The 72089-nt window shown below is 41.7% G+C and overlaps 1 protein-coding gene across 1 annotated transcript; it reads right to left on the bottom strand.

Moving 5' to 3' along the window:
• Nucleotides 1-44053: 44053 nt before the first annotated feature.
• On the bottom strand, nucleotides 44054-68588 carry LOC142160347 (pulmonary surfactant-associated protein A-like). The gene is made up of 5 exons (XM_075215266.1): nucleotides 68533-68588; nucleotides 47218-47398; nucleotides 46892-47011; nucleotides 46627-46704; nucleotides 44054-44430 (listed from the first exon to the last, which is right to left on the bottom strand). The coding sequence occupies exons 1-5, from the start codon at nucleotides 68584-68586 to the stop codon at nucleotides 44054-44056; spliced, it is 810 nt and encodes a 269-aa protein (XP_075071367.1). The 5' UTR covers nucleotides 68587-68588.
• Between the last annotated feature and the right edge of the window lie 3501 nt (nucleotides 68589-72089).

Here is a 72089-nt window from a genome sequence, read left to right as displayed (position 1 = left end):
GCAGGAGAAGTTTGATTAGTTTACAAAAGCAATGCCTAACAGTGGGATGGTTAACTTGAATAGTCAGTGAAACAGGAGAGTGGTCTGACCAGGTATTGCTATTGTGCTATCTAAAGCCATATGGAGGGATTGATGGGAGATAAAGAAATAGTCTATCCTCGAGTATATTCTATGTGGATGTAAAAAAAATGTATAGTGCTGATTTACTGATTGGAGACGTTATGGGGTGACCAGCTGGTGCTCATGAAGGGTGCACCTTACCTTGCAATAGAGATTCTGTGGATGTCTGGGTGCTTGACCAGAACTGAGTTAAGAGTCTAGTTCAGGTCACCTCCCACCACCTCTGACTGGCACTTGTTAAGGACTTTCTGGTGGTGGGAGTAGGATAAGGGATACTGATGGTTACGATAAAGAGGGACTTTTCCTAAATTAAAATGCATATCCTGGACTAATACAACATCTGCTTTGTCCTTTGCAAACCCACAAAAATCCCTAGACAGTAGTCAAGGATGGTAAGTCCCTTGGCGTTAAAAAAACACAATTCACCTTCTATAATGGTGCTCTAACACTAGCAATATGAAATAAAGGGGCGTATTCAATTGTTGGTGGAAACGCCAAAAATCACACGGTCCGCGCACGATTACCGTAATAACGGTAATTTACTCGCTGGATTTCAGCTCGCAGCTCCCTGAGCCGCGAGCTGAAGTCCAGCTACAACTTTTCCGTATTAACTGTAGTTTTTTTCGCGGCGTGGAAAAACAACAATTGAATATGCCCCAAAGAGTCTAATTTAGCAGCTGTCAAGGAAGTTGCCACCCACCTCAACAAAATATACACATGGGAAAAATCAAGCTCTTGCAGAGCTACACAATATTGTATCGAAAAAACACACAACAAATCAAGTTCCTGGTCACCAAATAAATCAAATAATTGGTTTTGCATGTAAAACCACAATATTATATCATCAATTGTAAAATATGAACTCAATCAAGTTAAATCACACATTAAAAATATTTTGCCTAAATATAAATATATAAAAACAATTCTAGCACATAGAATTAAAAAAATATACCAAGCAATGAGATGTAAAAGGTGCTCACCCAGATGACTCTGGGTGAGTAACAGTTCCAATATATATGATGATCAATCAGCATGTATTTTTATCCAATGATGATGTTTTGGTATTTATATGTGGGCCCACAATATATATTTTGTTAAACAAATCTAATCATCTTGAATAGAAAAAAAAGGTTCAGTGTACACTGCTGGTATAGGTTGTTAATAGAATTGGTTCTGTTGTAATAATCCTCCAATCTTATGTGTGTTTCAATTAGGAATCTACTCTGTAGTTTAGTAGATAATTTAATGGTTTTCTGTGTTACATATTACACATCACCTTCATTTTATAAGATGGAAGTGGTTGTATCTGTTTACAATCAGAGTGTCCGTTTATTAAGTACATTCTATATCATCTGTAATAACAATAATGAATTTTGAGTAAACTACGGTTTTGGGCCAATTACAGGGCGGCTTGGTTGTAGCCCAACCTAGTTATAGGTGGAGACCTATCACGATACCCAACTTTCCCTGATGAAGTCTTGTTTTGGCGAAATGCATTGGGAGGATACTACCAACCTACAATTCAATTGTTTACCTACTGAGACTTACTATACTACCAAACGATCCACTTATTCCATACCCGGTGAATATGGAGCTCGCAAGCGTCTCACCAGCACATGCGCAGAAGGAAGAGACCAAGACTGGCAAACTTAGAGGCAGCCCAACAGCACAGCAAGACTTGGAAGGACGCAGACTTTGGACCCGGTGTTCTGGGGAACACTCCAGTGAGAGGGTGAGGGTCTATCTTTACCCATGTCTGAAATCCATCGGCCGACTCTGCCCGTTATTTGCAAGAATTGACTTTAGACTTTAGATTTGCATTTAGGACCTTATTATCATTTTACTGGAGCAAGAAGGCATTATTGTTGTCTGCAGTATCTGAATGATATATACAGTGTATCCCTATCCTTGGACTGTGATAACATTTTCTGTTTAGGACTTACTTTGCCCGCTCTGATCAACCTGGTGTGTGGTGGATTAGGGATACCCATCCACTTATTGCACACTATTTTGGGACTTTTGCCTTTAGAAATCCACAGCCAGCTACATACAGCTACATACAGTTTCAGCCGCGTTTTTATCGATTTGATTAATCCCTCTGTTATTTTACAACAGCTCACTGAGGTCTGTATCCATTTTAATACAAGTAAAATTCTACATTACACATTGTCTTTGGTGCATCAATTAGGAGAACATTATCAGGCGTCTAAGGATAATTATTGACTATTCTGTATTCTCTTTTTCCATTTCCCTTATTTTGGCAGCATTCCTACACATATCCCAAATTAAGCGCAGACTTACAACCCATTTTTTGTATATATATCTTGTCTGTTCACGCCCTGTGAAGCGTAATTCTATTTTTGTTTTCCTGTCTGCGTTGCCGGCTTCATCAGGAACTACACTTCTGAACCTCTTCTTCTCAGCACCACTCCGATACTTTTTTGTTTTACAACAAGGAGTTGCAAGAAAAAAATCTATGTAGCTTGAGAGATTATTAGTACGTGAGCTGATGCCAGACACAATAAACAAAAAGGACACCAGCCACCTTCGGAGCATACTTAAAGATGTTGTATGTTCTAATCATTTCTCCCTTATGACATGTGACGTGTCATCCCTTTACTGCATTATTGATCACCAAGCGTGGTGTTACAATATTACAAAGTGAGTCTGACCTCCTCCATGATCAAATTAAATTTTTTCTTGAAAGCATCAGGTTTGTTTTACACCATAATTATTTTTGGTCCAGTGGGTCCTTCTATAAGCAGGTTCACGGAACTGCTATGGAAGCAAAGTTTCCACCCAGTTAGCGAACCTGTTTGGCCCACTGGAAAGAGCAGCACATCTGGAATAACAATCCTTTTCGCTGGCAAGATCCATCTATGGCGACGTTATATAGATGATGTGATTTGCATCTGGACTGGTGACTCTGGTGAACGCAACTCTTTCATTCATTATATCAGCAACAACAACCTGAACATTTGTTTTACCTCTAGTGTTAATATGAAAAAAGTAGAGTTTCTAGACTTAGAAATTTATGTTCCAGACAACAGACTGAACGCTAGGACTTTCTTCAAAGCAGTGGACTGCAATTATTTCATACCTACGTCTAGCAGCCACCACAGCAAATGGTTGAGTAATATCCCAAAAGAACAGTTTACCTGGCTGAGGCGCAACTGCTTAGACAGGAGCGTGTACAATATGGTGGTAATCGCTTCAACAATTACGATAACACCGACACAAAGGACACTTACAATAAAAGAACGATTTAAGGAAAAAACGACAGGTAGAATGACAGACTTAAAAACGACTCCGCAGATCTCCGATGCCAGCAGAAGGATGACAGGACCTCCTTCCGACTGTCCAGGTCTCCGTCAGCATTGTGTGACATCGGTGCGCCCTTCATGCCTTTAAATTTAAAGCGGCAATGTCAAGACTCCGCAAGGACACTGTTTAAACAGTTACATCATTTTTTTTATTGTAGGTGTCCTCTGTGTCGGTGTCACCATTATCGGCGGGCCGTACCCCCCCCATACAATAAACAGGCAACTTTACTTAAACAAAGATTTCTTGAAAGAGATTACAGTGCTGAGGTAATAGAAATAGCTTATGCGAAAATGAAATATACTGAAAGAGAGCACCTCTTAGACAAGACAGAATATGAAATATGATACTAAGAAGAATAATGATGACCCCCAGCAAGATACAGTAAAGACCCGTGGAAAGTAGAGGGGATCCTGAAAAAATATTGGAGTATTTTATTAGGTGATGAAACATCTTGCACCCCTAAACCTAAATTTATATATAAAAGAGCTGACAATTTGAGAAATAAGCTGATTAAGAGTACCATACTGTCACGGGCACTAGGAGTCTTTACCCAGGGATCACCAGGTGATAAGCTTACCAGAGCAGTATAGGTGGTAATATGGTACTCTGGTAGCGGGGTGATCACGGAACAGGAGACAGCAGATGATAGAGATGCTCGGGAAAGTCTATGACTAGCAGCACTGGTAATATATATGTAGAAATACACGAGGAACTGAATGGACAAAGGACACGTGAGGGTAGTCAGTGGTCTGCGGTAGCAAGTTGTACCACTGCTATAGTGAGGAATGTCCAACAGAAACAAGGAGGTGATGAGAGTCAGCGGTCTGCGTTTAGCAAGTTGTACCACTGTCTGGGTGAAGGAATAGAATCCAGGTGAAGGTATCCGGGGAGTCAGTGGTCTGCGTTAGCAAGTTGTACCACTGCTATGTGAGAGGACACTGGCACAGGTGACACAGGAAACAGGAATCAGTGGTCTGCCTCTAGCAAGTTGTACCACTAAATATATATGAGTGAGGAGGAGCACGGGGAGAGACTGCAATACAGAGGATACACGGGCACCTTGAACTTGATCCACAATGACATGCACAATATAGTAATGACTGAACAGCACTGCAATAATACAAAGTCATAGAAACTATCCGGGCAAAAGATAACACAGTCAATGATGGCAAAAGTCTCAGCGGATAGTAAGCTCCAGAGGAGAACAACTCAGTCCAGCAAGATATGCAATACACCAGCACAGTCAATGAGAAGTATGCATACCGTGGTTCAGGAGCAGGCTGTCAGACAGGAGTGCAGAGATGCCTGAACGGCTGGAGGCCGGCAGGATGCGAAGTCCCTGGAGGGTGAAGCGGTAATCAAGTAGGTGCAGCGCACAGGTAGGTAGACCAGCAGGGGAACAAATACTCAGGAAGCAGTAGTATGTAGAACTGGACTCCTGGAGGACCCTGAAGAGTAGCGATGGTCTAGATGGGATGAAAGCAGTGAGGCGCAGATCCGATGCAGACTGGCGAGTAGACACCAGCAGGAACACAGAGAAGCACGGAGAGCGGATCAGCTGCTGCAGACATGAGTAGAACTGAGGAGTAGCAGCCAGCAGGACTCTGCAGGTACACGGAGGTAGCGGATAGCAACCAGCAGGTGCAGCCACGATGAAACACGGGAGAGTAGAGCTGAGCTGGAACTGTTGAGCACGGAGAGCAGCGGATAGGAATCAGTTGTAGCAGTCTCGAGGAAACACAGGAGAGTTGAGATGAGCTGAAGACTGTAGCGCACGGAGGCAGCGGATAGGAATCAGCCAAACAGTGACGATGAAACACAGGAGAGTTGAAGTGGTCTGAGGACTGTAGTGCACGGAGGCAGCGGATAGGAATCAGCTAACAGTCACGATGAAACACAGGAGAGTTGAAGTGGTCTGAGGACTGTAGTGCACGGAGGCAGCGGATAGGAATCAGCTAACAGTCACGATGAAACACAGGAGAGTTGAAGTGGTCTGAGGACCGTAGTGCACGGAGGCAGCGGATAGGAATCAGCTAACAGTCACGATGAAACACAGGAGAGTTGGAGTGGTCTGGAAACCACAGGAGTAGAAGTGGTCTGGAAACCACAGGAATCAGCAGCGCTGAATACACGAGGAAACACAGGAACACCTTCAGAGGCTCATGGGCAATGAGACTCCAAGATCAGGCAACGAGGTATGGACAGCAGGTGCTTTAAATAGGGAGTGTTGCCTGATCAGCCAATTAAGTAAAGGGACGGGTACTGAAGGTTTTGAAAGGGCTGCGCATGCGCAGACCCTCAGGATGGTGGACGGCCACGGTTCCTAAACACACGGGAAGAAGCACTCACAGTCTGGTGAGTGACAGTACCCCCCCTTTTAAAGGTGGGCACAGAACACCTGGAACCGGGCTTGTCCGGATTTTTGGAATAAAACTTCTTAAGAAGAGCTGGGGCGTTGAGATCTTCAGCTTTGATCCATGTACGCTCCTCAGGACCAAAGCCCTTCCAATGAACGAGGAAACGGAGAACTCCTCGCGAAATTTTTGCGTCCAATACATGAGTAATCTCGAAATCTTCCTCCTGATGAACTTGAACTGGCTGAGGTGCTGAAGGAGGAGCCGAGAAACGGTTGATGATGAGAGGTTTGAGCAAGGACACATGAAAGGCATTGGAAATACGAAGGTTCTTAGGAAGTAGAAGTTTGAAACAAACTGGATTTATCACTTGAATGATCCTATATGGACCAATAAAACGGGGAGCGAATTTCATAGATGGGACCTTCAAACGAATATTTTTGGTAGATAACCAGACACGATCTCCAATTTTCAGTGGTGGAATAGCCCGCCTCTTCTTATCTGCGAAAGACTTATATTTGGCAGATGTCTTCTTTAAACAGGTTTTGACCTGAGACCAAATATTTTTGAAGGTCTGACAAACAGTCTCTACAGCAGGAACTTGGGTGGGAGGGAGGGCAGGAAATTCCGGAAAAGACGGATGGTGACCGTAAACCACAAAGAATGGAGTTTTGGACGATGACTCATGGTACATGTTGTTATGAGCGAATTCAGCCCAAGGAAGCAATTCTACCCAGTTGTCTTGATTGGCTGATGAGAACATCCTTATAAAGGTCTCGAGATCTTGATTGACCCGTTCAGTTTGTCCGTTTGATTGCGGATGGTAAGAAGATGAGAGTGCTAATCGTATGCCCAAGGTTTTACAAAGGGCCCGCCAGAATCTGGAAACGAATTGTACTCCTCTATCTGACACAATCTCAGACGGACATCCATGAATACGAAAGATTTCCTTAACGAAATGTTCAGCCAGAGTAGACGAGGAAGGCAAACCAGACAAAGGGACAAAATGAGCCATCTTCGAAAATCTGTCTATCACTACCCAAATAGTATTACAATTTTTACTAGATGGCAGATCAGTAACAAAGTCCATACAAATATGGGTCCAGGGCTTGGACGGAATGGGTAGTGGTTGCAGCAACCCCGCTGGAGTTCTGCGGGAGGATTTAAACTGAGAACACAATTCACAAGAAGCAACAAACTCTTTGACGTCTCTCCTCATCGAGGGCCACCAGTAACTTCGAGAGAGAATCTCAAAGGTCTTGCATTCACCAGCATGTCCAGAAAAACGAGAAGAATGGAACCACGAAAGGATTTTCCTCCTAAGAGTAGGAGGCACGAGGGTCTTCCCAAATGGTAGCACTTTAGTGGAAGAAGCAGCCAGCGAGATACATTTGGGGTCTAGTATAGAATGGTTGGGAACCTCTTCAACGTCAGAGGACGTCACAAAAGCTCGAGATAGAGCGTCAGCTTTCTTGTTCTTGGCAGCTGGTTTGAAGGTTATGATTAATTCAAAACGGGAAAAGAAAAGAGACCATCTTGCTTGACGAGGATTCAAGCATTGGGCAGACTGTAGGTATGACAAGTTCTTATGATCCGTGAAAATCGTCACAGGGTGACGAGCTCCTTCCAATAAGTATTTCCACTCCTCTAATGCAACTTTGATAGCCAGCAACTCCTTGTCCCCGATAGTGTAATTTTTCTCCGCAGGCAGGAGACCCCGAGAGTAAAAGGCACAAGGATGGAATTTTTGTTGCTCCGATCATTGGGAGAGAATGGCTCTTAAGCCCACATTAGAGGCATCTACTTCTAGGAAGAAGGGAAGTGTCACATCAGGCTGTCGAAGAATGGGAGCAGAGGAGAAGGACTCTTTAAGAAATTGAAAGGCTTGGAGGGCCTCGGATGACCATTGCTTAGTATTGGCCCCTTTACGAGTCAGGGCCACAATAGGAGATGCAATGGACGAGAAGTCTTGAATGAAGCGTCTATAGTAATTGGCAAAACCTAAAAAACGCTGGATAGCACGAAGAGTAGTTGGCTGGGGCCAATGTAATACAGCATTCACCTTTTCTGAATCCATTTTTAGGCCAACTCCGGAAACAATATACCCCAAAAATGGAATCTGGGGCAACTCGAATGAATATTTTTCTAGTTTGCAGAATAATGAATTTTTCCGGAGTCTGGAAAGGACCTCTGCCACATGTTGGTGATGAGAAGGCAGGTCCTGTGAAAAGATCAATATGTCGTCCAGGTAAACAACGACACATACATATAACAAGTCCCGAAAGATCTCATTAACGAAGCCCTGGAAAACAGCGCGGGCATTACACAACCCGAAAGGCATTACTAGATATTCATAATGCCCATCTCTGGTGTTGAACGCTGTCTTCCATTCGTCACCGGGCCGGATTCTAATTAAATTATAGGCACCACGAAGATCCAACTTGGTAAAGATCTGAGCTCCCTTGATGCGATCAAATAACTCAGTGATCAACGGAATGGGATACCGATTTTTAATAGTAATGGCATTGAGTCCACGAAAATCTATGCAGGGGCGTAGTGATCCATCCTTCTTTTTTACGAAGAAGAACCCGGCTCCAGCAGGAGAGGTGGAAGGTCGAATAAACCCTCGCTGGAGATTCTCCTGGATGTAATCAGATGTAGCTTGAGTTTCAGGTAACGAAAGTGGATAGACCCGACCCCTAGGAGGAGTCTTGCCAGGTAGAAGATTGATCGGACAATCCCATGAACGATGAGGAGGAAGACGTTCAGACTGAGCTTTATCAAAAACATCGGCAAATGAAGCATACTGAGGAGGGAGTCCCGGTGAGGAAGATGAGATGGAAGATTGCTGTATTTTAAGAGGAATGACTTGAGAAAGACAACGATGATGACATTCAGCTCCCCAAGACGTAACTTGAGGAGTGCGCCAGTCAATCTGGGGAGAATGACATTGAAGCCATGGAAGGCCTAAGACAATCGGACTTGTCATAACAGGAAAAATTAAAAACGAAATCTCTTCATGGTGTAGCACACCAATCTGAAGCGTTACTGGAGACGTACTCTGGGTGATGAGACCATTGATGAGACGTGATCCATCAATAGCAGTCACAGTAATCAGTGTTTTCAAAGTAATCACTGGTAGGGACCAATGATTCACTAGGGATTTAGAAATGAAATTTCCTGCTGCTACAGAATCAATCAGTACTTGAGACTCAAAAGATTTGGTAGCAAAGGAAATCGTAACATCAAAAGCGCAGACTTTTAATTTCGTAGAAGATGGAGAGGACTCCAAGGACCCTAACTTCACCTCTCCAGAACTAGTTAGGGCCTGGCATTTCCCGATTTCTTAGGGCAAGAACTGAGCATAGGTGTGGAATCAGCACAATAGATACAAAGTCTATTCTTTACTCTTCGGTTCCTCTCCTCTGAAGTTAATTTGGAACGTCCTATCTCCATGGGGATCACAGAAGGTGAAGCTGGACGAAATTGAGGGGTTGAGCGAAGAGGTGCTTTAACTGAAGTTGTTTTCTCAGATTCTCTTTCACGAAACCTCATGTCTACACGATGGCAAAGAGAGATCAAATCTTCTAATGACGTAGGAAGCTCTTGGGTAGTCAGTGCATCTTTAATTTTATCGGAGAGCCCCTGCCAGAAGGCGGCAATTAATGCTTCAGTGTTCCACTGAAGTTCAGAGGCTAATATCCTAAATTAAATGACGTACTGGCCTACTGTATGAGAACCCTGACGTAAACGAAGAATGCTGGAAGCAGCGGAGGTCACACGACCTGGTTCATCGAACACACTTCGGAACATAGAAATGAATTTGGCACTATCTTGTAATACAGGATCGTTTCTCTCCCACAGAGGGGAGGCCCAAGCCAGAGCTTGTCCAGAAAACAATTAGATAAGATAGGCCACTCTGGAACGATGGGTAGAAAAATTTTGAGGTTGGAGCTCAAAATGAACTGAGCATTGGTTGAGAAAACCCCTACAAGTTTTGGGGTCTCCATCGTACTTTGACGGAGTAGGCAGGTGAAGCGTGGAAGCCGTAGACACCTGGGATGGCACTGGGGAAACGGAGGAAAGCACAGGAACTTCAACATTAGCTGTAACGGTCTGTCCAGATGTTCCTTGGGAGGCTAACGACTGGTAGCATTGAAGTAACAGCTGTTGGCGAGCATCCTGTTGCTCCACACGGGTGACCAGATGCTGCAGCATCTCTTTGGCTGTAGGTTCCGTATCTGGGTCTGTCATGGCCTGATCTTACTGTCACGGGCACTAGGAGTCTTTACCCAGGGATCACCAGGTGATAAGCTTACCAGAGTAGTATAGGTGGTAATATGGTACTCTGGTAGCGGGGTGATCACGGAACAGGAGACAGCAGATGATAGAGATGCTCGGGAAAGTCTATGACTAGCAGCACTGGTAATATATATGTAGAAATACACGAGGAACTGAATGGACAAAGGACACGTGAGGGTAGTCAGTGGTCTGCGGTAGCAAGTTGTACCACTGCTATAGTGAGGAATGTCCAACAGAAACGAGGAGGTGATGAGAGTCAGCGGTCTGCGTTTAGCAAGTTGTACCACTGTCTGGGTGAAGGAATAGAATCCAGGTGAAGGTATCCGGGGAGTCAGTGGTCTGCGTTAGCAAGTTGTACCACTGCTATGTGAGAGGACACTGGCACAGGTGACACAGGAAACAGGAATCAGTGGTCTGCCTCTAGCAAGTTGTACCACTGAATATATGAGTGAGGAGGAGCACGGGGAGAGACTGCAATACAGAGGATACACGGGCACCTTGAACTTGATCCACAATGACATGCACAATATAGTAATGACTGAACAGCACTGCAATAATACAAAGTCATAGAAACTATCTGGGCAAAAGATAACACAGTCAATGATGGCAAAAGTCTCAGCGGATAGTAAGCTCCAGAGGAGAACAACTCAGTCCAGCAAGATATGCAATACACCAGCACAGTCAATGAGAAGTATGCATACCGTGGTTCAGGAGCAGGCTGTCAGACAGGAGTGCAGAGATACCTGAACGGCTGGAGGCCGGCAGGATGCGAAGTCCCTGGAGGGTGAAGCGGTAATCAAGTAGGTGCAGCGCACAGGTAGGTAGACCAGCAGGGGAACAAATACTCAGGAAGCAGTAGTATGTAGAACTGGACTCCTGGAGGACCCTGAAGAGTAGCGATGGTCTAGATGGGATGAAAGCAGTGAGGCGCAGATCCGATGCAGACTGGCGAGTAGACACCAGCAGGAACACAGAGAAGCACGGAGAGCGGATCAGCTGCTGCAGACACGAGTAGAACTGAGGAGTAGCAGCCAGCAGGACTCTGCAGGTACACGGAGGTAGCGGATAGCAACCAGCAGGTGCAGCCACGATGAAACACGGGAGAGTAGAGCTGAGCTGGAACTGTTGAGCACGGAGAGCAGCGGAAAGGAATCAGTTGTAGCAGTCTCGAGGAAACACAGGAGAGTTGAGATGAGCTGAAGACTGTAGCGCACGGAGGCAGCGGATAGGAATCAGCCAAACAGTGACGATGAAACACAGGAGAGTTGAAGTGGTCTGAGGACTGTTGAGCACGGAGGCAGCGGATAGGAATCAGCTAACAGTCACGATGAAACACAGGAGAGTTGAAGTGGTCTGAGGACTGTAGTGCACGGAGGCAGCGGATAGGAATCAGCTAACAGTCACGATGAAACACAGGAGAGTTGAAGTGGTCTGAGGACTGTAGTGCACGGAGGCAGCGGATAGGAATCAGCTAACAGTCACGATGAAACACAGGAGAGTTGGAGTGGTCTGGAAACCACAGGAGTAGAAGTGGTCTGGAAACCACAGGAATCAGCAGCGCTGAATACACGAGGAAACACAGGAACACCTTCAGAGGCTCATGGGGAATGAGACTCCAAGATCAGGCAATGAGGTTTGGACAGCAGGTGCTTTAAATAGGGAGTGTTGCCTGATCAGCCAATTAAGTAAAGGGACGGGTACTGAAGGTTTTGAAAGGGCTGCGCATGCGCAGACCCTCAGGATGGTGGACTGCCACGGTTCCTAAACACACGGGAAGAAGCACTCACAGTCTGGTGAGTGACACATACCAACACCAAAATTTGAGAGGAGAGCCACATGGCTGAATGAAGACACTAGTGGCTTTTATTATTGCGGGAGATGTAATCCCTGCAAAACGTACAGACATAGGGACACTAAACCCACTGCTGACTTTAAGTCTAATGTTGCTAGGAATGTGTATACAATAAAGGACAAACTTTTTTGTGACTCAACATGGGTTATCTACATGCTTGAGTGTCCCTGTGGAAAGCAGTACGTAGGGAGAACGATTAGAAAACTTAGTACGAGAATTATTGAGCATCAAAGAAATATAAGAATTATGTTTGAAAAACACAGTGTTTTCTGCACTCACACAATCACTATCCATCTGGACTAAAATTCATTGGCATATGCAAGATCTACAAATCCTGGCGAGGTGAAGATTTTATAAAAAAATAATCCCAATAGGAAAGCGAAATGGATTTTTATTTAAAACCTCTGTCACCCTTTGACCTCAATTTTGACGCTGACCTCAACATGTTTCTCTGATTATAAGTTTTTTCTGATTTCATAACATCTTGCTATTTATTTACAATTCCATTTCTCTATATTCCATTTCTCTTAAACAATGTCATACTGTACTTTACTATCTTGAATTTTGAACGTTAGCTCTCACCTTTTTATTATCTAATATATACAAGAGAAAATTTGTCCTTCTGTCCTTCTGTCTGTCTTTCTATACAAATCTACATTTTTCAAGCGAAGATCATGAAATTTTGCATACGAGTGTATTAAAACATGAAGGAGGCAACTAAAAACATTTAAAATTGAAATTCATTACGGGGTGGGGGTGGCGAGGGGGGTAACACCTAAAAATCATCGAAAACGACCATAACTCTGGAATGTCTGGAACAATTTACACCAAACCTGGTACACATATGACTTACAGTCTGACAACAAATATTGTGGGGGCAAGACACCCCTAGCACTCCTAAGGGTGGGGGTGGCGAGGGGGATAACACCTAAAAATCATCGAAAACGACCATAACTCTGGAATGTCTGGAACAATTTACACCAAACCTGGTACACATATGACTTACAGTCTGTCAACAAATATTGTGGGGGCAAGACACCCCTAGCACTCCTAAGGGTGGGGGTGGCGAGGGGGGTAACACCTAAAAATCATCGAAAACGACCATAACTCTGGAATGTCTGGAACAATTTACACCAAACCTGGTACACATATGACTTACAGCCTGACAACAAATATTGTGGGGGCAAGACACCCCTAGCACTCCTAAGGGTCGGGGTGGCGAGGGGGGTAACACCCAAAAATCATCAAAAACGACCATAACTCTGGAATGTCTGGAACAATTTACACCAAACCTGGTACACATATGACTTACAGTCTGACAACAAATATTGTGGGGGCAAGACACCCCTAGCACTCCTAAGGGTGGGCGTGGTGAGGGGGGTAACACCTAAAATTCATCGAAAATGACCATAACTCTGGAATGTCTGGAACAATGTCTTGGAAGAAGTTCCAAAAAAAAGGGGAAATATATTTTTGCTGGATTCACCCGGAAGAACAGGTAAGACGTTTCTCATCAAGTTGTTACTTGCTAAAATTCGAGTACATTCCAAGATAGCTATTGCTGTGGCCTCTTCTGGAATTGCTGCAACTTTGCTCCCTGGTGGAAGAATAGCACATTCAGCTTTCAAGTTACCGCTTAATCTGGCCCGAAGTGAAACTCCCGTCTGCAATATCACTAAACGAACAGATAAAGCTCAGATTCTGCAGGAATGTCAGGTCATTGTATGGGATGAATGCACCATGTCACACAAAAATGCTTTACAGGCCCTCAATCAAACACTTCAATTTTTAAGAGGCAATGATTTACTAATGGGTGGAGTCACTGTTGTATTGGCTAGAGATTTTCGACAAACATTGCCGGTCATTCCAAAGGGAACAATGGCGGATGAAATTAATGCATGCCTTAAATCATCACATCTTTGGAGGCATGTTCGCACTTTGCGACTAACCACAAATATGAGAGTTTCTCTGCATGGCAACACAATGGACGGTTAGTTTGCTGATCATTTGTTAAATATTGGGAATGGTTTAATGCCGCTTCATCCAGTAACTGGTCTCTTCAAACTCAGAGAAACACTTTGTAACACAGTTGTGTCTGTTGAAGAACTCAAGGCAAAAGTATTTCCAAATATTCAACAACATTTTACAGAGCATAAGTGGCTTTGCGAACGTGCGATTCTTGCACCAAAAAATAATTGTGTAAACAACATCAACTTAAAGATTCAAGAAGAGTTGCCTGGAGAAGCCATATTATACAGATCAATAGATACCGTTGTTGAAGAAAATTAGGCTGTGCACTATCCTACTGAATTTTTAAACTCTTTAGAACCTCCCGGAATGCCACCGCATAACCTGGTACTGAAGATTGGATCACCCATTATGCTTCTCAGAAATTTAAATCCTCCAAGACTTTGTAACGATACAAGATTAGTAGTCCAAAAGCTCCATTCTCATGTCATTGAAGCAACTATTTTGACAGGCTGTGCAAAAGGTGACAATGCTTTCATTCTACGCATACCTCTCATTCCATCTGATATGCCATTTCAATTTAAGCGTCTACAATTTCCAGTTCGTTTAGCTTTTGCCATGTCTATCAATAAGGCCCAAAGACAATCTTTACATGTACCTGGAGTCAACTTGGAATCACCTTGCTTTTCTCATGGACAGTTTTACGTTGTGTGCCCAAGAGTTGGATCACCAAGAATTTTGTATGTATTTGCCCCAAATGAAGAAACGAGAAATATAGTTTATCAAGCTGTTTTGAAGTAATTGTTTATCGGTTCGTTCCATCATATACAGTTCAAATACAGTTTGACATTTTCACTTTTCACCTTCTACTGCTCCAATTTTAACATGATATTTACATGTATGTTTAATATTTAGATTGATTTTTGTAAATAAACATTCCTTAAATCCCGGGCAACGCTAGTTATTCATAAGAGGAGATATACTAACTGAATATTGCAACAGACTCCTATAAAAAGGAGCCCAATCAAACTTTGTTTATATGTATTTAGACCTACCTGATAGGGCAGGGCATTCAGCCTATTCTGGAGCAGAATCAATCATCCAATCAGCAAACACAAAGGACTAATGAGACTCCTTAAATATAGAGAGAGTTCTATTACAAGTTGGTAACGATCAGTACTAATATCCCTGAAGTAACCCGGAATGGGTGAAACGCGTAGGTTTACATAATTCTTTACTTGCTATTTACTGAGACACACTAATAGTAACCACCGGCTGACTAAAATCCCCTTTTCTACATATTGCAAGCGCCCGCTTGCCGGCACACAGCCAAACTGCTGGAAGCCTGTACTGCACATACACACATAGGAGCCGTGACTCGCAGACACACTTTCGCTGAAGCACCGCTGGTTCAAGCAACCCCCCCTTCCAAGCGGGGGGGGGGGGTGTGGTTGACTGGCTTCTTCTCATGGAAGCAAGCTGCCCATAGAGCTGGAGGATTCCAGAACATTGTGATGTACGCACTCAGGGGAGCTTTAAATCTAGTCTCACTTCCTTTCTTGATATACGGCCATCACCTTGTTTTTGGAGCGTTATAGTATTGACTTTATTTCAGAACTACTGCCGTTTTATCTCAGGATTACTGACTGCACTAATCCACCTACCGATTTTGAATATAGTTTAGGCCAGTGGTTCCCAAACTTTTGCAGTTCGCGGGCACCCTTAGAGTCTCCAAATTTTTTCCAGGCACCCCTCCAAAATAATTATTGAGCAGTCCTGTTTTAGCAGTAGTTGGGTCAAAAAATTGTAATAAGTATTTAGGTCAGGATAGAAATAATTATTTAGTTGTATGCAAAAATGCCCCCTCTGCATCCAGACACTCTGCCCTCAGACACTCTGCCCGCTCTGCATCCAGACACACTGCCCCCTCTGCATCCAGACACACTGTCCTCTCTCACACTGCCCCCTCTGCCCTCTGTCACGCTGTCTCCCCTCCTCTGTTCTGTCACGCTGTCCCCCCTCCTCTGCCCTCTCTCACAATGTCCCCCTCCTCTGCCCTCTCACACGCTGTCCGCTCCTCTGCACTCTCACGCTGTGTCCCCCTCCACTGCCCCTCTCATGCTTTGTCCCCCTCCTCTGCCCCTCCTCTGCTCTCTGTCCCCCTCCTCTGCCCTGCTGTCCTCATCCTCTGCTCTCTGTCCCCATCATCTGCTCTCTGTCCCCATCATCTGCTCTCTGTCCCCATCCTCTGTCTTCTGTCCCCATCCTCTGCTCTCTATCCCCATCCTCTACCCTCTGTCCGCCTCCTCTGCTCTCTGTCCCCCTTCTCTGCCCCGCTGTCACCATCCTCTGCTCTCTGTCCCCATCCTCTGCTCTCTGTCCCCATCCTCTGCCCTCTGTCTGCCTCCTCTGCTCTCTGTCCCCCTTCTCTGCCACGCTGTCACCATCCTCTGCTCTCTGTCCCCATCCGCTGCTCTCTGTCCCCATCCTCTGCTCTCTGTCCCCCTCCTCTGCTCTCTGTCCCCATCCTCTGCTCTCTGTCCCCCTCCTCTGCTCTCTGTCCCCATCCTCTGCTCTCTGTGCCCCTCCTATGCCCCACTGTCACGATCCCTCTCACTCTGCCCCACGCCAGCCATAAAAAAAAAAAAGAACACAGAAACTTACCAATCCACTGGGCGCCGGGACCCAGCAGCCTCCTCTCTCCCACAGCTTGTTACTGACATCGATATTCAGTGACAGCTGCGGGAAAGAGGATGCTGCTGGGTCCCGGCGCCCAACGGATTGGTAAGTTTCTGTGTTCTTTTTTTTTATGGCTGGCCCGTGGCATCCCAGTGACAGTGCCGTGGCACCCCTGGGAGCCGCGGCGCACAGTTTGGGAACCGCCGGTTTAGGCTATATATGGATAAGCCCTTTGCCTGCTGAATAATCGCTATACTAGGTCCTACATTACTGTAAGTGGGATATCTCTGGACTAACTTTGTTTAGCTTTTTTGCCCCTGTGACCTAAATGTCTTTTTTGTGCATTTTGTTTATTTGTGTATTTACTGACTCTGATCAGGCATCCATTTATCGTTCCGGACTGTTTTATTTAGTAGTTGGTTGTAATAAATCTGCATTTTATTTTTTATATTCACTTTGCCATCTCCTTTCTGTCTATGTAGGCATGCATACACATTTATATAAACTTACACTCTGTCTCATTTTCTGAGGTTAAGGGACCCACCTCTCCAACCAATATATCCTATCAGGCTGCACACACCTATACTAGAGTGTGCAGATCTCCCATTTCTTCTTTCTAGAAACTGTTGATGGAGTCAGACGCATCTATACTGGCTACATCTGCTCAGTGTCCAAAAACTAATATATACGACTGTTTGGCCGCTCTTAAGCAGTGTATTCAGGCTCTATCCTTAAAACGGAGTCTGCCACAATATCTTTCCACCAGTACTGTATAATCCTGCATATATACTGTATATGTGTGTATTCCTGTTTGCAGACTAACTTTACATCTATTAGTGTCTGCATTAATCATCTGCTACAGTGTCATAAGTAAACCTACACCCCAAGTTAAGTTCAAAATTTGTTTGTGGTTAACATCCATAAATCAACACCACTACACAAATCACAAACAACAACCTATGCATCCTGATAGGAAGCTGTCCACCAGAATTGCAGAGCACCATAGGAATATTAAGAAGAAACTTGAGACACATATTGTCCCGGATCATTCCTCAAAGACCATAACCATTACCCCTCATAATTAAAGTTTGTGGGTATCAGCAGGATCAGTAAACATTGGCAGGAGGAGGGGGAGCAATTATATCAGACTTATATGTTAGAACCATGAAGTTTGAATATAGACTTCAAACTGAATACCTTTTTATAATGAAATTAACTAGAACCCCGCATACCATCCTCACCCAAATGCCTTTTTTCAAACTTATGTATTTTTGTATTTTACATCTATGGTATTTTATATATGTATATTTTGATATACATTTTTTATATTTTTGGAATATTTTTACTGATAAAATTTACTTTACTAGTTTTGTCTATTTGTATCTGCTTTTGAAACACTCTGATGGATTACTTAATTTCATTCTTAATTGAAATAGTGGGATATTTATGTGGATTTAAGATCTGTCATTCAGAACTCAGAGCCAATCAAGGACCAAATAAACAAATTGGATACCTGTAAGACCAGGAACTGTTTCACTTTACATTTATTCCGCATTTATTGATCCCTGAAGAAGTCCAAATGGGCAAAACACGTAAGACCTAATATTATTCACTTACAACTAACTTTTTAACCTCCAGCAGCACCTAATATGGCTAACATACAGCTGACAACTGCGTTCAGTCCAGTACAATACCAGCAAGGCGTGCGCATGTGCCCGCTGAACCAGGATGAACACAAATAGATGCCATCACTTTGAAGTTTTCATCGGGTAGTTTACAAGAAGGCAAACGGACCTAGCAAAGAGCTGAAATGAGGACCTGGCAATCAAAGCAGAATTCCAATCCTCACTTCTGTTATTGTTCTTATATGCATCCTAGGGAACACCATTACTCCGATATCTTTGCTGGACAGTACTAAGTATTCAGCTGGTGAATTATGGAGCATCTACAAACTTATTACAACTGTTTTCATCTTGACTTATGTATTTGACAAATGGGGCCAATGAGGTCCATGACTTTACAATCTCATTAGGGTATCGGGACACCTTCCTATTCTGACATTTATTAACTTTCATTTATTGCTTGGAATTTTGCTTTTCTGCACTCTTCCAGCCTCATCAGGCACTTACTTGGTAACTAAGAGACTGTTTTATTTGGTATCACTCCATTTGTGGTTGTTTTTGATTTATTATGCATGCTGATCATTATGGCTATTTGGGAATGTTTAATTTAATTATTCTACCTTCATATTTCCATAATGATTGTATATAGGATCATAGTAGTCCAGACCAGTCTTTATCTTTATTTTATGTTGTTTATTTACTGATTAAATGTTATATATATATAAGTGGACATTTCATGATTCAAAAAATTTGTGCCTGGTAATTTTTTTTGTGTATGATAGGTACCTCTCCCCATATCCGTGACAAGTACATTCAGCTTCCCTGAGCAGTAAATGGGGAGACTCACCAATATACAGAATGCATATTGGTGGCTCACTGTTGGTTAATCATTTTGTACTAGAATGAAACAACACCTAATTCGACAGATATGTTCTGGCCATTGCACTATTCTAGAAGTTGGAACCACACCCGTGGCTTTTAAGCTGCGTACTCAATGTAGATATCTCAAGCAGAATCCAAAGAGCTGCAATGTCTTGTTTTGGCCAGATTGGCAAGAGCAGGTTGCGCTATTTCCAAATACCTGGATCCATGGAAAATTGAGGTCTAACACTATTCTAAACTTAAACCATTCATATCTGGTGGCAGTTGCTTCCTAACTAACTTTTTTATTTTTAGGCAATGTTTTTTTTAAATCAATGATGGTATAGATACATGGTTGTTTATATTTATATTAAATATTGTAAACAGGCAGAGTTTCTTTAGTGACAAATAGTTTAATTTGCTCATGCACATATTATATAGATCGGTGGTTCCCAAAGTGTGCGCCGCGGCTCCCAGGGGTGCCGCGGCGCTGTCACAGGGGTGCCGCGGACCAGCCATAGAAAAAACAAACACAAAAACTTACCAATCCGCGTGGTGCCGGGACCCAGCATCCACCTCTCTCACGCAGCTTGTCAGAATCTCGACATTCAGTGACAAGGTGCGTGAGAGAGGAGGAAGCTGGGTCCTGGCGCCGCACGGATTGGTACTGTCGAAGTCAGCAAATTGGATAAAGTCATTTCAATTAAAATCGAGCAAACTTGGTTGTCTTTGTCTGAAAAGATGCGTACGGTACGCTACGACGTATAAGGGCACGCTACGGCGTGGAAGGGCGTACACAGCTGCAACACGTGGCAGCAACAGTATTTGGTATTTTACCATACATTCGCACAAACACGCATACTTGTAAAATAGTACACATTAATGGTAGTTGCAACACATAGTCATTTATGTCAAAATATAGTAGTATTTATGTTATATATTATAAGTTATATGCACATTAGTGAAATATATGGAACAGGTTGAAGGAATCATATCATGTGTGGTATCATAATAAACCTCTTAACATTTGCTACTGTTTGGTTCACTCTGCGAAGGAATTGCAGAGTGCATACACAAGTTATGAATGATAGAGAATTATGAACTACTTAAGACTAAGGAATCTTGGCGGGAAGAGCAGAGCATACCCCCTGGAGAGATGACCCCCTCCTTTGGATTCTTTAGGATGAACTAGCCAATGATGACAACCCCTTGGACCTTCCTGAAACCTGGACCAATAGAAGCAAGCTATACCATCTCCATTGTATTACTGTATTTCTGTGTGCATATAAGCAGCAGCTTCTCATCTAGTGTTCAGACATCTTGTCCCCAGACTTCAGGATTGAATGACTGCACACTGGATCCAGAGCGCCTGCGATAAGTAACGGCTGTATTTATTATCACTTCGCTTGAACATATTATACTACTTTTTGCGAATAAATCTTTGTGCGTTGGAAACACAAATCGAGGTTCGACAATCGTTATTGGTTAGCGACAATACGCACTTAACAATTTGGGGGCTCGTCAGCTTTGGAAGTTTCGTTGGCGATGATACGCAAGACCAACGGATTTCAGTTCCTCAACAAAGGGTGAAGACGTGTCATAAACGGGTAAGAACGCAATGTGTTCAAAACATGAATTTTACTCTGTGTTTCGAAACCGAATGTCCGTTTTGCATTGTCTAGGGCACGCTAACTAGAACCTAGGGACAAAAGAAAAAACTGTTTCTCTTTACTGTCATTGTGCGTTTGAACTGTATTGCATTGCTTAGCGTATGTGTATTTCCTGCTGTGCGTACGCAAACTTCCGGTAGATTTGCCACATGGTTAAACAATCGTTTTGATAGTTATTATATGTGCATAGTATAATTACTTGTGAAAACATCTGAGACATTATTACTGTTGTTGGGAACTTTTGATTTTCTGCGCAGAAAAGGTGTGATTTTATCAACTTGCGCTCCCAGCGATAATAAACTCAACAGGAATTTGAGATAGCTGGGCTATCGAGGAACTATTTCTGTGTTAGGGATTCTTGTTCGGAACAAGAGTAAGCGAGTGGACGCGGCTATTTGGAAATACGTTCACCGGGCATTAGAGATCTCTAGCGGTGATTGTAGCAACAGGGTTGAAATTGTTGGGTGGAAAGAACAGAGCATTGCGGTGTGTCTGTGTTCCGTGTAGAAGGTATTGTTCAACATGGGTGCTAAGCATACGCTAGAGATGGCCAGTGTATTGCCTAAGGAAGGGCCTATTGGTTCAGCGAGATTTCTCATGTGTAAGAAATATGTTGCATACGTAACTGCGTATTGCGACACGTGGGTCAAGATGACCAAAGATTGTGATAGGCCTTTCCCAACAATAGGGAGTTTTAATGCAGAGGTACTAAATACTGTAAAAGATAAAGTATGGCTGATTAATTCAACGAAAAAGAGAAATAGAAATAATGATTGTTTAAAATTGTGGCAAATGGAAGGTAACACGTGGCAGAGCAGCGAATGCACAGCGGAAGTAGGCGTGGCAAAAAGCACGCGCACGGCAGAAGTAGCCGTTGAGAAGCGTGGCGAACGCAGCGCAAGCGCATCCCCGCCACCTTATGTGGCGGGAGCGATAAGTACAGCCGTTATTAAAACTGAAAAAAGGAAAATTGCTAAGTTGTATCCTGTTTTAAGCCAGTTTAAAACAAGTGTATCAGAAGATGAAGATGAACCCACTGTGATTTCGCCCATTGCTCATGCTGTTAATATGCTAGAGGTTCAGCGTAAGTATGGGAAAGGAGCAATGGCTGAGATAGATGAGAGTAGTGTGATCACTAGGAGTGATAGCGTTCTAAATCTTGAAACAGCAGATCCGGTAATGACCTCTGAAACCAGTGAACCAGTGGGTGCATACCAGTCCGCACAATATCAGTTCCCAATGGGAAACCGGATAAGGATGGTGTAGTTGCTTTAAGAAATGTTACAATGCATTGTCCCTGGACTAGATCAGAATTATGTTCCATTATGACTGAATTCCCAGACCCTAGAAAAGAGTTGGCAAAGTGTCAGAAATTTGTTAAAGACTTAGGAAATGCACACGAACCAACCGATAAGGATTGGCGTGTAGTGTTGAGGGCGTGTCTTCCTCCCCATACTGACATACAATAATGTATTAAAGATTGTTTGTTGGATGAAGATGACACCTTGACTGATGAGATTAACCAAGAAAATATAGAACAAATTGTCAAACATTTAGCCATCTATTTTCCAGTAGTAGTAAATTGGAGTAAGATTTTCACCATAAAACAAAAGGATAGTGAAACAGCCTCAGATTACTTTGCTAGAGCTATAGCAGCGATAACACGGTTTACTAGGATATCCAACATAGGTGAGGACCCACATCACAGAGAGGTAGCTGTAGGAGTATTAATGGATGGCCTTAGAGAAAATTTAAATACGAGAGTACAAACCACATTACCTAATTGGAGAGGCATCACAGTAGATTCTCTTAGGGAGTCTGATGTGGAGCATGACAAAAACTTTTTTTTAGGAAAAAGGTAGAGAAAAGTGATAGGTTTATGACGGTAAGTATACAGGCTCTAGAGGGGATGCATACACAACCACCAGCATACAACCCACATAATAAGAAATATAGAATAATCAGATGTTTCAGGTGTAACGAAGAAGGCCATTTCGCAAGAGATTGTAAAAAAAAGCAAGACAGGATTTACATATGGATAGGGAATCATATAGGTATCCTCCACGGAGAAACACACGTAGGCAAGAGAACACACAGTTACCTGCGCATGTTATAGCAGCAAATGCTGCGCGCGAAAGCAATAGTCAGCGCTAGGGGTCAGGTCATACTTGTAGTCTACAGCCAGTGAGGTTAACTGAGAGTCTGAGAGAAGAACCAACAATGATAGTTGACATAGCTGGTAGGAAACAAACCTTTCTTGTAGATACAGGGGCGGCCCGATCTGTGATAACCTCTCCTTTCAATCTACAGGTGACCAATAAAACCATTCCAGCCATGGGGGTAATGGGAAAAGTGTTGCATTATCCACTAACTAAACCCGCTGAAGTTACTATCGGGCCCCTGCATACCAAGCATTCGTTTCTCTTGGCTGCGGCGGCTCCTACTAACTTGCTGGGAAGAGACTTGTTATGTAAAATGGGATGTGTCAAATACTGTACTTCAGATGGTGTGTTCTTAGATATACCGGAGAAGATCGCACATGAGGTGCAGGATATATTGGACACCCCACAAAGGTTAATGTTACACTCTCTTTTTATAGAACAAAGTCCATCTCAAGTAAAGGGGATGTTGCTGGAAATACAAGGTTCACTATGGACCAGAGATGGACAGGACACGGGACTGATGGCAAATGTAGCCCCTGTTATGGTCAATCTAAAAAGTGGTAGGATAGCTCCAAAAATCCCACAGTATCCATTAAAACCGGAGGTGGAACTAGGGGGTATATCCTGTTATTGAGAGGATGTTACAACAAGGGATTTTAATTCGTACAGCCAGTACAGCAAATAGTCCCATTTTCCCTGTGAAGAAGAGTGGGGGGAGGGGCTATAGATTAGTCCAGGACTTAAGGGGAATTAATAAAGTTGTTGAGAGCCAATTCCACGTAGTGCCGAATCCAGCTGTCATCCTCATGCAGATTCCACCGTCTGCTAGTCACTTTACTGTCATTGATCTATGTTCTGCTTTCTTCTCAGTCCCTCTTCACCCTGACTACCAATACATTTTTGCATTCTCCTACCGGGGAGTGCAATACACATGGACCAGACTACCCCAGAGGTTCATTGACAGTCCCTGTATTTTCTCCCAAGCCTTACATGACTGTTTGCAATCTTTTCAACCCCACAATGGGTCTGTTCAAATTCAATATGTGGACGATTTGTTGCTGTGCTCTGATTCTTTTATGTCATGTTTACATGATACTAAATTGTTGTTGCTTCATCTTTCACAAACAGGGCACAAGGTGGCAAAGGATAAATTACAGCCATGTCAGACTAAGGTCAAATACTTAGGACACTGCCTCACAAAGGGGCTAAGACACCTGACAACCGACAGGATTGAGGCCATACAACACATGACTCTGCCGCAGAGCCAGAAGCAGATTCGTACTTTCCTGGGGATGTGTGGATACTGTAGATCCTGGATCCCAGTTTTTTCTATTCTGGCATTACCATTGCAGGAGCTAGTCTCTTCCTCAAAACCAGAACGTGTCGTACACACAGAAGAGTCAGAGCAAGCGTTTTTTAATCTTAAAGATAGTCTGACTAGAGCACCTGCATTGGGAATACCTGATTATGAAAAGCCTTTTGAGCTATACTGTACAGAAGCTGATGGTTGTGCAGCAGGTGTCCTCACACAGAAACATGGTGACGCTAGCAGACCGGTAGCATACTACAGTGCACAATTGGACAATGTGGCAAGATCACTCCCAACATGTCTCAGAAGTGTATAGCAGCAACTGCTCTTCTGGTAAGTAAGAGTGAGGACATAGTATTAGGACATAATTCAACTGTCTATACACCGCATGCCGTATCAGCTCTGTTAAATTCAGCCCAAACCAGACATGTTTTTTCAGCTAGATTCACAAAGTGGGAACTAGCCTTGATTGCACCCTCAAACATCACCATCAAACGATGTAGCACCTTAAATCCAGCTACATACCTTCCATATGTGTCTCTAGAGACACAAAGGGTGGGAGGTGAGGAGACCCTGGTTGATGATGAGTTAGGCAAGAATACTGACACGCATGACTGTATGGAACACCTGGCCCGACATACGTGACACCCCCTTAGAAAATGTAGATTTTACGTTTTACACAGACGGAAGTTGTCATAGACAGACAGAGACGGGAGAGCTATGTACTGGTTACGCTGTGGTAGACGATCAGGATGTGGTAGAAGCTAAACCCCTTGGCCCACCTCACTCAGCCCAGGTGGCGGAACTAGTAGCACTAAGAAGAGCGTGTGAATTGGCAGAGGGTAAATCAGCCAATATATATACTGACTCTAGGTACGCCTTCAGGGTAGTGCACGATTTTGGGGCCTTTGGCGTCTTAGAAACTTTACAACAGCAGCAGGTATGCCAGTGGCACACTCACAACACATAAAAGGACTTCTGACAGCGATACAGTTACCCAGAACAGTAGCCGTCATAAAGTGCAAAGCCCATACCTTTGAAGAAGACCCAGTGTCATTGGGCAACAACAGGGCAGACGAAGCTGCTAAATGGGCAGCAGGGCAACCTATGACTGTATCGACTGAGACTATGATGGTTTTTCAGACATTAGACATGCAGAAATTAATTGAAATGCAAGATTTGTGTTCCCTGCAGGAAAAGGCGGTCTGGAAGGCGAAGGGATGTGGTCAAGAGTCCTCAGGACTCTGGAGGGATGGACAAGGTAAGCATGTAGCTCCCCGAACATACTATCCAAGCCTGGCTGAAGCAGCACACGGCCTGACTCACCTGGGTAAAGAAGGTATGTGCAAACTGGTGAGAGCATACTGGTGAGCTCCCGGATTTTCCTCTCAGGCTGGTAAGAAGGCAATGTCATGTCTTACTTGTTTGAGGAAAAATGTCGGGAAAACTATTCCAACTGAGCCATCCCACATCCCTCCTACAGACGGACCTTTTCAGGTAATACAAATTGACTATATCCAATTACCACCGTGCAGGAATCTAAAGTATGTGTTAGTTTGTATTGATGTGTTTTCCGGTTGGGTAGAAGCATTTCCGGCAGCCACTAATACTGCTGTGTTCACTGCAAAGAAAATTGTACAAGACTTTGTATGTAGGTTCTGTATCCCTAGAATCATTGAAAGTGATAGGGGTACCCACTTTACTGGTGATATCTTCCAAAATATGTGTAAACTCATGGGAATCGATAGCAGACTTCACACCCCTTACCGACCACAAGCCAGTTGTAAGGTGGAGAGATTAAATGGTACTATAAAGAACAAGCTTGGTAAGGTAATGGCTGAAACTGGGTTGGCATGGCCTGAGGCTTTGCCATTGGTCCTCCATGGCATTCGGACCACTCCTAGACCTCCTCTTTATCTGTCCCCCTTTGAGATACTGTTCGGACGACAACCTCATTTGATTAATAATGAAGTGACTGTACAATATCTTATAAGAATGAGTAGACAGCTAAAGCAACAGCAACAAAAACTAAAAATGCTGTCACCTGGTATTCCAGAAACGAACTGTCATGATGTTGAACCTGGAGACTATGTTATGATCCATAATTTCTTACGTTCAGGTTGTTTAACAGACCGTTGGGAAGGCCCGTACCAAGTGCTGCTGACCAGTACTACATTACTGAAGGTTGCAGAGAGAGACACTTGGGTCCATTCCACCCACTGCAGGAGAGTCCATAATCCAGAGAAAGTGCAAGATAAAACTGAGACCGATGACATAGATCTGTCACTTGTGAGTCTGTTCCGGGAGACCTAAAGCCTGCAGTCGAGACACCTGAACCAGAGACGTTGCCCCAGAACTATCTTTCCAGCGATGGAGTGGCGGTTTTTGTTTTTCTTTTGTTCCAGGATTTTCCTTGTTTTTACTCTTTCTAGGACATTCTATTTTTGTGAAGGAGGATGGAGGACGGAGGAGAGTTCTGGTAGTGATACGGATGAAATGGAGGCAGAGGAAAAGTTATTAGAATACTCAGAGCAGCCCATTATCAAGCTTGGTCCGGGGGTTATGAAAAGGTCTGCTAGCTCAGGAACTCTGAGGCAGTGTGAGGGGCTATTGTCTGATGAGTATTGTATCTGCAAGTTTTGCGACTCCCTAGTTGAAGAGAGATGCATCCAACGATGCTAGTCCCCCAGTACTCTGAATATAGGCGGGCATCCTTTGGAGGATTATCACTCCCTGGTGTGTAAGGTGCTAAACCAAACCGAGTGTTGGGTGTGCTCTCACGTGCCGCAAGGGCAGCATAATATAGGACTAGTGCCATTCCCTCTAAACATATCCGAAGTACTCGAATTGAGGAGTGGGAGGCCCATAGACGGGAGGTACAATAACACTAGGTCCCCTAGTCTGACGCTTCAACAATACTCCATAGACAGATCTTTGCTGTGCCTAAATATCTCTCATGCAAAACGTCTGGAGAATTGGGAAGCTGACCCATGAGATCAGACAATGGCTCGCCACACTCATTTTAGAGTGAGACTCACAAGGTCACCAATGGGTAGGAATGTTGATGGAAGTCACAAACTAGGGCGTATAACCAAACATAAGAAAGTAGCCATTGGAAAAGTCTCTATAGATAATTGTTAGAATGTCATCCACGACGACATGTGTCTGGAGCAAATGGAGACACTAGGCATGGGTAGTTTTATCAAAACTCTGCGTGATATAATTAATGGGCATACTGTTCCTTATGTTCTCCCTGATGATGTGTATTTTGTTTGTGGAAGGAAAGCTTATTCCTGGGTGACTCCGAGTTCCAAGGGCTTGTGTTTCTTAGCTAAACTAGTTCCTGAAATCATGACTATTACTCATGAAGAAATGGTTGGTATTCACAAAACTACATCACCACCATACGTACACACACAGTATGAACACCGTGGCAAGAGAAATATGATTCCTGGTGAGGAACCCATAGCTACAAAATTGATTAATGAAACTTCTGGTTTCCAAGTTTTGGTAGCCCTAGATCTCACCAGGACCGCTCGGGGAACATTAAACTTTAAATATATCCAAGACCTAGCTAAATTAATAGATAATATCACCGAGATGTATGATGACACTTTCAGGTATACTGGAAGGGAGCTACAAGCGTACAAGAAGGAGTTGGTGCAACATAGACTGGTACTAAATTATCTCACCTCTATTACTGGTGGGTACTGTGTGACACTGGCCACCCAGTTCGGTGTCAAATGTTGCATGTACATCACCAATAATATGGATGACCCTAAAGAGGTTATAGACTGGAAGATGGATGAAATTTTGCAACTGAAATGGGAATTTCGAAAGAACCATAATTCTTCGTTATATGAGGTCGGGGAAAAGGTGGCAGGTTGGTTCTCATGGTTGAACCCTGTGAAATGGTTCTCTGGTCTGGGGGAGTGGGTACAGGAAATGGTTGCTAGTGTACGTAAGCTCCTTCTCCTTATACTGGGTGTAATCTTAGCAATTGGTTTATTTGTCAAATGTGTTCCTACTGTGTTGAAGTGTGGAAAATGGTCTCATAGGAGTAACACAGAGAAAGAGACTGAAAGGGTGGTACCAGATTCCGAGATCATGGTCTGTGAAGAAGTATTGTATAATCCTGAACTTGAAACGGTGATTGGGGGATAGTTTATTACACTATCAAAGGGTGGAGCTGTCGAAGTCAGCAAATTGGATAAAGTCATTTCAATTAAAATTGAGCAAACTTGGTTGTCTTTGTCTGAAAAGATGCGTACGGTACGCTACGACGCATAAGGGCACGCTACGGCGTGGAAGGGCGTACGCAGCTGCAACACGTGGCAGCAACAGTATTTGGTCTTTTACCATACATTCGCACAAACACGCATACTTGTAAAATAGTACACATTAATGGTAGTTGCAACACATAGTCATTTATGTCGAAATATAGTTGTATTTATGTTATATATTATAAGTTATATGCACATTAGTGAAATATATGGAACAGGTTGAAGGAATCATATCATGTGTGGTATCATAATAAACCTCTTAGCATTTGCTACTGTTTGGTTCACTTTGCGAAGGAATCGCAGAGTGCATACACAAGTTATGAATGATAGGGAATTATGAACTACTTAAGACTAAGGAATCTTGGCGGGAAGAGCAGAGCATACCCCCTGGAGAGATGACCCCCTCCTTTGGATTCTTTAGGATGAACTAGCCAATGATGACAACCCCTTAGACCTTCCTGAAACCTGGACCAATAGAAGCAAGCTATACCATCTCCATTGTATTACTGTATTTCTGTGTGCATATAAGCAGCAGCTTCTCATCTATTGTTCAGACATCTTGTCCCCAGATTTCAGGATTGAATGACTGCACACTGGATCCAGAGCGCCTGCGATAAGTAACGGCTGTATTTATTATCACTTCACTTGAACATATTATACTACTTTTTGCGAATAAATCTTTGTGCGTTGGAAACACAAATCGAGGTTCGACAATCGTTATTGGTTAGCGACAAAACACACTTAACAGTACGTTTTTGTGTTTGTTTTTTCTATGGTTGGCCCACGGCAGAGGGGACAGAGAGAGGGAGCTTGTCAGAGGAGGGGGACAGCGTGAGAGAGGAGAGGGGCAGTGGAGGGGGACAGCGTGAGAGAGGAGGGGGACAGCGTGAGAGGACAGAGGAGGGGGACAGCGTGCGAGAGGAAGGGGACAGCGTGAGAGGGGCATTGGAGGGGGACAGCGTGACAGAGGAGGGGAACAGCGTGACAGAGGGCAGGGGAGGGGGAACATCATGACAGAGGGCAGAGGAGGGGGAACAATGTGACAGAGGGCAGAGGAGGGGGGACAGCGTAAAAGGGGGCAGAAGAGGGGGGACAGCGTGACAGGGGGTAGAGGAGGGGGGACAACATGACAGGGGGCAGAGGAGGGGGGGGCAACATGACAGGGGCAGAGGAGGGAGGGACAGGGTGACAGGAGGCAGAGGAGGGGGGAGACAGCGTGAGAGGGGGCAGAGTGTCTGGATGCATAGAGGGCAGAGTGTCTGGATGTAGAGGGGGCAAAGTGTCTGGATGCAGAGGGGGCATTTTTGCATACAACTAAATAAGTATTTCTGTCATGACCTAAATACATATTACAATTTTTTGACACAACTACTTCTAAAACAGGACTGCTCAGTAATTATTTTGGAGGGGTGCCTTGAAAAAATTATGGAGACTCTAAGGGTGCCGCGAACTGCAAAAGTTTGGGAACCACTGATATAGATTGTTCATTATATGATGCTAGATAAAATAAGGGTCTTAGTTAAAATGTCACAGCCACCCATGTCTGCCTCTCACTTCACACAAGATTGTATTGTCTCTGCAATGGACACCGTTTTACTGGTCGTGTAAAATTAGAAGACATTATTTAATGGTGTATTAATAGCTCTTGCAGCAATTTTTCACCGAGTTACTCCATAGTTGCCTACTCTTCCGGAAGGTCCGGGAGACTCCGGAATTTTTGGGAGTTCTCCCAGGCTCCCGAGAGAGTGCAGGCAAAAATTCCGGAACCAGCAACTTCCCGTTTGATGTAAATGGTGGGGGCGGGGCTAACCGTGCCATCGTGGCCCCGCCCCCTGCTACGATTGGCCGGAATTTCTTAAGATTGACAGGGCACACGCCCCCTCGACGGACAATCAAATGATCAACAGTAGACACTTCTGATTGTATGAGTAATCCGGCCACTGTCTCTGTCCTCACAGTGGTGCTGTGTAATGCTGGACTTCTACTTAGGAGTCCAGCATTACACAGAAGTGTCTACTGTTGATCGTTTGATTGTTTAATTGCACAATTGTCTAATTGGCTTATTGGCATATCCGGATCTCTCTCATATATACTGGTTAGAAAGACCAGTTGGACATTATTAACCCTGAGGAAGCCCACATTTAGGGCGCCAGGACCTGCAGGGCGCCGCTGACTAGATTTTCTAATCTAGTCAGCGGCTCAGGAGAGGGTTGCAGCGGCGGCGGGGTGCTGCCGCTGTTTTTCAGTGTCCGCGGCACATTGGTGAAGTATCACACTGACAGTGTGAACAAAGTTCTTTCCCGACGCCCCCCTCCCCTTCCAGCATGCATCACAGGCGCGGATCAGCTAGAGAAAAGAAAGAAAAGGTAAGTAAAATCTACTTTTTTTTTTAGTGTGTTCGCGGCGGGGGGGGGGGGGGGGGTCGGCGAAATTTTGCCTAGGGCACCGTGAATCCTAGCACCGGCGCTGCCAATGCCAATACAGAAGTCAAGTTTGGCAATCATTGCCATGGGGCCCAATGGTAAACTGTTATTGACAGAGTGCCGGTTAGAAAGGAGTCTAATCTGAAGTGCTTTGAATGTGGGGAAACAGGCCACTTTCGGGCCAAGTGTTGTAAACTACTGGAACCCATGGACTGTTCTGTCGTGCATGTTGAGTCTGCTTATCCATGCTGTTGTACTATGATTCCCCACATCAGGATGTTCTTATGTGTTCCGAGTGACTGTGTTTATCAAGCAAAATCTTGTCCTAGAACTACTCGGTTACCTAAGGTGAAGGTCCTTTCCATACATGAAATGAATGAGGAGTATGAGAGAAAACACTTTTGGCAGTCACCTTTAAAAGCCAAACCTTTATGGTGGTGACTGTCCTAGCACCTAAGATGCTATATCTGCTTATTCTGGGGAGTGACATCTCACTGTTTAAAGTGATCCTCTGTGAGAAAGTCCAGCTGGACATGCCGACAACTGATTCAACAGTCAGAAGTCAGTTTTAAAAGATCTGCCCAAGAAATTACAGTGTAACGGCCTTGATCTGTGAGAACTGACAACCCGGAATGCTATTCTGGGATTCATGGCACAAGTTCCACAAAAGTGTCACGGTTCAGGGAAGCCTGGACAGTTGAAAGCAGTGCTGGCTGGTGACATCATGGATGAGCCCTCCTCGCCTGTCTGTGAGGATACGGAATGGTCCGTAATGACAACTTTATTTCCTTTGCAGGACTGGTCTCGTGAGAAGCTTAGTGATGCAACTTTGGAACATGCATTTAAAAATGTGACTGAGATAAACGGTGTAGAAAAATCCACCTACCCTTCAGAAGATATACCATATTTTGTTGTTAGAAATTGTTTTCTGTATAAAATTGGAGTTGTACAAGGGGAAAAAGTAGAACAATCAATGGTACCACATGCTCATGTACCTCTAGTACTAAAAGCAGTACATACACATCTCTGTGGAGAACATCTGGGGGAAGATTAAACATGGGAATGAGTTCTGCTCAGGTTTTACTGGCCCGGTGTACATATGGCAGTGAAAAGGTATTGCCAATCTTGTCCCATTTACCAGAGAGTCTGTCCCAAATTCTTGTATAGGGCCTCTCTTACTTTAATACCTGTAGTTCAGGTCCCCTTTGAGCGCATAGGTATGGATCTTGTGGTGCCACTGCCGAAGTCTGCTCGTGAGCACCAATATAGATTAGTGGTGTTTGACCATGCGACCTAATATCCAGAGACACATCCCTTGCAGAATAAGAAGTCCCGTACCATAGCTAAAGATTTAGTGTTGATTTTTACACATTTGGGAATTGCCATGGAAATTTTATACAGGCCAGGGAACCCCGTTAATGTCAAGCTGATGAAGGATATGTGACAGCTATTAGAAGATGGCTCTTCACATCACCATGTACCATCTACAAAAAGAAGGCTTATTGCTGCTCTTTAACCACACTTTAAAACACATAATGAGGAAAGCAGTGGCACAAGAGAAAAAATATTGGGACTCTCTTATTTCCTATTTGTTGTTTGCTATCTGTGAGGTACCTCAAGCCTCAAGAGAGTTTGGTCCTTTTAAGTTATTGTTTCGGAGACAGCCAAGGGGTATTTTGGATATGTTGAAAGAAGGGTGGGAGCACCAAGGCCCCAGAGAGCCAAACTTGGTACAATTTGTGGCCCAAATGTATAAGAGGTTGGGAAAGTTGGGGCCCATTGTGCAACAACATGTAAAAGTTGCTCAAAAGACAGGTTATGATAAATCTGGTGTATCTCGATCCTTCAATTCTGGGGACAAGGTCCTGTTCCTGGTCCCAACCCAGGAAAGCAAACTTTTTGCCCACTGACAAGGTCTGAAGTCCTAAATGCTATTAGCCCTGTCAGTTACAGGATAAATCAATTGGGGAGGTGAAGGGAGGAAAAAATATACCACGTCAATCTAACTTTGGTATGGTATGTCATGAAGAGGACCCCTCTCCTCGAGTAGTGAGTACTGTCATTAAAAAGTCTGAAGCTCCCATAGAGCCAGCTTTAGCTGTTAGGCAAAAACAGCAGACTGAGGAAACAGTCCTATTGTGCTTGTCCCAAGTCCAATGGGAGTATTCCGTTCTGCAATGAATTTAGGTGGTTAAACAGTGTATCCCAGTTTGATACCTACCTTATGCCACGGGTGGATGAACTGATATTAACTGGTATTAATTGTATAAGATTTGAAGGAGATCTACTTTAAATCTGATTGCTTTTATTGCTTATGAGAAAGTCAAACATGATAACGTTCAGTATAACCATTTACATAAAAATAAATACACCTTCTTGGTTACAAGTGCTGTACACCTCTATAGTACAGCAAATATTCACTTTCGTTTTTAAGATCTCTTACAGCTATTGATTTAACACTAAGCTCTAGTACTTGTTCTAAGGAAATCCCTGAATATTTTTGACTTGACTACTTGCAATGTTTTTCCACTACAACTACATACTCTAGTGCCATTGCTAGTAAGTAATGTATCTGTTTGTTTTGAATAAAGTGTAGTTGCAAAATTGCATAGGAGATTATGATACATTCCAAGAACCCTGGTTCAGTTTCAAGTAAGTCCTTCAATTAAGTGAGTGAGAGGAATTACATCATATTTGTGTGAATTTTGTATTAAAAGAAACAAAGATTAGCCATTGCCAAGGATAACTGTAGCAGAAACAACAGTACTAGTAATGCTTAATTTTGCCTCAAAAGTACCATCATTTTTTTCAAGAATGAATATACAAATGCTAATGATATCATTACAAAAATTGTTAGTTATTTTATGCTATTTCATAGTTGAAAAATAAAATGAAACTTATGAGCTTCTCTTTTCTCTTACGTGCTAACTGGAGACAGATCCAACATTTTAAGAATGTAGAGTTTAAAAATGAGAACTGCGCTAATGAGTTCTAGGAATTGACAGCATGTAATATATATATATATATATATATATATATATATATATATATAATTGTATGATTTAATATGAATTGTCACGACTCTCTCTCTCTCTCTCTCTCTCTCTCTCTCTCTCTCTCTCTCTCTCTCTCTCTCTCTCTCTCTCTCTCTCTCTATATATATATTGTGGCAAGAGCCCGCTACTGGTGAAGCACACGCGAACAACTTCTACCTTTTTATGGTTCTTTATTGTCAGGATGGTAATAATATTTTGATACCGTATACTTGCACAGCAATTATGGAGACCCTATTCGCTTACTATAAATAGTCCAGCTCTCTGTCCAGATCAGCAAGCTAGCCCAGCGTTGATCTCCCTGAACAATGAAACAAGCAGGGTTTTATACCTGACACCACTCCCACAGGCCTAGCTTGATGGGCAGGTGACACACCCACCTTCCCTTTAAAAGGAAACGCCCATTCCTGGCTCAGTTTAGACTAAGACACACCCTGTCTGTTTGCTGAGAGGAAGCAGCTCTTAAATCATGTAAGTTAACACACTCCAAACTACACATATGTTTTTACCTGGTTTAATCTCCACCTAGGTGCATAACTGTGCCAATGTTTTACTCTGTTTGTATACTTTATCTGCCTCTTGTCAGAAAAATGCCTCCCTTTGTTACAATATATATATATATATATATATATATATATATGTATATATATGACTGTGTATATATATATATATATATATATATGTATATATATGAATGTGTATATATATATATATATATATATATATATATATATGTATATTATGGCAAGAGCCCGCTACTGCTGAAGCACACGCGAACAACTTTATGTAGTTTTATTGTCAGGATGGTAAATGTATTGACACTGTACAGATTTCACAGCAATTCTGGAGACCCTAAACACTAGCTACACATAGACCAGCTCTCTCAAGACCAGCCAGCTTCCCCAGTGTTGGTCTCCATGGACAAATGATACAAACAAGCTTTTATACATGATACTCCTCCCCCAGCCTTAGCTTGATGGGCAGGTGACACACCCACCTTCCCTTTAAGAGGAAACTCCCATCAGTGCTTCTGTTTGCACTAACAGACACACCCTGTCTGTTTGCTGTGAGGAGGAACCTTTCAAACCAATGGTTTTGAGAAATCTAGTTCATTTTGAAGGTTCATTCTGATCTAGTTCACACAAAAGATTAGTTCAAAAGATTAGTTCATTTCACTCATTTGACTCAGTAGTTAATTTAACTCAGTAGTTAATTTAGTTCATTAAGCTCAGTTAGTTCAGTTAGATCAATGGCTCTGGAACACTGCTTAGAGAAGTGATTGGAGACATAGATCTAGTCTATTACACATACTGCAGGCATATCTACTACTTCTCATTAGATGAGTTATAGTCCTGTTAAAATGATCAGATAAGTTTAATATGTCAGATAATTTTTAATATTTTAAAAAGGCAATCAGTTATACAAAAACTAGTAGTGACAGCACGGTGGCTAAGTGGTTAGCACTTCTGCCTCACAGCGCTGGGGTCATGAGTTCAATTCCGGACCATGGCCTTATCTGTGTGGAGTTTGTATGTTCTCCCCGTGTTTGCGTGGGTTTCCTCCGGGTGCTCCGGTTTCCTCCCACACTTCAAAAACATACTGGTAGGTTAATTGGCTGCTATCAAAATTGCCCCTAGTCTGCCTGTGTGTGTAGGTTAGGGAATTTAGACTGTAAGCTCCAATGGGGCAGAGACTGATGTGAATGAGTTCTCTGTCCAGCGCTGCGGAATCAGTGGCGCTATATAAATAAATGGTGATGATGATGATAGTGAAACGTTGAGCTCTGCAAAGTTAATTACATTTTCATTATTATTTTTTACTTCCATAATATGCAAATGAAAAAGACCCAAATTAAGAGTATTATAAAGTGTCACTTTTTTGCTTTTAAAATACAGTAGATTAAAAAATAAAACTTACCTTTGACCTAATCTTATTTTTCTAATTTCAACCATTAATGTCACTGAATGCACGCCAGTGCCATGATTAACAATGGGGCAGATGGGAGTACACGTCACTGGCGCAATTCACAAAGCCCCGCCCCCTACGCCCAAACCCCGCTCCAGGAACTCCCCAACGTAACCAACATAATGTTGGCAATTATGACTAACCATCTTCTGTCATTTATCTAGCAGAGTCTATAAAATGGCAGAAAATGATTAGTTGCTATGGGCAACATTTTCACTTTATCTCTCTTGAAGGTTTAATACATCTTCCCTGTATATATAGTGGAGTAAACATAACTACAGTATATAGCATGCAGCACTCAGCAGTGCAGTGTGTCTTGAGCTAACAGGGAAGGCAATGTTTCCTGTGACTCATGAGCTAAACGATCTTATTGATTGAAATGATTCAAAGAGTGAAATGATTCGGAGAGTGAAATGATTCGAAGAGTGAAATGATTCAGAGAGGGAAATGATTCGGTGAGTGAAATGATTCGGAGAGTGAAATGATTCAGAGAGTGAAATGAACTATTGAACTCCTGAGCGAGGAGAATGACTCATGACTCATAGTCAGTGATCAGCTCCAGAGTCTCACACAATGTCTGAGCACAGCAGTGCCACCTTTGGCAGTTTAGAGGTACTGACTCATGAGTATTAAATGAGAGAGCTGAATAGAAACAAAAGAGCCAGTGTGAATGAGACAGTGAGTGAGACTGCTGGAGCTGCTCGGCTTTATCTCTAACTCCTCCCACTTGTTTTAGTTCCTGGTGAAGTAATCTTTGCCAGAGCTGTGAACTAAAGGATTTAGTTCACTTTGAAGATTAGTTCATTTGAACTAATCATTTCTGAACTACCCATCACTACAAACCATGTAAGTTAACCAAACTTTAAACTACACATATCTTCACCTGGTTTATCCTCAATCTAGGTGCATAACTGTGCCAATGTTTTACTCTGCTTGTATGCTTTCTCTGCATCTTGTCAGATAAATGCCTCCCTTTGTTACAATATATTTATATATATATATATATATATATATATATATATATATATATGTGTGTGTGTATATGACAGCCTGTTAGAAACAACACTTTGAATAGTTACGTCACAAATAAGATTATAATGTCATAGTACAATGTCAAAATAAAATATCTCAAAAATTCAATTATAGTCTGTGTATTACTACAATCTGCTGTGAGAATATTATCAACAATATCATTCAAATGACAGTCCAGTTTTATAAGAGAAAGAGCTATTACTTTCAGTGAAGTTAGGTATATTGTGTAGTTTTTAGCAATTGCCACATGTGTGGCTCAATGCAGGCACGAACATTGATTAATTGTTTTACAATCCTCTTGAAACACTTGTGTCTCTAATATTATGAGGAAATTCATCATGGCATATTCAATTCCCTGCGTTGTTTTTTAGAACAACATGGGTCGTGCACTAATACCATTACTACAGTAATCGATGGGTATTATTACCGTTAGTACAGTAATTACAATGCTAATTTTTGCTCGCAATTCTTTGATCCGCGAGTGAAAATCCACATTAAAATTGCTGTACTAACGGTAATGATGCGCGCCCCGCGTTTTTCTTTAGAATTGAACTTGCCCCTCTGTGTCCAAATAGGTTTGGCACAGGTATAGAATACTGTGTTTCTAAAATACAATACCTTGTTAAATATCAAGGGCACTGTTGATCATTATATAGGGACAGCCTGTCACAGATTCCAGTGTCTGCAAGTCAGGTTAGCCGATGCACGCCTACCACTTCAGCTGATTAGTGCGGAGGGCAGAGATTTATAATTACTACTCTCCACATGAAAACATCACTCCTGGCTTGGCTGGAGATCTTTTTTTTACCACGGAGCAGCAGCCTACATTAGCAGCCAATTTCCAAATTACTGGGATGGTTTTTTTGTGCTTGTTAGGTGATTATACACCTGTCCTGCAGAGATTCTGGGCTAGATTTACTAAACTGCGGGTCTGAAAAAGTTGAGATGTTGCCTGTAGCAATCAATCAGATTTTAGCTGTCATCTAGTAGACTGTACTAAATAAATCATAACTAGAATCTGATTGGTTGCTATAGGCAACATCTCCACTTTTTCAAACCCGCAGTTTAGTAATTCTAGCCATCTGTGTAGAATTCTGTGTGTGAGGCTTCAATAAAAATCATTGATGCATTTCTGTGCAATTATAGCACTTTCATCAGAAGGCATAATCCAGGAAAGGGAGCACAATCTATTTAGATATCTAAGAGCCAATCAAAGTTGTTTCACTTGGTATTAACATCTGAGTCTTCTCAATAAAAATGTTTAAAATTAAAGACGTGACAAAGTCTGTATCAATGTATTTTACCTTATTTATTAAACTTTTGTAATTTATCTTTTATATATATATCATTTATTATCATTTTATAGTCATCTGTATTTATATGAACATATGATTTTTTTCCCCCCTAATAATCTGTCATATATAATATATATTATAATCAGAAAGCTGACAACCCTTTAAATCAAGTTTTCTAATGCATATCACATTTTTACATAGCATATCATATATAAATGCGATAGCTATATAATATATAAAGTTTCTAAAAATGTATATGTAACAATTCCAAATTTTCATTTATTTTATTGTTTACTATTTTTTATTCTAATTTCTTCAATTCATTTTTATTATTAGATACATAGTTAATATTTTGTGAAATTTCTCTATGAATTTCTAATTCTATATATTGTTATCGTCACCAATAAAGATTGTCTGATGCGATCAGTGTGGTTTCAACGCACAAATATAATTAATAGCAAAATATAGCAGAATTACAGCAAAGTAGAATGACGTATAATACATGATATATTACGCTTGTGCACTGAATTCAGTAACAGTCATCAATCCTGAAGTCTGCAATCAAAGAGACAGTTAATAGGTCCAGTGCTTGTTTATATACAGTTTGGTTTGAAAAAAACAGTCATGATGTCACAATGCACACAATGATAACACTAAGAAAGGTCATCATTGGTTCAAGGTTTAAGAAACTCCACTACAATGCAAGCCATAGATCAGTTCGAAGGATTCCTCTCTAGAAGTGGGGGCAAGTCACTCCAACAGCTGTGCACACATCTTGCCCAACGGGAACTGTTTAAAACTGGTTTAATCCAACCCATTAACAGAATACTGTTGAGAATTAATCTTGCACTAATCATAACTTGAATTCGCTATGTGCGATCGCCTCTCTGATGATACCAGATTTCTGCTGGTAAACTGTGGAGTAATATAAGACCAAACACCATACATTTCTTAGGACCTGAACCATAAATACCTTTAATGTAGTTTTATCTTTGTATAAATAACCTTTATGCCTTACTAATGAAATGACGCCAGACGAAACATTATTAAAAGTACACTATTTACAAGTGTTGCTGTGAACGTCAGTGTTTTTGCTCTGATATATATATATATATATATATATATATATATATATGTATATATATATAATACACATTTTATTTTAAGGTACGCATGCCGCCAATATGTGAATGCGCACACACTTTATTGAGTGCTGCGCATGCACATTATATTGGATATCGTTGCATACATGCATGTACAAAGTGGCGGGATTGGTTTGGAATGTGCATGCGCAAAATGACATTGCGCAGTATATTAAGAACTGTGATCGAACTGGGCACAATATTATTTATCTCCTGATGGAACTGTCTAATATAGTAACAGATGAAATGAGTTGAGACATGCTTTGTATCCCCATGCTGTGTTATCACTGCATTTGGTGGAGCCACTGGTGGAATTTAGCTGGGTATCAGCAGATCAAGGACCTACTGCAGTGTGGAGATCTGTCATTTCAGATAAGCTGCTATTTTATGTGATGATTGTGACTGTAAAACCATTTGTTATTGTGAATTAAAGGTTTTGTGTTTGAAATACTACACTATATGGCTTTTTATCTGATTTTCTCCATTTGGTAATCATTTTTACATGGGATTGGTAGTGGTGAGCACCATATTTCCTGTTAAAAAGATAATACACTATCTGTTTTTTTTCTGCTTTCTTTGGGTACACTTCATAAAACTTATATCTGATGTCCTAGAAGATTCTGGAATTAGGTTCTGATATGCTTCAATAATGCTGAAGTCTGGTATGTATTGTCCACGCCTGGTTCTGCTCTTACCTCGCCAATCGCACCTTCTCTGTCTCCACACCCGGTGGCTCTTCCTCCACCCCCCTCCCATCTCCAAGTAGGTGTCCCCCAGGGCTCCGTCCTCGGCCCCCTTCTCTTTTCGCTCTACACTTCCTCCCTCGGTGCGCTCATCTCCTCCTTCGGTCTTCAGTATCACCTTTATGCTGACGACATTCAACTCTACATCTCTTCTCCTGATCTCTCTTCCACCCTCCTCTCTCGTGTATCTGACTGTCTCTCTGCCATCTCCTCCTGGATGTCCTCACGCTTTCTCAAAATTAACATCTCTAAAGCTGGGTACACACTACACTGTTTTCATCCAAAAATCGTCTGAATCAGCCGACATACGACCGCTCGTTCAAAAGTCGGGTCAGTGTGTGCAGTGACATGATGGTCGAAAGTCTGCCCAAATGGACGATTGTCGCCTCATTTGGTTGGTCGTACCGTTTAATATTTTCGTTCCAATCTCGTTTCCGCTGTGTAGTGTGTATAAACTTCCGACCGATCCCCGACAATCCTCCGATACTTCCTCGATCTGGGGGGCGTGTGTATGTTAATTTTTTGATGTCTGTCCCAGTCCCACGTGGTGCGGAATCCGCACATCACTGACTAGTGTTTTGTATTGATGTATATTGCACCTGTCTAGCTGCAGACCATTACACTTGTGTAAAGCACGTTTGTTATTCATATACTCTATATACACTTATACCTTTATAACCTATTAAAGTTATATTAACCTTGATTAACTTATAATTGTGAAGAACCCAGAATAAACCACACAGTGTTCAAGCAACATTTTTGTTGCAGGAAAAAGGTACAAACATTTTAACACACACAGCTGTCTGAAAGATCCGCATGAGAAGTGAGCGTGCCCATACCAATCAGAGAGCTGAGTACTGCAGAGTATTATTTGTAGTATTTAGTATTTTTAAAGGTGCTACTGATTTGTGGCACAACAGGTCTTGATGTGGCTTGGGTTTCTATTCCCTTTGATTTCTTTATCTACGATACAAGGAAATAAAAAAATGTTTACCATTTAACTTCTATATCTGTAATTTATATACAACGACATAAATACTCTCATTTTCTCACCTTTCACACTGCTCGAGATCAGTTTATATTTTGGTCCCTGTGGCGAAATCGCAACAATAGCGGTCTTAACCTCAGAGCATTCTGGAAAACAGGTGCCATTTTGGTTATTATAATGGTAGAGGTATATGCCCAAAGCATTTAGCTTTATGTGACACTAGAATGAAATAAAGTCCTTCTAACAGGTAGACTACATGTGCTACTGACCTTTTTTAATGTCGTTGTCATCCTGGTCCAGTACTTTGACCATCATCCCCACCTCTCTTGGGCTCATTGGATTTGCTCTTTGCTCTTCTTGAGTATCTCCATCCCCCAACTTAACTTTTCCAACATTTTTGGCCCTTCCAGCACCATCTCTGACTCTATCTCTGTCTCCATAGCTGCAACCCCCACTGACACCTTCTCCTCACCCGCAACCCCCACTGACACCTTCTCCTCACCCGCAACCCCCACTAACATCTTCTCACCCGCAACCCCCACTGCCACTTGCTCACTCGCCATCTTCTGACGCTCCTCGGCGCCAAACAGGTTCCTCTGTCATTTTATGCACTCAGACATGGGCGTTTGTTTCTGCTGTAACCAATCAGCGATGATGCCCGCCGAGAATGGAACATTCCATTACATACGAATGGATTTTATTATTAGGGAATATTCATTGCATTGCACTTTAGCAGTTAAATGTTTTTCTAAATTAAATGTATATTTCTAAACTTCTATTTTATAGAAATGAATGAAGAGACAGTGTAGTCGTCTCTTTTTATGCAGCTTTGGGTGTTAAATTTAGCGAAAGCTCTGCCCCTTTATACTAATGCCTTTGGTATCTCGTTACATTTCCCGCAAATGTCGCTGCAGTGTGTACGAAATTAAAATCATTGTTCACGACAACATGGCTGTAAAAAGTCGCTAAAGGGACGTCCGCTCTTCCCTTTATAGTCATAAACAAGGCTAGTGTGTATGCAGTCCATGGACCGAGTGATCGGACCATCGATCGCATGTAAAATCGCTCGGCATAAAAAGTTGATGGAAAATTCTGTAGTGTGTACCCAGCTTAAGACAGAACTTATTGTCTTTCCTCCCTCCAGACTCCTCTCCCACCACAACCTCTCAATCATTGTTAACAACACAACCATCTCCTCTGTCACCCAACTCCATTGCCTGGGTGTCACCCTTGACTCCTCTCTCTCTTTTGCCCCCCACGTCCAATCCCTTGCACAAGCCTGTCGCTTCCAACTGCGCAACATCGCCAGCATCCGACCTTTCCTCTCACAAGACGCCACCAAAACCATCATCCATGCACTTATCATCTCCCGCCTTGACTACTGCAACCTTCTCCTCACTGGTCTCCCCCTCTCCCATCTCGCCCCCCTCCGATCTGTTCTTAATGCGGCTTCTAGACTCATCTTTCTCTCACGCTGCTCCTCCTCTGCCTCCCCTCTCTACCATGCCTTACACTGGCTCCCTTTCCCCTCCAGAATCCTCTTTAAACTCCTTACTACCACTTACAAAGCTCTCTCCCAGTCTACTGCCCTCTATATCTCTAAACTCCTTACCATTCACACTCCTGCCCGCTCCCTGCGCTCGGCAAATGACCGTCGCCTCTCCTCCACTCTCATTACCTCTTCCCACTCCAGAGTCCAAGACTTTTCCCGAGCTGCCCTCCTGCACTGGAATGACCTCCCTTGCTCCATCCGTCTTGCTCCCAATCTGTGCTCCTTCAAACGGGCACTCAAAACTCACCTGTTCCTGAAAGCCTACCAACCATCCACTTAACCCCTCCTCCACTCTGCTTGTTCTCCCCTCTCTCCCCTGGTCCCTTCTTCTCCCTTGCATCATTGCTTGTTCTCCCCTCTCTCCCCTGGTCCCTTCTTCTCCGTTTCATCACTGCCTCCCTTCGTGCCTGTTTTGTCCACCCTCCCTTAGGATGTAAGCTCGCATGAGCAGGGCCCCATCTCCCCTCCTGTCTCCATACCTACTCTTCTGCTTCGCCCTCACTCCATATGTCTGCCCAGAGTTTCTGAAGCATTGGTACTTTGTGTTTATTGTTCTGTAATGTTTTACCCTGTACGGTCTTCTGTTTGTACTATGTAAGGCGCTGCGGAAACTTTGTGGCGCCTAACAAATAAATGATAATAATAATAATAATAATAATAATTTATATATTTTTGTCTAAGGACTTTGAATCACATTCCTATATACCACACTATTGGACACCCTATCCCTAGCACTCTATAACATCATATCTCATATCATTTTACCTTATATCAAGTTCACTTACCACATTTCACTTTACCTCATATCGATTTGAATACAAAAGATCTGGGCCACTATACCTATGGTGCCCAGAAAGAAATATTATAATAAGGACAGCAGATCAGCTGTATCATAGAACAGGCAGGACTGCAAGCTTAACACAACTCATGCAAAAGATTTTTCAATTTTAGAAACCACAAATAAGTTTAAGTGATAACACAGAAGAGGAAAAAGCAGTAGGTTAGGCTGGGGTTGGGAATAAGAGGTCAATTGTCTTCTTATCATTGGGGTAATAATCCCTATAGAGCAGGATATTGTATATGTATAACCGCTATAGACCCCTATTGATATGGGGAATATAGCAGATTTCACCGCAATACTTCATGACATAAAATTGCATTTCAAAATCTTCAATCTGTTACCTTTAATATTTGACAAACATAGCAAACAAATGCAACATTGTAAACACAATTAATTTCAGTCTTGTTTTGTTTAAAATATTTAATGAAAACAGGTAATGCTTTAAAGTTAAGCTTGAATTGAAAATCACTTTTTTTTCATATGTAATGAAAAGTGAACCATTGTTATAAAGATTTAAAACTCACAAATAGTGAGTCGATTTTGGTTACAAGCTTTGTCATTCCATGTTCCATCAGTGTACATTTCAACACAATTTTCTTTCCCTTTACCACTAGGTTGATTTTTATACCAATGGGTGTAGTTTACTTGTTGCCCATCCAAGTAATAGAAATCTCCAGCTGTTGGCCCCTCAGTGATTCCTAAGTATGCATATTTGTTCCACTCCTTTACTATTTGTAATATGGCACTGTTTTCCACTTCATCCTTGGGGGTAGCAATGCGTCCACCAACAGATTTACAGATGGTGATGGAATTTTTAAAATCTACTTCTTTTCCATTTGTTGCCAGTATTTTCTTTTCTGCTTGTTTAATTTTTCCTTCCAAGAGGAGAGCTAAAACAAAAAAAACGTAATTTGTAATTCAGTAAATAGGTATCTAATTTTATTTGTAAAATACTGTATATTAGTAGTGTATGTTGTTAATATAATAACAGTTTGTTTCCTCAATTAGCATTATACTCTGCCTTATATTTAAGTAAAGCATACATTGAATGGGACAGATATTTGCTATTTTACAGTCCACCAGTTTTAAAATCTTTAGCTGCCTTAAACAAGCCATGACAATTCCCTTCAGTTTGCGTGGTTAGCCACTCAGATTTGTTAAGTACAATTGTACTGTGCACAAAACATGATCTTACATGCTACTACATAGTTTTACAGTATTATGTCAAACATATTTTATGTTTAGGTTTTTTTTTTCAAACTTTGAAACTACTTAAAATGAAAGCTGCAACAATAATGTATAGTTTATTTGGTTTCGGAGTTGAAGCTCTTGGATTTAGAATGAAAAAGGAAAATGGATTCTCTTTCTGGGTGTGGCATCTGAGGAGTACTTAGTGGTGCTGACTGAATGAGGTATTTAAAAAAATGGGATCTTAGAAGATTTAGGGCTAGATTTACTAAGCTGTGGGTTTGAAAAAGTGGGGATGTTGCCTATAGCAACCAATCAGATTCTAGCTGTCATTTTGTAGAAAGTACTAAATAAATGAAAGCTAGAATCTGATTTATTGCTATAGGCAACATCCCCACTTTTTCAAACCTGCAGCTTAGTAAATATACCCCTTGGTCTCTGTTGCAAGTATTCAAATGATGTGAAGTGCCTGAGGAGGGTAATATTATTTAAAAACCTATCGAAGTAAAGAATCTGTGGGGCGAGGACCAGCGAGAAATCAGATTGTTCCACAGTGGAATGAGAGGTAACGGTAGTGGTGCTTTGGCATCATGTCTGTTACATTGCCCCAATTATAAATCAGGATCTTCAGAAGTTTAATTATAGAAGAACACTGAACCTCAATTAGATCTTAGCGTCATAAATATATATGCAATAATTACTTTCACAGAACTTGAGACAGTTGACATTGTATTTACGTTTTAGTTTAGTTGTTCTTAAATCTAGAGACTACAATAACAGTGGTGACTTGCTGTGTCTTACAGGATATCACTTATGTGTGTCTAGGATCTTCTCAGTAGTAAAATGCTGTCCAAAAGAAAAAAAAACCTGCAATCCCACCAGTGACCACTGATGCAAAAGTGTTGTTTAAACCATAAACAGTCTTCAAGCTACATTCTACAATAAATACTCTGTTATGACAAGATTGAAATATAATATACTGATGTCTAGCAAATTATGCAATATCAGACTTGTAATGTGACTTTTTGCAAAAAGGTTAGAGTACTACACATGCATATTCTGTGTTTTCCTTTATGAATTTTACCATTCAGTTACACCTAATGCATTTGGAGCCCCTGTAAAGCCAGGTACACACTATAGAAAATTACTTCTGATGCAATTTCTGTAACAATTTTGAACAGACTGAAAGTCCCGATGGGCATGCAGATTTATGTGTACATACCTACACGAATTACTGACAGATCTGAGCTCTGCACTTCTCATAACTATATGCTGAAAAGACTTTGTACACTCTAAAGATACCTGTCTACACTGCAGCTCGTGAGTGCATACACAGTTCCACATTTGCCTGACATAGATCCATTGTTAATTGCGATGTTAGGAAGTTTCTAAAACCAAATCAACAGATGTGATGTGCTTTGGTAGGATAAAACATGATCGTGGGAGTGTACACACTAATGTAATATCTGACCAAATGGTAGTTTATTGAGTGATCTGCACGATAATTGCATGAGTGTGTAGCCATCTTAAGAGACTAGCTTAGGCAGATATGTCCTCTTTCTTGATCTTCAGAAATTGTATTAAGGGTTTTTCAATTGTTTGTTAATAAAAGAAAATGATGTGCCTGATTTAGAACTAAACAAAAAATTACGACTTTTGTGTACATGCAAAAATGTGTTCACACTTAAGATATACCCAACTTTAAATCTATTGTATAGGTACATCTGGCACAAAAAATAGACCATTATCAACATTAACTCAGAACTTGCATCAGACCTTTTATGACAGATTTTATGCAAGTCATATTTTTTCATGACGCAATTGTCCAACTCCAAATCAGAGCCTATAAATTCAAGTGTGAACTTTGAGGAATAAATTGCTTTTCATATTGTACTTACCCCCTTCCAGTGCACTGATTTGCTTTCTTATATTTTCTAATTGAAGCTGTAGATCATGATCCAATGATGCAGGTGTACCTTTCAATAAGAATAATGTTAACATGTCTCACTGTGCTAACTCAACATGAATTCACTCTAATGAATTGCCTACATCCCAAATCCTGCTCCCTGTGACAGATGACTCAAATTAATCATTGCTATGTGAACTGCTAAGGTAATTATGAAAAGAAAACAATACAACACATCTGTGTATGTATTTATTCACCTGGGTGTCCAATGTCTCCTTTCTCTCCCTTTATCCCTTGTACACCTGGTGGTCCTATTGGCCCAGGAAGTCCATCTCTTCCTGTTGGTCCTTGAAAACCTGAAGGTGGACCCATTGCTCCTGCAATGGAAACATGAAAACGTATGAAAATACTCAAACACTTCAGCTTTCCCTATTAAATCAATTTCTACAAGTATAAGCGTTGTGTCTGGATAGAGTTGTAATAGTATTTAATAATAAAAGGATCTAGCATGTTATCAGTAAGAACTAGTGAAATTAGTCACAAATAGCAGGACTGTGATTAAAAAAATAACAGTCACTCTTACCAGGTAAACCAGTGTCTCCTTTCATGCCATCTCTGCCATCTCTTCCTGGAGGACCATTCAGACCTGGGGTGCCTGGAATTCCAGGAGCTCCTGCACACTTCTCAGCAGGTTCCGCATGACATGTCACTAGAACAACTGCTATGAATAGCCAGATAGGCTGCTGGAGGTACATCATCCTTGCCTTTATGTAATGCAAATGTAATTTTATCTGAATGAAAGGTCAATCTCAATAAATTTCACAAAGGGGAAATAGTAATAATGAGTTTAAATAGATATATTTTTAACATATTTATGGCGTCAGGCTTAAACATTCTATTTTTCAACATTTCAGATTCTTACAATTTATGCACCCTATGAATCAGTCTCCTAATAAAAATAACTATCTTTATTGAATTGCAATTTTCTTCTGATAACCTTCTTCAATTAATTTTAAAAGATAAATAATGTTATTTTTATCAATATAGTCAATACAGTATAATCTATGTATTTCATAATAACTAGCAAGGTTCTATAGCGCTTTTGAAATATAAGATATAAGAGAATAAAATCAACTAATTACCTTGGTACAATGAGTGAAGAATGAGCAGTAAGATTGTCAGCTTTATATAGTGCATAAAGACCCCATCATAAACTAGTGGACATTTTTTTACACCTTTATCAGTCATTTTCTGGTTACACCCTGCTTTAAGTGTCTTGTGAAATATGAAATTTCATTGCATAGATTTGCGTAAAAAGTGGCAATCGATTGGAGTGGTATTTGGCTGCATTACAATTATTCAAATAATCACAACAATGTTTGAAAAAGGGAATGAGCAAAGCAATCAAATTACAAAAATGCTTTTTTATTCAATTGTTCCATGTGTAGTAAATGCTAATAATTTTTATAATACATATATTATTAGGAACTATAGTATTATCTGGAAAGCATAAGGCTTCAGAGATAAGAATTGCTTCCTGTAATTTAAATATATTAAATTATAGTTTACAATTACTCCTGGAATTCCCCTGACATTTTCTTGGTCAAATAATTCAGTGTTGTCATTGATTACAATGTAAAATAAAACTCAAACTAATTCTGAAACATTGTGAAATATGTTGCCGCTATGTAAATAAAGGCTACTGTTATTAATAACATATTCTGCACAAAATGTCAATTGAAATAAACATTATCTAGATGGTAGTATAAAAATGGCTATTATACATTTACAATTGCAATATTACAATACACAACACACTCTAACAATGCCTAAACAAGGTGGGCATGAGTCATTAAGGCACGTATTTGGCATTTTTGAGCATATGGTGCGCAAAATTAGTCTGCGCATGCCCACAACTAATTCATACACCAGAAAGCTCATCCCTGTCCGCTTCATCTTCGTATGCAAAGGACACTTACTACAGCCTAAGATTATTTGGAGGAAATGGGTCTGGGAAGGGGCATTTGCCTGTAGCTAATTTACAGTAAGGGCGTGCCAAGCTCAAGCACACACAGCCATGTCCGAATCAAGCCCTGGACGTCTCAAAGTTGTTTGCTTTTCTGCCGTATCCATTGCACCAGCTATAGGGCTAATCTAAGTCCTGAGTCCTAGTTATGTCAGTATTATATGCATGCTATAACATGTGTTTGCAATCAGGAGCAGCTGTTATGTACAGTAGACCTTATGGACAGCCTAATAAATGTTTTTCCAAAGAGAGAAAATAATAATATTTTTTTTAAAATTTCCATGTACCTACCAACTATATTATTGACAGATAACATTAAATGCTTAATTATTTTTTTTCTATTTGATCTTTTGAGATTTTATATTCCACATAGGTATTGTATGTATCCTGCAGTGTCTGGTCTAGTAGAGCAGAGTAAACCTAAACCCGTAGTCATCTATATTTAGATCTGTTCCTTGTTGACTTTAGGAGTATACAGAGTTGATTTACATGCAATATAAAACAAATGCACAGTATACGTTCCTTAATGCAGCCCCCCTTCACTGAACCGACCTCCCCCACTCCATCCGTCTCTCTCCCAATCTAAGCTCCTTCAAACGGGCACTCAAAACCCACCTGTTCCTTAAAGCCTACCAATCTTCCACCTAACCCGTCCTACCTGCCCCTCTTCTCTCCCTTACACGTCAACTGGCTCCCTTTGTGCTTGAGTTTTGTTCACCCTCCCTTAGAATGTAAGCTCATTTGAGCAGGGCCCTCTTCCCTCCTGTCTCCATACCTGTTCTTCTGCTCCATCTGTACTGCATCAGCCTGCCTGGAGCCTCTGAAGTTTGGTATTTATTGTTTACTGTTCAGTTATGTCTCACCCTGTATAGTCTACTGTTTGTACTGTGTACGGCGCTGCGGAACTCTTGTGGCGCCTAACAAATAAAGGATAATAATAATAATAATAATAATAATAATAATAATAATAATAATGATTCAGTGTTTGAAAAATGTTCTTTTATTTTCTCTCTTTTTTTTCAGAAACTGCATGTTTTTTCTAGGCCTTAGTGTAGTTCACATGTTGTGTTCTAAAAAATAAACCACAACATGACCATATTTGTAAATGTAAATGAAAATGGAGATCTGATCAATAGAACTTTGTATTAGTTTACAAGTGCTGTACACCTATAGTAAAACAAACATTAACTTCAATCTTACAGCTTTCGATTTAACATTAAACTCTACTTGCTGTTCTAACGAAATCTCTCTCATGGTCTACTTTATGGTAGAGATGAGCATTTCAGGTTCGTGGAAATTTGACAGATCCGAAATTTGGGATTCCGAGTGAAACTGAGTCATGACTTGGTTTAATGCACCAATTTTGAATGTCAAAACAAGGCAAAATGTCATTTCCAGGAAAGTGTGTAGGCTGTTAGCTGCAGGGCTCTGCTTTGAAAATAGCATTCAGGGTAAACGAGGGACAGAGAAAGTAATAGAATAGTTGTGATTATTGCAAAGAAGTTCTGTGGAGATCAGTCAGATAGAATAGTTTTCTAATCAACTGTTTTTTTGCTTTGTTTTTAATAATTTTTATTGAGAGATTTTGTAGCAAGTAAATAGAGGATAGGTAAGGGGGATAAAAAAAAAGGAAGAAGGAAGAAGGGGGAGGGTAAGCAATTTGTTTATAGGACATTCTTACTAGAAGAGCATAGACTGTGGTACAGGAGACAGTTCTGATCATCTTAACATTTACTATACCATAATATAAACAATCAAGAGTGTGTTGGGGAGGTAGAGAAGGGGTGGGATAGGGTGGGATTTGATGGTCTGCATGGGGGTAGTCAAGGGAGTGTTAGTAGGGGGACATGGGGGAGGAATAACGGATTATGTAGTATACGTGTGTGTAGTTGAGGATAGACACAAAGTTATGGAGCTGGGAGGGGGTGCTCCTCCCAATGAGAGGTCAAGGCTGCCCAAATATTGGTGAATTGAAGAGGACGGTCGTGAATTATACTGGTTATGTGTTCAAACTTGTACATCTGCCAGATCTTGTGTGTAAAAGCTTGGATGGAGGGGGAATCTATTTTTTCCAGCTTATGGCAATGAGGGTTTGGGCTGGCAATAGGATATGACCATTCAGCTTTTGTGTATGTTTCAGGATGCCAGAAGATGAGCGAGGGAGGAGGTGATATGAGATTTTCTGTGGGAGGTGTACCTGTGTGATGCTAAAGAGCAGATGGCAGACCTGTTTTCAGTAACCCTCAGTCTTGTGACCATCCAATCAGATATAGGACAGAGTGCCCTCAGTGCCGCAGCCACACCAGCAGACAGTGTAAGTATTGGGGTAGATAGCTCTGAGCCTAGATAGCACTAGGTACCAACAAAAATAGAGCTTGTATGCCTTCTCCTTCGGTTGAATGCAAATGGAATGTTTGGCAATTTCTTCGCATATGTGGGACCAGTCTTCAGGGTCAAGGACCTCACTATTTGCCCTCCCACCTGAGTTCATGGCGCTCTTTGGGAAACTGGCAGTGCTTTAAGAGAAGGGAATAGATGGTTCAGAAGTTTCTGATGAATGTGATTATTTGTCCACAAAAAGGAAAACCGTAAACTCGCAGTGGCAAGACAAGGCTCAGACTATGCCCAGTTTATGCTAGTAGTAGTCCTGCTACTGCTGGCATTGGTATACATACTAGAATGTCCTTTTGAAAATAGAGTGCCCAACACAGTTTTGCATCTTCCTTAACTTCACATACACCACCTTGTCATTCAAAGTGTAGATTTGTCACTGTCACCTCCAAAACAGCCAAATCAGTGCTTGAAAAAAACACTGAGGCTGAAGAACAACTTGGACAGTCACAGATTCCTGGGGAGAGTCTAGGAAGGGTATCCGTGAATGCTATATGTTAGTCTGAGGTTTCAGATTCCAAAACTGTCATTATAGAGCAGCCCCCTTCGAAAAGATAAAAAAAATAGTAGTATTAATATTGATGATAATGATGATGATTTACACCTTGTCGGGGTACCGAGGCTTGGTGCCCCTACTATCAATCTCTGATAACCTGATTTCCTATGTGGTATTTTGCCGTCGACAGCAAAGTGGAGAAATGAAACACAAACGAGGTGTTGCAGTTTCAAATTCAGCTCTGAGGGTCCATGCAAGCTGATCCTTTATTATACATAGTGACCAGCATTAACTGCTTAACGACAAGGACATATAAGGAAATCTCTTTAGCTCAGCAAATATACATATAAGCCCACATCCTCTGTTCAGCATTACATGCTTTTCCTGCCAGCTGCTTCCTTCAGTCTGGCATCTTGCTGCTGTCTGTTTCATAGGAAGCATCTGTTTTTTTTCTTCAAAGCGTAGCTCTGTATAGTTTTTTTTAAGGCATTTACCATATATTTGTACATCTTAATAACTATCAATTATTTTATACTCTCACAACCTAGAAAGGCTACTTTGGAAGCTGCAAATATGCAAGAGGATGAGGGGGATAATTGAGTTTATGAAAATGAATGTGTTCTACATGGACGAGATAGGAAGGAGGAAGATGATTATGTTGAACTAAGACAGCCACCAGTGTTACTACCAGCTCATAGATAAAAAGAAAGTGGGTTGCTCTCATAAAATGTATTATTTTCTGCAGCACCTCATAAATATTATGCAATTGGGGAAAATAAGACAGTGCCCCTCATTTTCCCTATTATCACTAGCTCATGCCCATGATAAGCACATTAGCATGCCAGGGAATAAGACGGAAAAAAAAGGACCTCTTCTGTTTGGAAATATATTTATTTATTTTTATCAATAAAGTTTATTGAAAAATTTTGAAAACTTTTGCATAGATATGGTTTACAAAACATAAATAGGGAGTTAGACAATACAGAGAAAAAGAGGGATAGGAAGAGGAAGGACCCAAAGAGGCCCTCCATCATAAGGAAAGGGAAAGTTTCTCAAAGAGTATTGCAACATAACATAACATACTGATGATAATAAACAATCGTATAGAAAATATATTGTTCGACCTGCATATCAAGATTAGGCATAACATAACCAAATAAAGAAGTATAGACCTTCCGAGGAGAGGAAATGGAACCATTAACCTACTAATCGACCTATAGGGATTCAAATGGGGTTTGTGAGGAATAGGTAGGAGAGGGGTTGGGGGGTCTACTGGGCGCTCCAGCTCCTTCTGTAACATATATATGCCACTTTAGCAATGTCATGATACGGACTGAAGCGGAGGTATAGTAAGCTGTATTGATCGTCTCCATGCTGAATTTTAGAGATGATTTTAGGTAGCGTAGGGGGAGAAGCAACCTTACAATTTTGGGCTATCGCTGCTCTGGTTGCTGTCAAAATATAACCCAGAAGATATGTCATGTTTAGGGATGGAGGTGGGATAAAGATGAAGTAGTGTCAGGACCGCATCCATGTCAATAGGGCCACCCATAACGGAAGAGCAGAAATCAAAGACCTCTCTACAGAGAGGGCGTATGATAGGGAAAGACCAAAAGACATGGAATATATCAGCTGTTTGATCGCATTTACGCCAGTATAATTTTGTCTGGGAGGGACAATTTAACATGGAGCCTGGCCGGGGTGAGATATAATCTATTAAGCAATTTAACGTGCATCTCTGTGTGGTTGATGCACTTAGAAATGTGGTGTTAGGTAGAGTAAATGATTACCCACTGATGAGGGGAAAGATTAAGATGAAGGTCTAATTCCCATTCGATTTGGGATGGAGACTTTATGGGGGCTGTAAGAGACTGAAGGTATTGATACCAAAAGGTTATAACTCCTCTACTAGGGCTTTTCATCAGTCTGTCCACCATTGTGGAGGGAGGTAGGGCTAGGGAATGAGGTGTCTTGGAGTCCGAGCTTATCCAGTGACGAACTTGAGCATATTTTAAAAAAATTCTCTGGTAGGGATATTATAGCGCTCCTGGATAAGAGAGAAGGGGAGAAAAAGGTCCTGGGCATAGAGAGCTTTAAGACAAGTCACACCCCTAGAGAGCCAGGTAGTGAGGTTGATATCTGGGATTAGTTTAGAGAGGGCCTGAAGGGAAATATTACAGGTTGGTAATGAAAATTCAGGATAGCGGTTCATTAATCTGTTCCAAATCAGCATCGCATCCGAGATGGAGAGGAGGCAACAGAGGGAAGGGACGAGCATTTTTAGGGGTCCACAACAGGTCTATTAAGGGAAAGGTCAAATAGGAGACCCATTCTAGATCTACCCACGGCTTTGCATTACAAGGTAGAGACCGATCTCTGAGGTAAGTTACAATGCAGGCCTCTTGGTATAAGACTAGATTGGGAAGAGCCAATCCTCTCTATTGCTTAGGGAGAGTCATTTGTTGGTATGCCAGGAGGGGGTGTTTTTGTTTCCATATATATGATAACATCAGTTTATAGAGAAGATCCATGTATCATTTGGGTACAACATAAGGGATAGCATGAAAGATATACAATAATTTCGGAAGCAACATCATTTAAAGGAGGCAATTCGGCCCAGCCAGGAGACCTTGTAGATGTTGAAGTAATGGGGCATAAATGGCTTAAAAAATATCAACCATCTTAGGAGTTATCTGAATACCCAGATATGGCAAGGCTTTATGAACTCACAAAAAGGGAACATCTGCTGCAGAGATGTAAGGGAGGGGGGATATTAACTGGCAACAATGCTTCTGATTTAGTAACGTTAAATTTATAAAAAAGAAGCAGCTCTATATTGATCTAAAATGAGTTGCAGTGCCACCAACGAGGACTCTGGGCTAGAAACAAATAGAAATACATTGTCTGCAAACAAGCATAATTTATGGGAAGTGGAGAAGAGAGTGATCCCAGGGAGCTCAGGGGTAGAACGTATTGTTTGGGCCAGGGGTTTAATGGCAAGGACAAACATAAGGGTGGACAGGGGGCATCCCTGTCTAGTTCCATTAGAGATGGAAAAGGGGGGAGACAAGAAACCATTACTAAAAATCCTAGCTGTTGGATTCTGATATATTGCAAATATTGAGTAGAGAATATTGCCTTGTAAACCAAATTTGACTAAGACCTCCCGCAAATAAAGCCAGTGGAGCCTGTCAAATTCAAATTCTTTCTGTAGGGATTTAGAGGGGTGTGACTGGTTTTAAACCTCTAGGGTAGCTAATTGGGACTCAAGGGTTTTTTGATGGTTAAGATATTGTTTTTTCATATGGGCACCTATTTGTATAGCCTTACCCCTGAGAACTGCTTTTAAGGCACACCAATGTGTAGCCAAGAGAATATCTTTTGGACTATTAGTTTGGCTATAGAGCAATAGAGCCTTCGAAAGATCGGTTCTTAGTTCAAGGGAGGAGAGGAGATATGAAGGCATTCTCCAAGGCCTAGGGGGAATTCTAGTTTGGTGGAGGTCCCAGGACCATTCAACAGGGGCGTGGTAAGACCATGTAATTGGTAAAATTTTTATAGAACTGTTATGTTGTAAAGTCCACTTATCAGTCAGAATCATATCAATCCTGGAATAAGAATTATGAACTGCTGAGTGGTAAGTGTATTGTCTGTCCCCTGGTGAACAAACCCGCCATATGTCATAAAGGTCATATTCCGACAGTAATTTGTGTAACGCTAATGAGGGTCCCTAGTTGGTACGTGTATTACTTAAGGTCAAGGTTTGCAATTTATCCAGTTTAGGGTCGTTAAATAAAAATCTCCAATTATGATCACATGGCCCTGTTGGACTCTGGACACCTCTTCGCATAGTAATTTTATGAAGGGGATCTGGCGGGAGTTAGGAGCATATAGTGAGACAACAGTTACTTTTTTCTCGTCCAGTAGCCCTACAAGAATCAGATAATGGGTGAATTTATCTTCTATCTTCATCAGCAGAGAGAAACTGACGCGTGTACTAAATATAATAGAGACCCCATTTCTCTTGAAAGGGCCACTGGCAGAGTAATATGTAGGGAACCTGGAGTCACAAATCTTGGCGGTGAATGGGAGGAAAATTGAGTTTTCTGTAGAGCTACTACGTCTGCTCTGCATTTATAGAAAGTTGTAAGTGCTATCCTACGTTCAGAGAGAAGAATTTAACCATTGATTCAGTGTACTATGTAGATGGGTATGAAAGTATTCGGTCAATAAGGTGGTTCTCGCTAGCAACCATTGGAGGAGGGCAGGGATGGGAGGGAGTTTTGGTCCCCACCCATATGACAGGTTAACATTAAACATATGTAAGTAAAACTGTCAAGGTATAAAAGCAGTACTTAACCTAAAAGTGTACAGACAAACCCATTTCACCAGCCAAAAATGTAACGATCCAAGGCAGGACCATGGATAGTCCCAGAGTGAAGCATAATAATGACTAGTCTCTTGAAACTTGAGTCCAATCTGAAAAAAGAGGTAAGTTCCATGGCTCAGGGCCCGCAAGAGGGGACATCCTCCATTCAGCCAGGAGTTTCAGACCAGCTTCAATTGAGGACATGACGTAGGTAGTACCTTCTCAGTGAACCAAGAGCTTGACTGGAAACCCCCATCGATAAGAAACATTGTGAGCTCGCAGTCTGTTGATGGTTGTCAGGGAAAGATCCTGGAACAACTGAAGGTCGCCTAGATGAACAGAATTGTCAGGGTTCCAGGACAGCCCGAAGGATAGCTTCCTTGATGGGAAAGAAATGAACTCGTAGAATCATCATCATCATCATTTATTTATATAGCACCAACATATTCCATAGAGCTTTACAATTGGGGACAAACATAGTAAACTAATAAACAAACTGTGTAAAACAGACAAAGAGGTGAGAAGGCCCTGCTCGTAAGCTTACAATCTATGGACAATGGGAGTTTGACACATTAGGCTAAGGCTAAGTCTACATTTTGCATTTCGGCCCAGCCAGGCTGTAAAGGTAAAAGTGACTCATAAGCTAAATGATCCTGTCAAACAACAATGTTGGTCAAGGGGTAGATGTCTTGTGTGAAATTGTGTAATGGGTGGTAATAGGGTAATGTAGTGAGTTTAAGAGGGTGCTTGAGGAATATTATAAGCTTGTCTGAAGAGGTGGGGTTTCAGAGAATGCTTGAAAGTTTGTAGACCAGAGGAGAGTCTTATTGTGAGAGGGAGAGAATTCCATAGAGTGGGTGCAGCCCGAAAAAAGTCCTGTAACCGAGAATGGGAGGATGTAATGAGGGTGGATGAGAGACGCATATCTTGTGCAGAACGGAGTTGCCGAGTTGGGAGATATTTTGATGCAAGAGAGGAGATGTATGTTGGTGCAGCTTTGCTGATGGCCTTGTAGGTTAGTAAAAGTATTTTTATATTGGATTCGGTAGAAAACAGGCAGCCAGTGTAGAGACATACAGAGTGATTCAACAGAGGAATAACGATTTTCAAGGAAAATAAATCTTGCAGCAGCATGCAAAATAGAATGTAGGGGTTTGAGTCTGTTTTGGGGAAGACCAGTAAGGAGGGAATTGCAATAGTCAATGCGGGAGATGATAAGCGCATGAATTAAGGTTTTAGCAGTGTCTTGCGTGAGATATGTCTCTGGGCTGATTGCCTGAAGCTGATCGTGGAAGAGGTTGCCTATGGATGCGATCAATTAGAAGATCTTTGTCATCAGCTGAAGGTAGTAGCTTTCTAAATAGTGATGTGGCAAAGCCCTCCAATTCTGTTTCTGGGATGTCCCTTATCTTGACATTGTTCCTACGGGAGCAGTCCTCTAGATCTGCCACTTTATCTTTGAAAAAAGATACCTCACTTCGTAGATGATCACGGGAGGTAAGTAGGTCTTTGTGAGAAGCAATCACTTCCCCCATCTTAGATTCAAGGTAATCTGCATGGGCACCCAACTCCGTAACCTCTGTTTTCAAGCTGCCAATTGAGGCCTGAAGGTCATTACTGACATCTGTTCTGAGGGCAGTTAGTAACTGGTGTAGAGTACTGACTGTGAGTGGGGCATCCAACTCTGGGTGAGAAGAGGAGAAGATATCGGAAGAGTAACCACCTCAGAGGCTATTGTGAGTTGAGAACGATCCTTGCCAGAAGGAGAGGCATCCTGTTTAGAGGAAGCTTTAGGTAGGAAGCGAATCTGAGGAGTAGGAGAGTTAATTTTGTTCTTATTAGGTGGCATAATGGGCTACCGAAACCCATTAGAAGTCAAAGTAGGTAGGCGATCAGGAGCTATGACTGTAGAAGCGGAAGCGGTCACGTGTTTGGAAGGTCAGCATTGGGTATTAAGCAACTTGCATCTTGCTGTAGAAGCTCCCTTCCAAGTGGCCAACTGGATTCACCAAGAGTAGAGACAAATAGGTATTCAACCAGTTATGATTGGTTGTTGCAGGTAAATTGTTGTTCAGGTTGAAAATGGATGACTAGCTGCTTGCTAGAAGGAAATTTCAACTTCTTGACATTAAATGCTGGTTGTGAATCTGTAATATTGTAATACGACCACCAGGTGGCGACAGATACTCAACTATAGGAAATATATAGGTTTCAGACCGATGTATGTAAAATGGAGATTGAATCAGGCCACAGAGCTTAGAGCCTGAAGTCTCAGGTACAGAGCACTGGAAGTTTGTTTGCACAGATCCAGATTGCTCGAGGTACAAGGAGAACGGTGATTGAACTACAGAATTTGTTCTGTGGAGTCTGGATGAAAGGATGAAAGTAAGGGTAGATATAACAATTATTGGGTAACCTGTAGATGTCTCCAAGGTCAGATTTTCTTGGGATAATATTGGTGAGGCTGGAAGGTTTGCTGGTACAGCGCTAATAGGCCACACCCCCCACCGGAAGTGTCTCGCCGGAGGTACCACAGATACCAGACCCCAAGGTCTATGATCGGAAGTAGGCCTCTTATCCCTCAAACACCGCTGGAGCAGCCAGGTCCGAGAATGCAGCTACAGAGGAGGAGACACTTCAGGTCCGCCGACCCAACCTCAAGGTATGTCTCGGGAGCTGGGACCAGGGTAGGCAACTGCTGGTTCAGGGGGGAGCTGGGCTGCGTGGTTGTCGGGTTCAGCTGGACCAATCCGTGGCAGCCAAGTGTACTTAAGCTGCCCACCCTCCAGTGTGTACTTGGAAAGAGTGTTTAGCGCAGACGGGGACATTGTGAGTGATTTGTCGAAGTCAGCAAATTGGATAAAGTCATTCTAATTAATATCGAGCAAACTTGATTGTCTTTGTCTGAAATTATGCGTAGAGCACGCTACGGCGTGGAAGGTTGTATCCAGCTGCAACACGTGGCAATAACAGTTTTTACACTTTTGTATACATTCACACAAACACACACATTTGTAAATTGCACACATTAATCGTAGTTGCAACACATAGTTAATTTATGTCAAAATATAGTAGTGTTTATGTGTAATATCATAAGTTATATGCATATTAGTGATACATATGGTTCAGGTTAAAGGAAATGCATCATGTCTGATATCATATTAATCCCCTTTACATCAGCAGCTGTCCGGTGCATTTAGCGAAGAGATTGCACATTGCATACTCTAGTTATTGATGTTAGGGAATAAACCTTTAATATGATGCGGTAAGATCGGAGCACATCCCCTGGAGAGATGACCCCACCTTTGGATTCTTTAGTTTGAACTAGCTTATGATCTGCAACCTCTTGAACCTTCCTGATACCTGTACCAATAGAAGCAAGCCACACCATCTGCATTGTTTTACTGTATTTCTGTCTGCATTAGAGATGGGCAGGCTCGGTTCCCCGAGAACCGAACCCACCCGAACTTTGGGTATCCGAGTACCCACCCGTTCGGAATCCAAATCGAGGCCGAACGTCATCGTGACGTTGTTGGATCTCGGGGCTCGTTCTCGCGATATTTGAAGATTATAAATACACGCCTCCACAGCAATCCATCGCCATTTGACAGAGGGAGAGAGCAGGGTGTAGTCACAGGCTAATTAGAGCAGGAACAGAGAATACAATATTCTGAATCCAATTGTGCTAACAAAAATCGCTAGAGAAGAGAGGAGGATAGAGGAGTTTTTTGTTTTTTTTCAATATTTGGCACTCAAAATGCATTTTTGGGTGTCCCCCATTGCCTAAATATTTCTGGCTGTCAAAATTACTATCTGTCAGCAGTATCTACCAAATAATTTTTAGCACTCCCCAGTGCTTTTGGGGTGTCCCCCATAATTGTGCATATATTTTTCTGGCTGTCAAAATTACTATCTGTCAGCAGTATCTTACCAAATAATTTTTAGCACTCCACGGTGCTTTTGGGGTGTCCCCCATAATTGTGCATAAATATTTCTGGCTGTCAAAATTACTATCTGTCAGCAGTATCTACCAAATAATTTTTAGCACTCCCCAGTGCTTTTGGGGTGTCCCCAATAATTGTGCATAAATATTTCTGTCTGTCAAAATTACTATCTGTCAGAAGTATCTTACCAAATAACTTTTAGCACTCCCCAGTGCTTTTGGGGTGTCCCCCATAATAGTGCAAAAATATTTCTGGCTGTCAAAAGTCATATTTGTCAGCAGTATCTACCAAATAATTTTTAGCACTCCCAAGTGCTTTTGGGGTGTCCCCCATTCTTTTGCATTAATATTTCTGGCTGTCAAAAGTCATATTTGTCAGCAGTATCTAAAACAATTTGTAGCACTACAAGTGCTTTGGGCTCAGAATCGATTCAAAGCAGTCCACATATGAGCAGAATGAGCAACCAGGTTCTGTCACCAGTCCTGATGGTAGTGTTCCCAGTATGTCATCTGGCCAAGGCGATGTCAAACTACACAGAGTTTTGAAATCAGTCAAAAAAACACACCCCAAAAAAAAATTAACTGTGTTTAAGCGAAAAAGAAGTGTGACTGAGGAAATGTTAAGTGCCGATAAAAAAAAAATTGCCAACATGCCATTCTACACACACAGTGGCAAAGAGAGAATGAGGCCTTCGCCTTTCTCTATTAGTGGCAGATCCAAAAATGTTACCGAGCCTACAAGTGGTGCACAACTACTGTTACGCGTCAAAGCCGAGCTGCAAGATAACAGTAAGGCATTAGAGGATAATGTTTGCTCTGAATCAGAAATGACACCAATCCCTGTGGAGATTCCATCCAACAGTGGGATGTCTAATCGTGAACATTCTGTTAGTGTACCCATAAAGAGGGGCCCTTTCAGCAGTTCTGCTGATGTGTACCTGAACAGCCCGAGTGTAGCCGGTGATACACCAAGTGATGATGACACTTTGTCTTTAGAAGAGGATGTGGGGTATCCGACGAGGGCACTGATGATGATGCGGTTGATTGTGTAAGTGCTGCACCAGAGGCAGCAGTGTGGCACCAGTGGCAGCAGTTCTGGCACATGAGGTTCTGGCACCAATTTGCACTTTCCAAACACAAGCAGGGATGACGCAGGTGGCAGACCACAACAGTTTGACATCTGGGCTGGTTTGAAGGATTTGTCAAAAAAATGTGTGACCTTGACCATAACTCCAATCCTAATCTTAAAATGCAAAGGATGGTGGAGGGCCTATCAGGGATTAAACTGTATTTTTCCTAATTTTCACTAATAATGTTTGGGTGTAATATACACCCAAAGACGAGTGCTCAATTACTAAGAGTCATTGATGAAGAGGAAGACAAGCAGGCTTGTCTGTAGAATTTGCAGGCAAATTGTGCTGCATTATATAGGTAACACCCAAAGAGAAGACCTCCATTGCTCCATTGCTAATTGTAATTGCTGAAATAGAAATAATAGGGCTGACAGTCTTGGTCTAAATCTGGAGTTATATTTTATTGTACCATAGCTCAGTGCGAAACAGGAGAGGTGGCAGGGTTTAGTCATAATCTTCCTCAAACAATACTAATTCATCCCACCATCATAGAAGTCTGTGTAGTGTGATGTCATTGCCGATAATGGCCTTCCAAAGGGAATGACTAGTTGATTTTAGGGCAGAGCTGTCATGATTTTTGGGCAATTCTTTTACAGCAGAGCAAATATCAAAATGTTGTGCGGACTCATGTGCATCACCACTGGGTGTCTTGGAAAAGCATTTTTTTTACAACAAGCAGTTGCCAGAGAAACTGAAGGAGAAGACGTCCAAACAAGATGTTGATAAGTCTGGGATGCTTGCAAAGAAAATTAAGTATTTAATCTACAATTAAAGTATAGTTAGCACATTTACTTTGTTTTATTTCACACTATAATTTTCTGTACCACCTTTTTAAAATGTATTATTAAGGCAATCACTTCACTCAAGCTAACCGTGTCTGCACTTTCTTCACAGGTAAATACTTCGCTGGACTAAAGTATATTCCCCTCAAATGCTAGTCTTCTTGCAGCTGCTGCATTCTCCTACATGCTGTTGCAGAAACCAGATATTGACCCTAAATGTTTCTGGACACAAACAGCATCTCCTGCATGTCATTTTTAAAAAGTTCTGTAACACCTAGTTGATAGTGTGTGCAAAACAGGAAATGTGATGGAATTCAACCCCGCTGTAATGCTTGACCAATATTGGGGTTGTAATCAGAAATTACATATCCTCAGAAGAGTCCAAGCAGGATTTGCCATCTTTCAATGACATCCCTTAGTTTTTTAAACAGTTTGTCAGCTGTATGCCTCTTACTGAAGCCGCTGATACACAGAGTAGCCTACTTCTGAAAAATGTGACGTACCTAGGCACATGCTGCTGCTGTCCATGCTGGGGAAGGCGAATGACCAACCCAGTGGCCTTTCACAGTCATAAAATCTTTAGTTTGCCCAGTTCCGTTTTTACACATATCTGTGGTTAAGTGTACAGTGGGTAGAATGCCATTTTGTCGCCCAATAATTAAATTTTATTGAACTTTCCGGTACAGGACATAATTAGCTTTTCTAGTAAAATGGTATAGTGATGACATTTGCTAACAGGGACAGAACACCTCAATAAAATGTCTTAAACCAACTGTATTAATAGTGGACATTGGACGCAGATCTAATACTCGCATAGTACCCAGTGCGTCTGTGATCCGCTTTGCGACTGGGTGACAGGTTTCATTCTTGCTTCCTCTTGCAAAGGATTGTTTAACTGCCAATTGTTGGTTCAAGGGATATAGATTATGAAGGTGTTGGGGGAGGAGATTGCAGGTGCTGGGATATAGATGAGAGAAGGGGGGTAGATTATACTGCACTGCTTGTTGTTATTTTTTTTAACCTAAGTTTCTGATTTTCCCAACAGTTTTCCAAGAACTCGCTAAAAAATTATGAAACATGGATGAGGATCCCAGATGGTTAAGGTCCCCACCTCTACTGAGTGTGGCTTTAAAAACGCTACAAATGGATAGACAACTCTTGCCAGGATTTGTGTAAAAATAATTCCACACTTAAGAGGTGGATTTTTGCTCTTATGCCCAGGCATGACAATGGCCTTTTTTTTTATCACTTGCAACAACTGCAGCAATTTTTCTTTTCATGTGTATGAAAATCATATTGTGACATAGGAGGTGGTCACAATTGAATATAAAATTACTGGAAATTAGTGTTACTGAGGTTAATAATAATGTAGCTACAAAATAATACCTAAATTATGTTATTTTAGCACCAATAAATGTAATTGTTTTAACAAATTGTAAAACAAAACCAAATAAAACCAAAACCAAAACACTCAAGGGCGGTTTTGCAAAACCAAAATGTGACGTTAATCCAGATACAAAACCGAATACAAAACCAAAACAAGGGGGTCAGTGACCATCTCTGGTCTGCATATAAGCAGGAGCTTTTCATCTAGTGTTCAGTCATCTTGATCACAGACTTCAGACCTGAATGACTGTTCACTAGATCCAGAGCGCCTGCGATAAGTAACGGCTGTACTTATTATTATTTCGCTTGAATTATTCTGCTACTTTTTGAGAATAAATATTTGTGCGTTGGAAACACAAATGGAGATTCGACAATCGTTATTGGATAGCGACAAAACGTGCATAACACTCCCAACCAGAGCTGGATTAAGGCTTCGGGGGGCCCAAGTCACTTAAGACAGGGGGCCCCTAAGATCTAAAATTAAGGGCATAGTGACACATCCTGCATTACATCACCTACAGCCCACGGTATGACACTTACAGCTCTCCCAGAGGGCTCGCTTAGGTTGTCTGCAAAAGAAAAATTGTTGCTTCCACAAACTAAAATACTGTACATTAAAACAATCATCAAACCACCACATTAAAATGGGTATTGACACCACACATGAAAACTAGCAATGATATCGCACATTAAAATACCATTGATAACGTACACTAAAACTAGCACTGATACCGTGTGCTAAAACTAGCAATGATACCGCACTTTAAAAATAAAATTTATAATGCACATCAAAACTAGCAATGATACCGCAAATTAAAAATACCATTGATAATGCATCATTGGGCGTGGCCAGGCCACCCTCCTACAGAAAAAAAACCCTGCATTATTGTGTACACCATTGAACGGTCACCAAAAATTGGGATTGTCCCACTAGAATGACAACATTTCACAGACTTTTCGGCTCTCTCCTACCTGTTCTTCTCACTTTCACCACCTGTGCTGCAGGTTTCTTTAGTTGCGGCTTGTCTGGATCCTGGAATGTTAGGGGCCCTATTTGGAAATAAAATGGGTACATTTAGAAAATTATGGCCACCCTCGGCGTTAAATCAGTACCACCCATGATTAATAATTAGGCCTTCCTCCAGCCCTAAAATTAAAATAATAGTATTCACATTTAATAAATAAACCTATTTCCCAAACTACAAACAGCCCCAGCAATAAATTAATAGTATTTACATTTCAGAAATATACCTACTTCCCGCTACCATCACTGCCATTAAATAATTCATAGGCACATTTAATACAGGGACGTCGTTCTCCCCCACATTCAGTAGCTCCTAAACCACCCCATCTTAAATTAATTAATTGTCCCCACTATTGTGCCTCTCTCCCTCCTTTTTCCTCATGCTGTGTCACTCACCTTTTTTCCTTACTGTGCCTCTCTTCCCCCCCTTTTCTCTTACTGTGCCTCTCTTTTCCCCCTTTTTTCTTACTTTGCTTCTTTCCCCCCCTTTTTTCCTACTGTGTCTCTCTTCTCCCCTTTTATCTTACTGTGCCTCTCTTCTCCCCTTTTATCTTACTGTGCCTCTCTTCTCCCCCTTTTTTCTTACTGTGCCTCTCTTCTTCCCATTTTATCTTACTGTGCCTCTCTTCTCCCCCTTTTATCTTACTGTGCCTCTCTTCTTCCCCTTTTATCCCACTGTGCCTCTCTTCTCCCCATTTTATCTTACTGTGCCTCTCTTCTTTCTTTCCTTTTTCCTCATAGTGTGCCTTTCTGCGTTAATCCCTTTTTTTTTACTTACCTTTCTATTAGCTTTTTCTTTCTTCTCTTCTCTTCTCTTCTCTTCTCTTCTCTTCTCTATTCCTCTCTTCTGTCTTCTTGTTTCTTTCTTGGTCCTCTCTGCGCTGCTCCTCACTGAATGACAGGCGTGACTTGTTGATGTCATGCCTGTCATTCAGTGTTAACAGTGCAGAGAGGAAGGAGGAGGGACGCCAGCGCCGCGATCAGGTGAGTAGTATCCCTTAATCCAGCTATGCTCCCAACCCGTCTGCGCTACTGTGGGTGCTAGCAGCGGCAATGCAGTCCCCCCATCCTACCTATTCTGCTGACTTCTCAGTGCCGCCAGGTGCTGGAGCATGGACGCAACTCTGGATGCCATGGCCACGTGCAATGGGTGACAGGTACAGCCATTGCGAGGCGTACATGTATGTGCGCTCCGGAGCCAGCACCAGCATGGCCCAGTTTTGGTGTGCGCACCACCTTTTCCAGCTGGCACCAAATGGGAGGAAGGGGACCTTTTCTCCTCCACGGCAGTAGTACAGACCCGGGAACTAAGCAGGGGCACCTCTGAGCCACCAATGTCTATTTTAGCCCCAGCCCTGTCAGGGATAAGAGGTCAGGCCAGGGTGCAGAGCACAATGTCATATAACCCCCATGGTGGGGATCATATCTACTACCCGCCACCCCACCACACGTTCTCACAGTGGTATAGCGAGTGAGAATGGGGGGAGTCCCCCAAACCCCTCCATGCCCATTCCTTAGAAGACTGCACTTGAGACAACCAATTTGGGCAGCCCCCCTTCCACAAACGTACAAGGCCATTGGATGCCACAGGCACTATCTGGTGAGGCCCCAGGCATATGCACAACTTGCTTGTGGATATTTCTTGCCCCCCTCTTTTTTCTCTCAGGATGTCATGGTTTTTCCCCTAAGCTAGGTTTCCCCCTGCCACTCATGGGTGTTAATGTCTGGACCCCCCACCAACAATCCCCCTCCCACCTGCCCAATTATCTGGAGTTCCTACATTTGTTCACAGGAAAAATAATTCATGCCCCCATACCACCTTTCACGGGTTCCAGGCACCTGAGTATTCCCAGCAGGTACTCCATTTCCTCCCTCCCCTCCACCCAGATGGTCTAATTAGCTCCCTTATCCCCTCTGGTTATCTAATTCCCCCAAGCCCTCACGCAGATAGTAACACAGAAACATAGTTGATGAGGGTGAAAAAAGACATCAGTCCATCAAGTCCAATCTCTTTTGGATCTCTTGCAATCCCGATCTTATATTTGATCCAGATGAATCAACCGCCAATATGTTTCAATACCCTTTTTCACTAAAAAAATGTTTAACCCTTTCTTGAACATGTCAATTGAATCTGAAATCACAACCTTCCCTGATAGTGAATTACATATCTTGCCCTTACTGTAAAGAACACCTTGCTTCTGCTGTGAAACTTCCTCTCCTTTAATTTTAGGGGATGACCGTGTGTCCTGTGCACAGTCTTTGTGGTAAAAAGTTACCATGAAAGTTCTCTGTATTGACCCTTATGTAGTTGCTCATAGTAATCATATCCCCTCCTAGACGCCTCTTCTCTAAATTAAACATGCCTAAACTAACTAACCTTATCTCATAACTTAGTGACTAAAAACTCTTTAGCAATTTTGTAGCCCTTCTCTGAACCCTTTCTAGTTCCATAACGTCTTGTGGACAGAACTGTACTTCATATTCAAGATGAGGTCTTACCAACGATTTATCTAGTGGCAAAATTACACCTACTTCTCTTGCATCTATGCAGGGCTGGATTAACCATGGGGCTAACTGGGCTACAGTCCAGGGGCCTATGGCATCCAGGGGGCCCTTGAAGTGCTCAGCAGCAGTATTGATCAGTTGGGGGCGGGGGCGCCCCCAGCCCGATCAGTGCTGCTGAGCACTTTCGCTGCAGTACTTCCCCGGCGCGCTGTATTCTCCTTACTGAGGAGATCTCGTGAGTCTCACTCTCACGAGATCTCCTCAGTAAAGAGTGTACAGCGCGCCGGGGAAGGAGGTGAAGGAGGTAAGTGCCGGGGGGGAGGGGGCGGCTCGGATCACGGGGGGGGGGCCCTCACGTAGGAATGGAGGCCCCCTTAGCCTAGGGGCCTCCATTCCCTTAATCCGGCCCTGCATCTATGTCCCTTTTTATGCATGCCAATACTTTATTGGCTGCTGCTTGACATTAAGTACTATTGCTAAGTCTACTGTCTACGAGCACCCAAATCCTTTTCCATTATAGAGTACCCTAAATTTATCCCATTTAATTTATAGATTGCATGCTTGTTTTTGATTCCTAAATGCATGACCTTACATTTATCTATGTTAAACTTCATCTTCCAATTAGCTACGTATTAGTCAAGTTTACTCAAGTCCCTCTGTAGAGTATCTTCTCATAACAATAAAGGAGGAATGATAGGCTGCTTGAGCTCTCAATCAAATGAGAGCTTGATGATTGGTTGTTTGGATTAAAAAAACATCATGCTACTTGTAAATTCCCATGATTAAGCCTCTCATTCAGGGAAGCGTACTTCAGGTTGGGTGTCATTAATTATGCCACAGTCTTGGAAATAGGATCTGGCTGAGGCGCAGTTCCACGTAATTCCCAATACTTAAAACACTAAAATGTGAGTAAATACCATTGCAAAATATCATAAATACATTTAGGGGAAACTTTATGAATACTAGGGGAAGGAGTAATAAGTGTACTATAATAATAAAAGAGAATACAGTATACAGATGATGCTCATAATAGACTGTCTACTGTAGCTGATATGTGTATGAGTTAGAACTTGTCAGTACACTCTGCTCGATATATAATTCATCAATAGGGAATTGAGGTCTGGTTTAGTAAGTGTCCAGTGTAATTATCATAATTCACATATTTGTGAACCTTTTGAAAGAATATATCCCAAACATTATTAGAAGGAAGATGCAGTAACAATTTGAGGACTGAGAGTCCCTTGTCAAAAATTCTTGACCAGGGAATAGTACCACTGGCTTCTGATTCTGAATAAAATTACAATAATTAGAGACAGAGCGATGAGCAACATGCAATAAAGAGACAGATGAATGAGGAATGATGATAAACATTTAATACAATGTCCACTTTTCAGTACGTGTGGATTTTTGGATAATAGTGGACATATAACATCTTTTCATCCCGTGTAATCATCATCATCATCATCAACATTTATTTATATAGCACCAGCAAATTCTGTAGCGCTTTACAATTGGGAACAAACATTAATAAAATAATACTGGGTACTACATACAGACAGAGGTAAGAGAACCCTGCTTGCAAGCTTACAATCTATGTGTAATTGGTATGGATATCAGAATGTAAAAAATATTCCCATAAAGAGGGAGATATTTAATAGTATTTAAAAGTTATTGATGTTTTATTCACTCATAATTATTCTACTAATTTATATACATATTTTGTGAGGATGTTGGAGAATCTATAATGGAACAAGGTATCTTGAAAACATTATGATTGATACAACTGCTGTATGGGTCATGGGAGAAAAACAAGTACCTAAAAAATATAGCAATGGAAAAATACCTTGTCCTCCGTGTATTGCGTGAAGAAATACTGCATACTCCATACTCCAGACATCACTGGCTCCACTTAAAGGTCTGATAAAATATTTTTTTATTAGCACATACTTTCTGTCTTTATCACTTCTTTACTACTTTTAAATAAATATTTCACCTTACTGTGACCTGGTTAAGGAAGTATGTGTAAATATAAGAAAGAAAAAATTATTTTTAAGCAAACAATAAAAGTATTTTTTAATTGTTTAGTGTACTGGAGTGCCTTCTCCTTCAACTCTGGTCTTGATGTTAACTTGCATTTAGTAAGTTGGAAGGGCACCCCCTCATGAGAATCAAATAAATATTATTATATCAAATGTTTACAAATTGTTATAGATATTAGATGAGGTGTGTCCTAACCTGGACTAAAATCTTTTTTCTCTTTGTTTGTGACTCAATCATTTAAATCCTTGAAGATTACACTTAAGTGCAGTGCCCCACATATATCCGTTTAATATTCCCTTAATTTTTCTCACATAGCAAAAAAATAGTTATATACGCCATAGCACAATCAGGAAAATATTTAAAATAATATTTAAAAAACTACATTTTCAACTCAGTTGCCAGCTAGCAAAAATACTTGAAGTTAAAAAATAATTAAAGTAGACTTCATAGTTGCATAAACTGCCAAGTACATATAAGTCACTAACCGTTTACATGATGTCTCTGGTATGTTGCTCTTAACTCTAAACAATGAGAGCAAAAATAAAAAGACAAGATCAGAGGGTAAGGCTGGGAAGAAGGGAGAGGCACAGGGCATAAAAAAAAGAGAGACTAGTCATAATGGAGAGCAGTTAGGGAGTGAGAGAGGGGGTCACCAGGGATGAAGTTAGGGGTACATAGGGAGTGTAGACATACCTAGGAAATGGATAAAGGGTAGGAGAAGGAACACATGGAGGGCATAAGGAAGAAATGAGAAGATACAGGAGGCACTAGAAAGATGTAGGAACACAGGAAAGATGAGGAAAACACAGGAGACATGGCAGAGATGTGCAGGGACAAAGGGTGGAAAGACTTACATCATTTAATATATGTTTTATTATTATTATCCTTTATTTGTTAGGTGCCACAAGAGTTCCGCAGCGCCGTACAATGCACAGACAATAAACAGTACAGGGTAAAACATTACTGAGCAGTAAACAAAAATACCAACAGTTCAGAAGCTCCAAGCAGGCTAATGCAGAAAAAACGGAGCAGAAGAGTAGGTAAGGACACAGGAGGGAAGAGGGCCCTGCTCAAATGAGCTTACATCCTAAGGGAGGGTGAACAAAACTCAGGTACAAAAGGGGCCAGTTGATGTAAAGGAGAGAAGAGGGGACAGGAGGAGGGAGGGGAGAGCGGGTTAGGTGGAAGGATTGTAGGCTTTGAGGAACAGGTGGGTTTTTAGTGCCCGTTTGAAGGAGCTTAGAGTGGGAGAGAGATGGATGGAGCGAGGAAGGTCATTCCAGTGAAGGGAGGCTGCCCGGGAGAAGTCTTGGATTCTGAAGTTTTATATTATTCTTTATAGTTTTAAAAAGCATTTAAAATTATTTAAAAAATACATAAAGCTTCTGAGGTCCTGGGCGGCCCATGGGCCTTTTTATTCACATTTTCATACCAGCACTTATAAATTCATACTTTGCTCCCATTACTAATGTCAGGCACCATCTCCACACTGACACTTGGTGCAGTAGACAGACGCCTGCACCTTCTCGGCAGCCGCGTCCTGTTGCCTAGCAGCGGGACGCTATCTCCGCTTATCTGTCAGTAGTCAGCATGTCTGACCGCCAAAATCTCCCTAACCCAGTCAGGATGCACCTTATGTTATACAAAGTTCCCTCTGACACATGTCTAGTGCCAGAGTATTGGTTCACTCCTGCTCCAGCACTTCCTGAACTTCTGATCCAGTGTTCTTTGGTTCTGACTACGCTTCCTGTTACTATTCTCCTGTGTTTCATTTTGGTACCTTGCTGCCCAGCTGGTTTGACTGTTTGGCTTGATCTGACTTCTCTCTGTCTCCTCCCTGTGTACTGCACTGCTCGGTTGGCTCTGACCTGGATTGCCTGACTACGCCTGTCTACTACTGTCGCTACACCGGCAACCTGCGTACCCTCTTCAGCTACACCCAAACTCCCTTGCGGTGATCCCAGGTGAATACTGGGGGTATGTTAGACTCTGCGCCTCCCTGTTCAGTTGCGCCAATACCCGTTAGCCGCCATCTCTGCAATTCCATGACAACTAATAAGTGCAAGAGATAATTAGAATTAACCTATACACCTTAGTTATCTATAACTAACATATTTCAAAATAAACTTAGAGAATAATATTTTCATTCATTTAATACCTATTATATTGAAAACAACATTGACAACCCTTATGACATAATGGCATCAATACAATTATTTGGGTACTATTAAAGACCTTCATTTACTAAATCTGCAAGACACACTCAAACCTAAAATGTGAGCCCAACACACAAGTGTGAGGTTGGTGACCAAAACTATCTCGCCTCAAATTCATAAGGCTATGGATACGTTTCTAGAGAGAATTTAATAAAATAACATTGGCATAAGAGAGTAAACTGTCCCTAAACTTCACTCATATATATGATTAAGGGTTCATGCCGCAGTAAGCTAATTTGCAATGCTTACAGCGCCCCCACGCCTTTAATGCAAGGCTAAAGGTAAAACTAAACTGTTCTTAATTTAAAATCTGGCTTCACTTTCACCCTCCCACCAATTCGTTCACGTGTTTTCGAAACTTATCTCCACTTGACTTTTTAAATGAGTCACAGCAATCTTTATCACTGTATCATCATTTAAATCAGAACTTTATAGGGGAACAGAATCATAAAAGTGGTACTGGGGAAGAATGTTGCATCTGCAACGGTTGTCGTCCCTGTGTCTCCTACTTGCTAATATTCAAGCACCCGCCTGATAATGATTCATTTTCCTCTAGCTCTTAACATGAGAACATGCTTAAAATTTTACTACATTTTTTTTTCATCTTTTTACTTTGGAGAATAGCTATTTTGTTATACGCTAATGTGAATTTCAGTTTATACCTCTACCTGTCACAATTTTTCACCGCAAAATATGTTGCGCTCCCCAAGATCCTTGCACCCTTGGCAACAGCCGAGTCAACCTATTGGATAATCTGACCTTGTCCATACAGACACGCACCTCCTTCCCCAGACGCACATCTGAGCTATCAGCCTCTCCTATCCCAGTCCAATCAGACACAAACTAGTGCAGCAGAAACTACAAGAGAAGTATTTCTAATCATAATGCCACAAATAAACAAAAATATGTAATTCAAGCATCAAGTAATACAGTCAAATCTCACTTCGATTCTAACGATAAAAGAATAACACAAATAAAATAAAAAACAAGTGATTCTGAAAATGCTATACTGCTATAAACTGCAGTGGAAAAGAACTAAATTGAACTTACTGTAAGAGACGTGTGGATTTTCCAAGATTTTTCACCCACGGAAATGCAGAAAGAAAAAGATCAATTTTTTAGCTGCACAGTGAGCAAAATGTTA

This window comes from Mixophyes fleayi, chromosome 6 (genome assembly GCF_038048845.1).
Source record: "Mixophyes fleayi isolate aMixFle1 chromosome 6, aMixFle1.hap1, whole genome shotgun sequence".
Lineage (NCBI taxonomy): Eukaryota > Metazoa > Chordata > Amphibia > Anura > Limnodynastidae > Mixophyes > Mixophyes fleayi.
This window is presented reverse-complemented; position numbering and strand designations above follow the sequence as displayed.

What these genes read in the sequence shown, in the direction of transcription:
- LOC142160347 (XM_075215266.1), bottom strand. Translation starts at nt 68,586, where the DNA reads ATGTCTGGAGTATGGAGTATGCAGTATTTCTTCACGCAATACACGGAG. An exon ending in CGCAATACACGGAGGACAAG is followed by an intron (nt 47,399 to 68,532) that starts GTATTTTTCCAT and finishes CATTACATAAAG; the next exon opens with GCAAGGATGATGTACCTCCA. An exon ending in AGGAGACACTGGTTTACCTG is followed by an intron (nt 47,012 to 47,217) that starts GTAAGAGTGACT and finishes TTTCCATTGCAG; the next exon opens with GAGCAATGGGTCCACCTTCA.